A 72,089-nucleotide genomic window follows, 5' to 3' on the forward strand; every position below is an offset into this window, starting at 1 on the left:
TAGAGGTCTGTTTACCTAAATGCGTAGGAGGGAGGTTAAGTAAGTAAACAAGTGGGACTCCCTGAATAAAGAGAGCATTGGTAAGGGACTGAACTTCCAACCAAAAAGGACGGATAGAGGCAAATTCCCAAAAGATATGGTCTAATGCACCTACACTCGATTGGCAGCGCCAGCAGAGGGGGGAAACACTAGGGTTAAGGGAATGGAGCAGTGTAGGGGTATGATACCAGTGCATGAGTATTTTTTTTTAATTCAAATGTTTTATTAATTTTTCAAATATATAAAGAAAACAACAGTACAATAGGCAAAAATAAGAAAACGGCAGAGTAAATGAGCACAGAACTCAGAAAATCATGGCCTTCCAGAATAAAGAGCTATCAATAACAAACGAACAAGTCCAAGTGCAAAGAAGTGCAACTTCAAGTGCAACTTCAGCACAAAGGGGCATAATACCATATAGCACTAGCAATATAAAAGTAGAAAATAAGTGCACGAGTATTTTAAACGGAGTCTCATGAAATGAAATACAAATGGAAGATTTTTTGTTTAACGCTTCCGACCATTTAGCCATGTACTTGAGAGAGATAGGGGTATTCCCTCCAGAAGAGGAGAGAAGCGCATATATATATATATATATATATATATATATATATATATATATATATATAATAGGCAAGCTGGCGGTAGAGGTACTCGCTCAGCAAATCTTTTCGAAGGCAGTAGGCGTGGATACCCAAAGAGAACCAAACTGGGAAAAGATAAAATGAGCAATCTGTTGATAGTGAAACCACTAGGTTCTTTACTTTTCTATACATGTAACACAGGCTCGCCTATACATTATCTGGGATCATACAAGTCTTTTGCTGGTCCGTGATTGCAGATAACATACTGATGCAATGCAGACAGGGTTTTTTGTGAACAGTAAAAAAACACTGTGGTTGTATGCATGTAGCCTAAGGTAATACAAAAACAGGTGCCATTGGTGAAGAGTAGTTGCCCGGATGCTATGAAATGAAACACTGCATAATGACAAAGGAAAGAGAAAAAAGAGATAGGAGCTGCAACAAAGAAAGCACAAAGTTTAAAGGCAATATATTACCAATATTTTCAAATTATTTCTGAAAACTGTTTCATGAAATATATTACTTTTTTTCCTAATCTATTTTTATTTATTTATTGTAGATTTTTTTTATTCTATTTTCTGTACATAATTTCCGCAGGGTTTCACCTTCTCTCCACTCCTTGGTTTCAGTGACAAGTTGATAGAAGGGCATAATGGAAACAATTATGATGTCACCCAGGTAAATCAACAAACATAGGTTTAGTTCTCCCAGGATCCTCTGGAAAGTAACCGGTGAATTGTGCAGCCCATGAGAAGGAACTCATGCAGCTCCTAGAGCATGACGAAGGTAGTTTTTGCTCAGTCTCTTTTGAGAGCAAGTACCTGAACATAACCACTGATTAAGTCCATTGTGCAAAAGTATAGTGACTCTTTATTGGCACAGGGTAAGCATCTTTGGAGATGCAGGTATTCAGCCAATGATTATTCACACAAAACCTAACCAAGCTGTCCTTTACCAGTACCATGGAAGCCAAAGGGCTTGTCGTACTGTGCTGTATTACTTGACTCTTCTGTGTTTGATTATAGTCTTGACTTCTTGATACATCTGAGACCGCGTGTGGCATAGCCACGACCTGCCCTTGGGATAATGTGTGCACCCAACAACCACTCCTTCGCTTCCAGTACAGGCTCTGACATCACCGTGGCCCCTTGCAGTCTGATGCTGCACCTACTGTCAAAGGCACCAGCACCTCGTGGCTAGTGGGCAGCTTCATGAACGTGGTGTTGATCTTCACTCCCTCTATTTTCATAGACAACTCTGCTCGTGCAGCCTGAAACTAACCTACCTTATTATTACAATCCTTATTGCAGAGCCACTTGCAAAGGCTTCTAATTTGGAACTGACTTCCAAAACATCAGGCTCAATTCCCACAATACCTATTGGTACTCTAGCGTCTATACCACTACCAAACTCATCCTATTGAAGGTACACCCCCACACTTCAATATTTATACATATTTCTTCAACTTTCTGGATTGGTCAGTTGTTAGCTCCCTTCAAGTTTAGCCACTGTGCAGCTCCCAATTCCCAACATCACAGAGTAGAAACCTTTTTTGAACTATGAATGGTCTTGGGTGGTGACCTGAAACCTGATGTGAAATAAGCAATAAATCTCTACCCACCAGCTCTGATCATTGGACTTTCCACCACCATCTCCACAACTTTCACACTAGGACTTTCAATAGAATTTTCTGCAATTCACCCCTGAATCGTAGGCTGTCCTTATTAAATCCTCTTTTGCATGCCATCACTTTTTGTTCTTACGCCCACTGTCCCCATCCTGGGTCTTCCATACGATGCTCAGCCTCACCTATATGGTATCCTCCCATGAAGGCGGCCTTCTTCATGTAGGAGCCGCTAACAAAGGGGCCACAGACAGAGCCTCGGTCTGTCCGCTCCCAAATGATTGCTACCCTGATTAAATATCTTCTGAAGGTAGGACTCCAGTCAATTTTGTAATGTTTTTCAGGAGATATTCACACAGTCCCATGATGAACTGGTCTCACAGTACACCTTTGGCATCGCTGATCAGAGTGGGGTTCTCTGCTCCCTTGCTTGGCTACATGGAGATAAGCTCCTGCAGACTATTAGCATGCTACGTCAAAGTCTCGCCCTTTCCTTGCACCCTGAGAAAAAAATGTTGCCATAGCATGGCATGGGTGAACACTAGTGACGTGAACCTAGAGAGATTGGATTGCAAGTTCAGTTTAATTTGGCCTGAAGAGAAAGTTCTATTATTATAATCTTGGGTCTCTTTGGAGGCCCAGGAAAGGTTATACTTGCTTCCTGGTGTTTCCCAGCCTTCTCTGTGATGCCAGGTCACTGCTGAGCCTGGATTGTGTCAAAGTCATGATGCTTTGATGCTGTGCATCATGATGTCAGTGACTACTGAGGCCCAATCACAGGCCACAGTAGGTACCTTAGGATGCTGATATCACAGACAATGCCCGAAGATACTACGGATGCCCCGTAAGAACACTGGAAACTGCAGTAAAGGTCCAGAAAGGTGAGTGTGAGCTTTTCCTTTTTTCCCTTTTTAGATCCAAGAGTATAATAATGTGTGGCAAACACCAAAAATCTCGGTTCACCAAACCTATAATTCTTAAAAAATTCTTAATCAGCTCAGTTTGTTGTATCGTTTTCAACCTCATCTCTAGAATCATGAAAACAGCAGGCTGTAACATGACTATCTTTCTCGGCTTCAAGTGCAGGGCTATGTTACACCCTGCCACTACAGCTCTAGACCCAGGGGTGAACCTGCCCTTTTCGCCGCCCGAGGCAGACGACAGAATGCTGCCCCCCCCCAGGAGGGGTGGAGCGGGGGCAAAGCGAAGGGGGCGTGGCAAAGCGGCCTTCGCAGGCAGAGAGCAGGCAGGGAGAGGACCTGCTCTCTCCCAATCCACCGCTCGGTGCTAAGCCAGTCCAGGACAGCTTGTCCTGGACTGGCTTAGGTAAGCAAAAATGCCGCCCTCCCTGGGGCCCTGGCATAGCGCCGCCTGAAGCGGTCGCTTCAGGTCGCCTCATGGGAGGTGCGGCGCTGTCTAGTCCCAACTGGTACTGTGAATGTCACCTCTGCATCAGCACATGGTGTCGCAGCCTCCAATTTAGGTGCTGAGATCATATTCACACTCAAGGCAGAAAACGCTCCACCTTCTACCAGATTACCATCTGCGCCCATTGTCTAGGTTTGTGTTATAAATCCACCTTAGTGGAGGGGGCAGAGGAGAAATGCTTTTCCAGTCCAGTTTTATTGTTTTATAAAGTTTTGGTTGGGCAGAGAGAGGAAGGTGGGTGTAGTGAGCCTGGGCCGACCTCCAGAGCTCAGTAGGCACAGCTCTACAAGGGAAGGAAAGACAATTCATCTTTCCAAAATAAAGATGAGTGATTGATTTATCACCAGAGGGAGTAAGAGGAGGAGGGCACCCTGGCAGGGAGGCGTGGCTAAACACAATTCTCAAGAGAATAAGATACCTTACAACTGGTTACACCCAACTAACCAGACTGCCTGTGTCCAATTTCATCAGAAAAGATCCTCCAACCTCCTAGAACCAAAAACTCTTAAGTATTATTCTGTTTTTCTCCCATTATTTTTAGGCTGTTTGCTTTTCGTGTCCTTTGTTACCTTTTCTGTTATACATAAACTTGAACCTTTTAGGTATTGAATTTGTTAAATTTAAGGTTAATTTGTGTTGCTCTATAAACTCATGACCTTTTTGAACTGTGTTTGTGTCTGACTGCTGGGAGTGGTAGTTTGTGTCTGGAATTCATATTGGTCCTGATTCTGTGTATAATACAAGGTAGCAGTGTGAGTGGAGTGAGTTGACCTCTGACAGCCACACGTGTCACCTGCTACGACAGCCTGTAGGGCCTAAGCACATAAACTAATAGTTCTAGCTTGTGTACAAGATCATTACTAGTTCCTTGGGTGAGTTATAGTTTGATAATATGATCAGATAGCATGCCGTGCAGCACTTCGCTCTGCATCCTAAGGAAACTGACAGAAAATGTATAATTTGACTTGTGAACTAACTGAACTAAAAACAAATCATGAACGTCTAGTTCAATGAGAGGCATATGGCGAAACATAGCAGTGACACCTACGGTAGTTTAATGACACAGACTCATGGTGAGTGTGTATGGGAGAGTTGAAAAGAAGTGCAGGGACTGCCCCTTTCACCATTCCCCATCACATTTCTACTCGGTGCCGGTTTCAAGACTTTTATTTAATTAAGAGAGATAGGAGACTGAAGACCTACTGATAAGGAAAAATGTACATTGTGAGCCCTATATGGGGTTCATAATCTACATTTAAGAGAAAAAAAGATGTACTGCAGCAAACACTGACTGTATGGACTCCCCTCTGCAGCAGGTGCAGCAATGAATTACAAATATGATACATATCTTTTAGCAAAATTTGGCTATTTTTAATTTGCCAAACAAAAAAAAAATCTATAAAATCCAGAGACAAGATAGATAGATAGATAGATAGATAGATAGATAGATAGATAGATAGTATAGTGTACTCGGTGGGTTTTCTTCACTTGAGCCTTTGATGCATAAGATGAGTGGTTCAGTCTAGTTTACCGCTCTACATTTTTTGAAACATAAAACCTATAGATAGAAGTGCGTGAACAAAAAATTCCTGCTAAAAGTCTTGTTAGAAACAAATGAGGTAATGAAGCAGAAGGCTTGTACTTGTGATCAAACAATTGGCCAGGGTATCATGGGTTTACTTTCTGCCTATTTAAGAAGTTATGCAAAATGCAACATGCATACACAACTGGGTCTATGTCCTCTAGTTTTATATTTATTGAAGTGTGGAAGATGGTAAATCAGTTTGCCAATATCCCAAATGTATTTTCTACCACCTGGCATGCTCTAGAGAGGTGTCATTGAAAACCTGTTGTTCATCCTACTAATATTATAAATGTGAATGTTTGGATGTTTGTGTGTTTGTTACTGGATCACGCAAAAACGGCTGAACGGATTTGGATGAAATTTGGCACATAGATTGTTTGTAACCTCGATTAACACATAGGCTACTTTTTATCCCAGTAAATGACATGGCTTCACCACTGTTATGAATTTATGTTCATATACCATATTAAACTGCTTTTTCCAGCATCAGTGTCTCAGCTAATTGGAGTTTGCTGATAAAGCCTGGTCTGTTATATCTCTATGCAAACACACAGATAACACGGAGTCCAATATATACAAGCCTCTGCATATTATCTGATCTGCTCCAGGCAGCGTGCTGACACACTGGATGGAAAAACCCCTTTAATCCAAATTGCCAGTTTACCAATTTTAGGCATAGTCTATATAGAAAAAAACAATATACAACCCACTCAAAATTGTAGCTGAAATCATGCGGTATGCAGAAGTTCTCCTGAAGGTAAATGCAGCAGATGCAAAGGATCAAGAAACCCCTCCGGCTGGGGCAGCAAATCCACAAAATAGAAGTAAAAGATCCAGCTTTCCATATCTTCAAAAGTTAAAACTTAACCTTTATTTCCATCTTGTATGGAGTAACAAGGACATATGGCTATGAAAAACAAAATAATGATCTTTAAAAAGCGTTTTTATTGTGCAAAAGTAGTAAAATGTTAAACTTTATACATTGTGTATGATTGTAGTCATACTTACTGACTCACAAAAAAAAGTTAACTTGTCATTTATATTGTAAAAACGCCGCAATAAAGTATGCTCTGTTCTGCCTGTGTCATTAAGGGGTTAAAATTTTTTATTGTTTATGTTCATATATCTGAATTTTAGTGCATTTATTATACTAGCCATGTTTGTAGATTTATGTGCCGAAGCCTTTGTGCAGATACCGGGCATAGGCGAGCATCAGTCATGTGCAGATAGTTTTTGAAATCATCTGGAGAACTATGCCGGAGTTCCTTCAACAACATATCATGATAACACATTTCCTTCAGCAACTAGTCCTTTGTCCAATGTATTTTTTTTTTGTTCTTTGTTTCCTTGTTTTGTAGAGACAGGGATTTCTTGTTCTCAAACAAACATTTCAATATTTGCACAAATCTCAAGCACATACCATCATTTCTTCTGTTCACACTTTCTTTACATTGACCACTTTTCATCTATAACAAGATATAGTGGACCAACCTCCTCAAAGGAATCAGCAAGAAATCATCGCACACCCGGGAATATTTGGAACACCTTTATTATCACAACGCGTTTCGGGCCATGGGTGGCCCTTTCTCAAGTGCAAATTCTCAAAAACAGAAAACAGGGCCAGGTGTGCTGCTGCTTCCTCTAACAAACTTATTCTGAATTTGAGTTTGTTAGAGGAAGCTGCAGCAGCACACCTGGCCCTCTTTTCTGTTGTTGAGAAAGGGCCACCCATGGTCCGAAACGCATTGTATAATAAAGGTGTTCCAAATATTCCCAGGTGAGTAGTGATTTCTTGCCGATTCCTTCAAAGAGGCTGGTCCACTATATCTTGTTGTGCTGACGTCCCTGTGGTGTATCCAAGCGGCTACCCAGTATCCTCACCTCTGCAGTGAGCATTATATGCCAAAAGGGTTGTTGTGACACGCTCACATCCCTGCCAGGTGAGGAGCCAATTGTCATACATTCCTCCGCCCTTACAAGTGGTAATACATGAGGATCCGCTCTGTGCTGTTTTTTCTTGTATTCACTTTTCATCTATATCCGTTGTACGAGTTTAGGGTTCTCCGATATTCATCAGAACGATTGTTGTGTGTTTGGAGCAATCGACTATGCGAATGATCCAATGAACAATCTTCTAGTCTACCATTGTCATTCTAAAATCTAAGGATATGTTCACATGGCAGAAAATGAGAACGAATTCCTCTTCATTTTCCGCCACTGGTATTTTCGCCTGTGGTCTAGCCGTGACGGGATGCTGGTGCAGTACATCTGCCTGGATGAATGGGTCTAAACAGCAGGGATTCTTGAGCTGTGGACTTTGTGGCTGAATTGGCCGTGGAATCCACGGCAAGATTGAGCAGGATGCTTCTTTTTTTCCGCCTTGTGTTGCGATCTTTGCCTCCCATTGAACACAATGGAAGGCAGATTCCAGGTAGAATCTGTCCTGGATTCAGGGGTCAAATCTGCGCCAAATTTCACCATGTGAACACACCCTAAATGTGTATGGCCAGCCCTAGACACTTCCCCATCACCGTAATAGCACTTACAGATGACTGGGGCAGCTCTTAAATACAATGCATACTACTATCAATGCTTTATAACTCACAAAAAGGGAGTATATCATAGCCAAGGAAAAAATGGACCTTTATTCTATAAATATGTATATTACAAATGAATCTCACTACACAGATAGAATGGCATCGATAGGATATATGGATCAAATATTGATGAATTATTGATGGTTTTAGGCACCACTGGTATATATAACCCATTCTTCAGAGATGTCAGGTGACTACATGTTAGCATGAGTATTACATAATGTAAGATGGACATGTTGGTATGCACACCAAGGATCCATTAGACAGGATGATTTAGCAGCCAACTGTTGGGAGCAAATGTTTGTACAAGCAGTTGTTTCTGACAATTGACCTGTCTAATACTTTCGACAATCAATCAACTGATTTCAGAAAGACAAAATCATGGTCTGTTGGTAGCCCATCGCCCTGCCCAATACGGGCTCAGCTGCTGACCCACAATGAAAGTACATGCTCTTTCCTTTACAGAAATTGCCCTGTGTAAAGGTTTCTGACCTGATTTAAGGCAGACCTGATGAAGGAGTTTAACCTTTTAGATGCCTCAGTCAATTGTGTCTATGGCATGTAAGGCATGAAGCACATGGGCGCTGCCATATTGAAAGAGATCGCTCACACCTCCACACTTCAGAATAACGTTCTGGGACAGCAATCCATTACTATGACAAGCGGGAGTGGGAGCCTACTGAAATCTCCCAGACCTGTCATGAGTATAATTCTTATACACACTACCAGAGGCATACATTTTTACAATATACTGCAGCACTTTGGTCAAAACCCCTATGTTCAGAGTTTTTAAAGTAATAAATTCACATTGCAAACTCCTTCAAGAAACTATGATATTAACATGACGTTTTTCTAATGGCCACACTTTTTTGATATGATGAAGTTTTTCAGCCTTCTATTGAATTCTAGTTAAATATTGGCATAGGTACTGCAGTGTGTCACAACCTTTTCAAGCCAAGTACCTGCTACTGGCTGTACTGACTGTTCCAACCAAGTAGCCCCCAAGGAAATGATCTGTTATAAATATTAAGAAGATAAGTAAAATGTGCAAAATAAATCATTACAGTTTCTCCAAACGGTTTACAACAAAATAAATATTTTTCAACTGCAGTATTACAATACTTAAGTAATGATCTCAAAGGTGCCATTACATACACCCACTTAGGGGTGGGGAGCCAGACAGTAGCACCTTTTCACATACCAAATATGTCGGATCGGGGGCAGAAAGTGATGATGCTCTGTTAGTTGTTTGATATTGTGTTGTTATTGGTGTGATATTAAGCTTGAGGTGTAGAAATGCCAAAAAGTTGCACCAGAGAGAGAAGGAAAAAAGGGAGAGGGAAAGAGGGAAAGAGGGGGAGAGAAGGAAAGAGAGGGGGAGAGAGAAGGAAAGAAAGGGAGAGAGAGAAGGAAAGAAAGGGAGAGAGGGGGAAAGCGAGGGGGACAGAGAGGGAAAGACAGAGATTGATTCCAACGGTGCTGGAATCAGTGGAGCTGTGCCTTTTAACAGATCCTATGAGATTGAATTGAGGGAGGCGGTGAAAGGTCCTCTTTGAGACTAGGGCCCCACATAGTGAAATGCAGCAAAAAACAAAAAAAAACAAAAACAAACGACACTGCAGAAAAAAAATAAATCTAACTGGAAACAAGTTGGTAGCAAAGTGGGTCCACATCCACTGGTTCTTGCAGTAGGACAGTGTATTAAGTTGAAAGGTTCACTTAAAATGTATTCTTATATTGCACTTAAAAATGACCTAGACATGATCTTATCATTTAGGCCAAGTCCACTCACACATATTTCATGGTTGTATACTAAGATAACTGTAAATAGGTGTACGTAAGCCAAGCAGGTGGTGGCAACCATGTACAAGCTGAAGCTGCATGAGAAGATAACACAGCACAGATAGAACAAGGTTTGTGCTGAGAGAGGACATTCAGAGATGTGTTTGCTCTTCCTGTTGTAGAGCACAGAGAACCTGTGGATAGAAAGTTGGCAAAGAATAATGAGTCTGCTTCCTCCTGAAGAGATAAAATCCGGCTCCTGTAAAGGAAACTCAGTCTAACAATCCATCTATCCACAGCGGAAAGATGGAATAATATGCATGTGCCAGTGAGTTGAGGGAGTGGTGGTTGAGCCTTATGACGTTGGAAAAATTCAATGTCTAGGTTATTAGCAATAAATAGGCACAAGTAAAGCGATACTGAACTGGCTAAACTGTGCTTTAATATCCGACTGCCAACTTCCTTCTTTCAGGCCCGTCTTTATGTAATGAATTGCAGGTCATAATCTCATGATTGTATTTTTCACATTTTTTTTATGTTTTGCAACATATTATTCAAGATTAACATAATTCAATGACACAGATCATATCAAAACACCTCCCCCACCATACACACAAAATAGGTAAACTTGGAGGGTATGTCTAAACATAAATGTATTTTATTACAACCATATACTGAAACTTTCTTTGTTATACCAATATTTTTATTTTGTGTTTTTTCAATTGAAGATTCTTGCTATCTTGCTCTCTGATTTGCTGTACGGCAGTGACATTGAAATGTACTGAGGTCACTATGCAGGGAATGGGAATTGGATTATTCATGTCCCAGCATTTACTGTGTGTTGGTAGACATTAGAGAGTGGAGAGCAGTCTGCATTTATGATGTTTAGGGACATATTTTAAGTACATGTTTTTATCCCTGTAAAACCAAATGTAGACAGCTATAAAATATTTTTATCATAAAAAGTCAATAACAACGTGTAATTTCTTGACTATAGATCCCTTTTATGAGAGGAAAGCCTCTAAACTCACCAACTGAAGGTGTGCTCATAAGTTACCATACCGCTGCTATATCGTGTGCCATTTTTGGAAAATATGGACCTACAAAAAAAAAAAAAAAAACATTAAAGATTAGATTAAAATGGTAATGCTAATGAGTCCCTCCGTGCACCCTGGGCATTACGTGCGCCCCCCAGCATCATACCTGCCTCACGCCCACCTCTGTTACTTGAGCTCTAAGTCCTCCTCCTCCCTACGAGTAACCGCCTCCAGCGTGTATATTCTAGACAGTAGCGAATTGAAATCTCGCGCATGCACAGTACACATGCTCGAGCACCATTTTCTTGTGGAGAACTTCACAAGAAAATGGCAATGTTTTTAGGGGGGGGGGGGCTGTAAAGTTTATAGTTATGTAATGTATGAAAAACATTGTTATCCTTAAAACCTTAATGATAGATATAGCTGAAATACTTGAAATTGGTATAATGTTATATGATAAGATGGCGCCTGAAATCCAGGATGGGTGCAAGAAAAACAAATGCTTGGCTTGCTTCCAGAAGACTGCGCCCCAAGGTTACCACACAGGACTGGGAGCAGCTGGTTATATATGGAACTGCTTAAACTTTTCCTGTTTGATTGAGATGTATCATACCAATCAGGAATGAATATAAAAACTTACATTGTTGTTATATCACTTCCTTTCTCTGCTACTATTTAACCCCTGTGTTTTTAATAAAAGGTGCGTCAGCATACATTCCTTAGCTGAGAGAAGAACGAATACCGACATTGTGGTATTACTTCTTTACCGCCTGGCACTCAGCCTAATTAATTAGGACGACGACAGTTACCCAGGATTACTAAATTTAAAAAGTAGAAAGAGAGGTGGCACTACTGTTCTCATGAACAAACTGCTATACAGTGTTGGCCAAAAGTATTGGCACCCCTGCAATTCTGTCAGATAATACTCGTTTTCTTCCAGAAAATTATTGCAAGCACAAACTCTTTGGTATTAATATCTTCATTTGTTTTGCTTGCAATGAAAAAACACAAAAGAGAATGAAAAAAAATCAAATCATTGATCATTTTACACAAAACTCCAAAAATGGGCCAGACAAAAGTATTGGCACCCTCAGCCTAATACTTGGTAGCACAACCTTTAGGCAAAATAACTGCGAACAACCGCTTCCGGTAACCATCAATGAGTTTCTTACAAGGCTCTGCTGGAATTTTAGACCATTCTTCTTTGGCAAACTGCTCCAGGTCCCTGAGATTTGAAGGGGGCCTTCTCCAAACTGCCATTTTGAGATCTCTCCCCCACAGGTGTTCTATGGGATTCAGGTCTGGACTCATTGCTGGCCACTTTAGAAGTCTCCAGTGCTTTCTCTCAAATCATTTTCACTTCATTTTTGAAGTGTGTTTTGGGTCATTGTCCTGCTGGAAGACCCATGACCTCTGAGGGAGACCCAGCTTTCTCACACTGGGCCCTACATTATGCTGCAAAGTTTGTTGGTAGTCTTCAGACTTCATAATGCCATGCACACGGTCCAGTGCCAGAGGCAGCAAAGCAACCCCAAAACATCAGGGAACCTCCGCCATGTTTGACTGTAGGGACCGTGTTCTTTTCTTTGAAGGCCTCTTTTTTTTTTCCTGTAAACTCTATGTCGATGCCATTTCCCAAAAAGCTCTACTTTTGCCTCATCTGACCAGAGAACATTCTTCCAAAACGTTTTTGGCTTTTTCAGGTAAGTTTTGGCAAACTCCAGCCTGGCTTTTTTATGTCTCTGGGTAAGAAGTGGGGTCTTCCTGGGTATCCTACCATACAGTCCCTTTTCATTCAGACGCCGATGGATAGTACGGGTTGACACTGTTGTACCCTCGGACTGCAGGGCAGCTTGAACTTGTTTGGATGTTAGTCAAGGTTCTTTATCCACCATCTGCACAATCTTGCGATGAAATCAATTTTTCTTTTCCGTCCACATCTAGGGAGGTTAGCCACAGTGCCATGGGCTTTAAACTTCTTGATGACACTGCGCACGGTGAATTTTGGCCTGGTATGGCTTTACATTTTTTAACATATCTCGGGCTAGAATTAAGATAAAGAGGTGGGGGAGGCATCATTTTTCTCAGAGCGGTACCGGCTTTCATTTGATATGTCACAAGACGATGTTTCTTTATATTTTGTTTTGGAGAAATCAAATTCAAAATTTTGATGTGTAATTGTGAAAAAAACGTATGTTTTAAAATTGTGAAAAAATGCATTTGTGTTACTTGTGTTCTTGATTATATTTGTACAGGTTTTCAACTTGGGACCAAATTGGGATCAATTTTTTTTAATTTTTTTTTTTTTAAGCCTTGAATTATCTGATTTTATGTTTGTGTGGCTTCTTCCTTTTTTCTTTTCAAATTACAACTTCCTGAATTCAACATTTATATGCAACAATAAAAGAACATAAAAAACAAATACTGTAAGTGCCAGAACAAATACATCTTATCAGAACACAGCTTGTTCAGCATTTTCAACCTGAATGCATTGAACAAACCGAAAGAAAAAAGCTGCTCATATCCTCAAGTGCGATTTTCTAAATAGTCTCATCCTAATTATATGTTAACAAGAGTACAAGAACCAATATTTATAACACCTATTTCTACATGTAACAATTGTTTTTTATTATATCACTAAACATGTAATTTATTAAGAAAAATAGTCCAGTAGATAAATCCTCATTCTATAAAATATGAACTAATCAAACAATTAATAGGACATTTATTTATTTTATTTATATTTATACATTATTTGGTAATTATATGTTGCACACCTAATCAGTTGACACTGGTGTGGTTGGGGGGTTATATTCTTTATTAACATTTATCTGTAATAATAAGGGACATGCATCAAACATGGAGATTAGGACCTCCCTTCTTCTTGTTATCTGAGATGCACTACAATAAGTGTCTTTCCATACTACCTAGTAATTGTACATTAGCATCAAGTCCTCAGTCATTCCTTACATCAGTGACTGCATCAACATATACTGAGCAATGCAATATGAGAACATAACAACATGACTTCTGTATTAATTACTCTACCTTTAATAATAAGGGACATGCATCAAACATGAAGATTGGAACCTCCCTTCTTGTGGTTATCTGAGGTGAACTACAATAAGTGTCCTACCAGAAACACACCTCTGAGAGAGATGGTCCCACTCTAGTGTCATATTACAGGATCTGTATACTGCTAGGCTGACACTAGTTAACATTATAATTTTGTGAGGTGGATCATTCTCTGTACATATCTCACATACAGACCCCACACTTTTAGACCACAGGCTGAACAGATCTGAATTCAAGATTTTCGGAATGACACTGTAATAGTTATATTTTACAATATTATCCCATCGCGATCCCAACTTGAATTTTGGTACAGATGTGGCTAAGGGCATAGCAGGCCCATGTGCATTTTTTAAAATTTTTTAAATAAAACGTTTTTTTCGGAAATGCGTTTTAAAATTTTGCGTTTGCGTTCACATGGGTAAAATATTAACAAAGATACACTTGTGACATATTTGGTGAAAGTCTGTATAGTTCTGAGTAGAATGGCGTTTATTTTGTTTCTCTATCTTTTTTCTAGCCTAAGTTATGAGGAGAAATGTAAAGGCAGGCAACACAGAAATTCGCACTTTTTCTGAACTTTGAAAATCAATTAAAAATCCAAAAAAATTTCTAGAATTTTTTTTTCTTCACATTTTGCATTCTCTGACACACTATTACCAAATAACTAAATCTCAAAACAATTAAAAATATAGAGGGAAAAATCATTGGTTCACTTGACACGGAATGACCCATCTGTGCCCGGGACTCTGTTGTGCAGGTTTCTGTTTCCTGCACAAAACAGGGCAGGAGACGGAAACCTGCAGGCATCTTTCAAATCCATTCATTTGAATGGGTTTGAAAAGTGTCCGGCCGTGAGCGCCTTATGCTCTCTGCAGCGAAACAGGTTTTTTTTAACCGGACACAGAGTCGGACATGCAGTACTCTGTGTCCGGTTTAAAAAAAAACGGTTTCGCCGTGGAGAGCATAAAACGCTCACCGGCGCTCACGGCCCGGACTCTGCATGACAGGTTTCCGTCTTCTGCAGACAGAAACCTGATAACGGAGAGCCGAACGCTGGTGTGAACGCAGGATATGGATATGTACATAGGCTTCCTCAAAAATATTTGCAATAGTACAACACTGTTCACAACAGTTATCAGAGTAAGGCCACATTAAAGAGGACCTTTCATCACTTGGGGCACATGTGGTTTTATATACTGCTGGAAAGCCGACAGTGCACCATACCGTAGCTCTTCACCGTGAGAAGGGCGTTCCTGACAGTCAGTCAGGAATGCCCTTTCTCATAGTAGCGCCTATAGCGCTGTACTGTGAGAGGGGGAGGAATGCCTCCCTCCCCTACTGATAGTACTCATCCATAGATGAGTACTGGGGGGGGGCGTTCCTCACCGCTCTCATAGTACAACACTATAGGCGCTGCTGTGAGAAAGGGCATTCCTGACTGACTGTCAGGAACGCCCTTCTGACGGTGAAGAGCTACAGTACCAGCACCGATAGCTCTTCACCTGGGGCACAGATCGTGAAAGTCAACAGTGCTCTGAATTCAGCGCACTGTCGGCTTTCTAGTGGTATATAAAACTGCAAATGCCCCAAGTGATGAAAGGTCCTCTTTAAGGGTCAGTTCACACGTGAAAACCGCCTAGCTTATTTGTGCGAGGTAAAAAACCTCGAGGAGTTTTTTTGACGCTGTTTTTTGCATTCCACGCGGTTTTTGACGAGGTTTTTGACGCGGTTTTCGCTAGCGGTTTTCGCTAGGGTTTTTTTTTCCTATATGTGCTATAGAAACTGCAGGCGAAAACCGCGCGGTTTTGTGTGCAAAAAACCGCGCGGTTTTGTGTGCAAAAAACCGCGCGGTTTTTTACCGCGCGGTTTTCGCCTCCCATTCACTTCTATGCAATTCTTCAGGCGTTTTACGCCTGAAGAAAGGTCATGTCGCTTCTTCAGGCGGAAAACGCTAGGAGGAAAAAAAAAGTTAGTGGTCTACATAGACCACCATGTTAAAGGAGAGGTTTTTGAAGCGAATTCCGCTGTCAAAAACCTCCCCTTTGCCCACGTGTGAACTAGCCCTAAGTATTCTGATCAGGATTTTGCATCAGTGTTTATAATGCTAAGGCCCCACGTAGCAAGCTACAGCCAAAAAATGCTGCAGACAAGACCGCGGTAGAAATGACTTGCGTTTTTTTCTACAGCATTTTTTACAGAAAGTCCACAGAGTTTGCCTCTTTCTGCCCCTATTATAACTGTACAGAAAAACGCCAGCATTTCTGTATGTATAATGGCATGCTACAATTTTCATACATGCAAACATTTCTGAAATCGCAGCTTTTCCATTGCAGATTTTTTTTTCCTGTAATGTGCGGACGGATTTAGACAGAATCCCATCCACTTTGCAGGTTTTTGCTGCATTATAGCTACATGGGGCCCTTGCCTAATCACAACCGGGAGTGGATCCAAAGCAGAGAAGATATGCAGGTCGATTTTTCTTAGTTTTTGTCACACTCCCAATTTTGGCTTATAAATACAGATATACAAAATAGATTTGAGTTCTACTTCACTCCAGTGTCTGATGTAAATGATAACAAATCTTTTCGGAAAAGTGATGTAATCATGGAAAACCTACAAAAAAAAGTTGTAATTTGACACCATTATTATATTATTCTTGCTGTAATAAAATCCCCCAGTGACTTTAAATGCAAGGCTATTATCTTCTAGTAAGAAATAACAACTTGGCCACAAAGCAGAGGTGCCAGATATTATAGTGAGGTACATATAGTGTGAGGCCAGTGGAAGTGACGTCAGCACAAGAACTCAACACCAGCAGCTTCACAAAATGATTATTCAAACCTAAAGTCACCAGGCACAGAGTACATGGTGACAGTACACCTGATGTCACACTGTCCTGTTTTACTCCTGGACCACAAGAGGAAGATTCAGTTCTGACTGATACATGTGGTATGCAAGTAACCATTTTTAAAAGTTCATTTTAGAAGTTGTGTTACATTTCGGAAACATAGGTACATGTTTTATGCCGCCGAGGAGATGTAAGGGGCTAGCAAGGATGGGTTACCTTCAAAGGGAGTCTACCTAAGCATGATCCCCTGTCACCACCACAATACAGAGTACATAACAGTGGTACACAACATGCCTTTCTTATGTATATCACTTTGAATATGAAGCACTAGGGGATGCTTTCATCTCCCAAAGCAACACATGGAAAATCCAACACCCTGGGTAACCACCTAGTTCGTAGTCACTTCACTAGAGACAGCATGAAAAAGGTTAAAAAGATAGGACAAATGCCTATGATGTTTCCATCTGTACGGTATCTGTGTTGCTTGTCAAATCTCGAATAAGAATAAGGGCTTTTTTGATCATTTGGGCAATTATTACATCATATGATAACACCTCGCTTGTGTGATAAAATGTGTTATTTACCTACTCAAGTGTGCATGTGATCTTTATTACGAGGAAAGACTAGCTGTAAATTTATGGGGTTGTCTGGGCTTAAGCTTGGACAAGTCAGCTAGAATGATGGCATCTGGCCACTATGCAGGGAATAGCTCTGTTTAGTGTATAAGATGGACGCCGGATGCAGCTCCATACAGCGGACAACCCTTTTAATAATGAGGATACTTGAACATATCAACAGAAAGAAAAGACCATTCCAACCTTCCCGGAGAGCCCAGCTCTTCAAACATGACTATAACCTAAACTGTATATGTTTACAGTATATGGTAACTATATATGGTACCTGAAAAATATCTGCAGCAGAAAGGCTAAGTTTTTAAAAACAAAAAGCAATTTAGAAAATCATGGCATGTCAATTTTACCTGCGGAAACTCTGGTGTTTTCCGTATAGACATAATAGGGACAGAACATCCACAGAGGAAAATGCTGCAAAATTGCAATGAAAAGCGCTGCTTCACTACGTGGAGCCTTACGCTAGGTTCACACTATTGCCCGGAGTCTGTTCTGAGCTTTCCGTCTTCTGCATGCAGAAGACGGAAAGCTGTCAGACCGGGTCCGGCTGTGTGTGCCGGTGAGTGTTTTATGCTCTCTGCCGTGAAACCGTTTTTTTTAAACCGGACACAGAGTACTGCATGTCCGAATCTGTGTCCGAGTTTTAAAAAACGGTTTAGCGGCAGAGAGCATAAAACACTCACCGGTGCTCATGGCCAGACATCTTTCAAACCCATTCAAATGAATGGGTGAGAGAGACTCCTGCAGGTTTCCGTCTCCTGCTCAGTCTTGTACAGGAAACGGAAACCTGCATGAACAGAGACTGGGCGCAGATGTGAATTTACATGACCGATGGACAAAACAGTTGTGAAAAAGTCACATTTTTCACTCCCCACATTTTTGCATCTCGGGGACATGGATCCTCATAGGTTTGAGTCTATTGAGGAATATGTTAAAATGGACCATCATATAAACAGTCATGTGAATAGCCCCATTTACACGTATTGAATTGAATGCAGCCATGTAGAAGCTGTTAAGATCAGTCATGTGAATAGGGCTTCTTACATCTCCTTCATATGACTCGCCTGTTGTCATGTATACGCGTGTGGGGAACTCCATGGTAACTGTCATGTAATAAAATGTGTGTGCTTGTGTTTACATGTATGACGTATATACAGTCCTATGAAAAAGTTTGGGCACCCCTATTAATCTTAATCATTTTTAGTTCTAAATATTTTGGTGTTTGCAACAGCCATGTCAGTTTGATATATCTAATAACTGATGGACACAGTAATATTTCAGGACTGAAATTAGGTTTATTGTACTAACAGAAAATGCGCAATATGCATTAAACCAAAATTTGAGCGGTGCAAAAGTATGGGCACCTCAACAGAAAAGTGACATTAATATTTAGTAGATCCTCCTTTTGCAAAGATAACAGCCTCTAGTCGCTTCCTGTAGCTTTTAATCAGTTCCTGGATCCTGGATGAAGGGATTTTGGACCATTCCTCTTTACAAAACAATTCAAGTTCAGTTAGGTTTGATTGTCCCCCAGCATGGACAACCCGCTTTCAAATGATCTGAAAACAAAGATTGTTCAACATAGTTGTTCAGGGGAAGGATACAAAACGTTGTCTCAGAGATTTAACCTGTCAGTTTCCACTGTGAGGAACATAGTAAGGAAATGGAAGACCACAGGGACAGTTCTTGTTAAGTCCAGAAGTGGCAGGCCAAGAAAAATATCAGAAAGTCAGAGAAGAAGAATGGTGAGAACAGTCAAGGACAATCCACAGACACTTCCAAAGAGCTGCAGCATCATCTTGCTGCAGATGGTGTCACTGTGCATCAGTCAGCAATACAGCGCACTTTGCACAAGGAATAGCTGTATGGCAGAGTGATGAGAAAGAAGCCGTTTCTGCAAGCATGCCACAAACAGAGTCGCCTGAGGTATGCAAAAGCACATTTGGACAAGCCAGCTTCATTTTGGAAGAAGGTCCTGTGGACTGATGAAACAAAGATTTAGTTGTTTGGTCATACAAAAAGGCGTTATGCATGGTGTCCAAAAAAAACAGCATTCCAAGAAAAACACTTGCTACCTACTGTAAAATTTGGTGGAGGTTCCATCATGCTTTGGTGCTGTGTGGCCAATGTCGGCCCCAGGAATCTTGTTAAAGTTGAGGGTCTAATGGATTCCACTCAGTATCAGCAGATTTTTGAGAATAATGTTCAAGAATCAGTGACGAAGTTGAAGTTACGCCGGGGATGGATATATCAGCAAGACAATGATCCAAAACACTGCTCCAAATCGACTCAGGCATTCATGCAGAGGAACAATTACAATGTTCTGGAATGGCCATCCCAGTCCCCAGACCTGAATATCATTGAACATCTGTGGGATGATTTGAAGCGGGCTGTCCATGCTCGGCGACCATCAAACTTAACTGAACTTGAATTGTTTTGTAAAGAGGAATGGTCCAAAATACCTTCATCCAGGATCCAGGAACTGATTAAAAGCTACAGGAAGCGACTAGAGGCTGTTATCTTTGCAAAAGGAGGATGTACTAAATATTAATGTCACTTTTCTGTTGAGGTGCCCATACTTTTGCACCGCTCAAATTTTGGTTTAATGCATATTGCACATTTTCTGTTAGTACAATAAACCTCATTTCAGTCCTGAAATATTACTGTGTCCATCAGTTATTAGAGATATCAAACTGAAATGGCCGCTGCAAACACCAAAATATTTAGAACTAAAAATGATTAAGATTAATAGGGGTGCCCAAACATTTTCATAGGACTGTACTGTATATATGTGTTTACAGTTGCTTGTATGAAACGACATGTATGTAGAAATACTCTGAGCCATAGTTTAGTACATACAGTATTTCATTCCTACACAGCAAACAATCTCAGCAATGACATTAATGTATGAATTACAATGTGAGAACTGATTATGTAATAGAATAATCTCTGACAATAATCTGCTCGGGGTCCCTATAGGAGGCCTCACCTGTCTATCCCACCATCCTATAAATACCCCCGTAGTCCGTGCCCTATAGAAGCAGCTACATAACAATGGCGGGGGCAGTGCAGGCTACACTTACCGCTACTAGTGTGATCTGTCTCCACAGCAGGAGGACATATCACACTCCCAGTATTAGGATAACGCAGCTTGTGACTGCAGCGTTTTCCCTCTACAACTCTACATGCGATTGCTGGTAACCCGTTTAACCCCATAGCTGCTGCGGTCCCCATAGAGAAGAGCAGGCTGGCTGGCTGGCTTATCACCTAGCACTAGAGATGTACACTGATATACCTCATGTACTCCATACAGCCCGAGCATCCTCCCATCTAGCAGACATTACTAGGGCTCTACTATCCCAGTATCAGGTAGTCATTCACCTGAGGTACATGGACTCCTCCTCAGTACAATGGCCTCTCCTCCTCCCGCCCCTCCCCCCCGCTATCCTCCAGTCCTCTCTCTCACTCTCTGCCACTCGTTCACACACAGCGGACTTGCATCTCCGGGCTCCTTGCTTCCCAGTCAAGATGTTGCAGTGGTGAGTGCCGAGTGTAGTGGAGACGCCGCCTGCTCCCCTGTACTTCACTGAGCCCAGGCTTCTACTAACTTACTGCTCCTCCATTGCTGCCGTCTTGTCTGATACTGCGGGCAAAGCTGCCCCGTTATCCCGCTATACTCTCTATAGCAGCAATGCTCTCGTCACACAGGGACACTCGGGGGTAGTAATGTCACACAGGGACACTCGACTCGGGGGTTGTAATGTCACATATGGGACACTCGCAGTCAGTAATGTCACACAGGGACACTCGGGGGTAGTAATGTCACACATTGGGACACTTGGAGTCAGTAATGTCACACTGGGACACTCGGGGGGCAGTAATTTCACATATTGGGACACTCGAGGGGCAGTAATGTCACACATTGGGACACTCGGGGGTAGTAATGTCACACATTGGGACACTTGGGGGTAGTAATGTCACACATTGGGACCCTCGGAGACAGTAATGTCACATATTGGGACACTCGAGGGGCAGTAATGTCACACAGGGACACTCTGGGATAGTAATGTCACACATTGGGACACTCGGAGTCAGTAATGTCACACATTGGGACACTCGGGGGCAGTAATGTCACACATTGGGACACTTAGGGGGGCAGTAATGTCACACATTGGGACACTCGGGCGGCAGTAATGTCACACATTGGGACACGGGGGTAGTAATGTCACACATTGGGACCCTCGGAGACAGTAATGTCACACATTGGGACACTCGGAGGCAGTAATGTCACACATTGGGACCCTTAGAGGCAGTAATATCACCAGAGTCTCTGCAGGACGCATTAATGTCACCAGGGTCTCTGAGAGTGTAGCGATTTATAGTGAGCTAGAGCTCTATACACACTGTCCTGTATATGTGGTGGCCGCTATCCTTGGTGGAGCTCCTTGTGCCAGTCACTGCTGTCTCTGGGCTGGGTGACTGTTAAGCTTAGATTTGCCTGCAGTCCTATTATCACAGTATGTGAACATGGTCACCTGCAATAAATGCAGTCACAGGACACCTACTGTGTGAATCTTGGGGTGTCGGATACAAACTGCACCTCCATTGTAGAGGCTTGTCCGACAACAATCCGACATTACTACAGATGACTAAAGCCTGAAATGATTTTTCTCACTTCTCATGACTGGTTCATACGACTTTCCATAGTAAAAGACTGAAACATTTGTCAGAAAAATTGTGAAAAGTTTCCTGTGAATATTATCGCCTTCCTATTGCTTACACAATTCCAGTAATCCCACTGCTGGCAAATATGAGGCAAATCTACCGTCAAAGTTTAAGGAACCCACTATTGTGCAGACGATTGAGAGTGGATTGCTGTAACTAACAGTTGTTCTACCTGTTCATGATGTGCGTACAGACCATGAACTATTGTTAGAAGATCTTAGGTCGTCATGATACAATCCTTTGACTTGGCCATAAAAGACTAAGACTAATAGGCTATTCTCCGACTGTAAATTGTGTGAGAGATGAGTGAAGGAGTCTTTGTCCACCAGCTCACAGCCATTTCTGTAGATGTCCACCTAAGTGTGCACGCCTGGCATAGGTGCAATAGTGAGAGAGCAATAAGATGCTGACACCGCTCTTGTAGGGGATTATGTTCTATCGGAGGAAAGGATCAGACCCCCTTTCCTGACGGCCTCCTGAGAACAAATGAAAACTCCCCCCAGACACAGAAGATCAGCAGTTTTTGAAATTGGGGGGTTCAGCCAACTTCTATTGAATCGATGTTGGCGTGAGGTATTGTGTAAGATGTCATATATTCCTGTAAATTCAGATATTTTGCAATTAAAGTGTTTTATCTATTAATACTTTTATCCACAACAGTTGGGCCCACAGTGATCATGAGACATGTGGCTAATACTCCACTCTTGTCCATAGGGGCAATCAGTCAGTTTTATAGTATGGAGTAATGGCACTCAAGACCCCAGTTCTCATGATTTTGGGGGTCCCCTAGTGACTGTGTTACTAGAGAGTACAAGCGTTATTATTGGCAAACCCCATGTTACGCCCCTCTAATGAGCAGTGTCCATATAGCTAGTAATAGTATCATATTGGCTGGAATGGGGGCACATTGATCAGTCAGTAGAGAGTTTCATTGAAGTTGATGGCTTTATAGAATAAAATGACTGCTTCTTTGTTTTTCTTTTGAGATCCAGAATTGTGTTGACAGGTTCGGATATTGTATTTTATTGTTTCCTGAGATTGTGCAAAGGGACTATTGTTTGCCCAGTGATAGAACGAGAGTTGTTGGATTCTAGTTTGGCAACCTATGGGTGAGTGTCAGGTTTCTGATAAACTGTAAATCCTGTCACCTGGATACTGTGTGTCCTTTCATGGTGATTCTAGTTTCTGGTTGAGTCATTCTATGGCTACATATCCACAGGCTATGGCAATAGATTCTTATCAAAAGGTTAGATATTTGACAGTATTTTACTAAAGCAACGTATTAACATTTTGGCTCTGCATGGGATTATTTCAGAGTAACCTATCCCCAATGATTTGGTATGTTCCATTTAACAGTATTATCAACTAAAATAATCTGTTCTTGACATCTGAATGGACGAATTGAATTCTGGACAATGGGATTTGCAATCTCTGCAATAATTCTGCCCCCTGTAAAGATTCCTTATAAATTTAAAGGAATCTTTATTGCATAGTGTTCAGTGTGTACACATGAAGCCGTTATCTTTATGAGGGATCATACACTATAAAATCAACATTGATAAAACGAATAGTCTTGCATGCAACTTTCTGGTGCCTTACATCTCTTCACACCTTAAGATGTTTCATATAGTTAATCTATAACTATGTTGAAGGTTTAGCTGGTCCTCAGAGCAGTTTAGCAGAAATCCTGCAGATATACAGGAATCGGACAGTGCAAACCACACAGCTTTCCCAGATTCCTTAAAGGCTATCGAGTTGAGTCATAACTTAAACAGGAGTTCATAGAGGTAGATTTTAATCCAGCAATCTGCACTAACTGGTATTTGACCCAGCTTTTCTGGGACCCTGAAATGTAGATTTGTCAAGTTAAAGAACGACTACAGAGAAAGGATGGGGAATCTTTTCTGTATTATTTAGTACTTGACAGTCCATACTACAAGCATTACTTTTATTATCCAGCTTTTCTGAGACCCTTAAAGGCAAGTTTGATATGCATGACACAATTAGGGCCCGTGCACACGGAGTAAACGCGCGCTCATTTTGGCAAAATACACGTGTAAAGAATACGCGTGTAAAAATAAGACTCCCATTGACTTCAATTACATATTTTACACGTGTAAATAAAAACAACGTGTCAATAAACGCCTCGCTTTAGGTAAATTTTGCTTGAGCAGTTCCTGGGACCCTAAAAGGCACATTATTGAACAAATACAGAAGTAGTAGGGGGAACTATTTTGGTATATTTAGTACTTGTCAGTCCCTATTTCAGCCTTATCTGGTATGTTACCCAGCTTTCCTGGGATCCTGAAAGGTTTTTGGGGATTTTTTCAGGATTTGAGATTTATTTAGATATGTTTAGTATTCAGCAGTCCCTGTTACTGCATTATCTGGTATGTTACCCAGATATCCTGGATATGGCAAGCTCTGTCATGATTTTGGTGCAATGTAAGAAATGTATTTTATGTTATATTACTACTCCGTCTTCAGTAGCACCTGTTACAGTAATACTTGGTATGCTAACCAGTTTTCCCAGAATGGAGAGTGTAACAAGCTTTGGCATTCCTGACAAGCAGGAGGATGTGGTCCCCATTACTGCATTATCTAGGATGTAATCCCTGAATGGGAAGCAATGGTAGTATCATAGTGCAAGGAAACTGATTTATTTTGGTATGTATTCTTTTTGTCTGTCTTATTACAGCTTCACATGCCATGTTACCCAACTTTCCCAGACGTCTCTAAGACAAACCTAACAAGCTGTGGTGCAATATTGGGGATTGATTTTATATTACTTTCTTATTCAGCTGTTCCTATTATAGTATTACCTGGTATGTTACCCACCTTTCCTGGGACCCTGAAAAGCAAGTCTGGCATGGTATGCCATACTATTTTGTGTATATAAAATAAGGGCAATAGTGAGGTCTGTTATTCAGAATACCTATGCATTGGTTGTAACCTAACTTTGCAATGCTTCTTAAAGGTAAATAATATGCTTATTATTTCAGGGATATAGGAAGGAGCGGAACTATGAAAGCATAAGGGAGCCTTCACACGGAGTAAACGCGTGTGTATTTTTGCAAAATACACGTGTAAAAATAAGACTCCCATTGACTTCAATGACATTTTACAGGCGTATTTTTACACGTGTAAAAAATATAATTGAAGTCAATGGGAGTCTTATTTTTACATGTGTATTTTGCAAAAATACACGCGCGTTTACTCCGTGTGGAGACTCCCTTACTATGCGTATTTGCTGATCATCAGTTGCGAAAGTTGTGTGACTTTCCTTGTGGAGCTGGCCTGGGTGTATTGTTTCCACTGTGAGTAAGTGAGAGGTGGCTGTCACTGTGTGTACAATACTGGTATCATTGTTACTATTGTTGGCACTGTTTCTGTATTTGTTTTATACTGACAGTTATTTGGGGGATTTCAGTTTACCAGATCAACAAGCACAATTAGATTTGGTGCCTTATGTGCTATTTCGCTGCATTTTTTAGAGCTAAAGTCAGGTGTGGATTGAGCCAAAGGTAGAGGTATAAGTACTGTACTTCCTATACATTACTCATTCCTTTTGTAGCCATTCTTGGCTTTGGCCCAAAAAAACGCAGCAAAACCTGCAACAAAAAAAGCTAATTTCTGCAATGTGGGGCCTCATCCAGATTAAACAAACTTTAATTACTTGAATTGTTCACTGTAGTGGACTGTGTTCCCCATAAGTCGTGTTTTGGACTAGGGAATGCTGGCCACACCATGCTGTATCTTAAAGGGGCTTTATCATTAGATTTCCGGTTTTTAGATAAACATGCCTGAATAGGTGCTGCTAATTGTTTTTGAACCCTCCCCTCGTTTTTCTGAATTACAGCTAAAACGTATATGCAAATCAGTCCTACCGTGCACCCCCCCACCTGCGTCATAGCTTGTTCATGCCCTCCTCTCTTCTTTAATTTCCCCACCAGCCCGGCAGTTTCGATCGAAATCTTACGCATGTGCACCCGCGCCTTTTTTGTGTAGAGAACTGCTCAGTTCTCCTATGAACTACGCATGCAGTACAGTCGCAATGTTCTCTACAGTAAAATGGCACTGGAGCATGCACAGTAGTGTTCCGGCGCACGCTCCAGTGTGAAGCAAGAGCTGTAGCTGGTATTTTCTTCACCCAAACCAGAGATCTAGTGTGGCCTCCTTCTATCTAAAGCTAGAGCTTAAAAAAAAAAAGGGCCTTTCATGTCTTCGGAGATGAGCGATATTATATACCGCTAGAAAGCTGAATTTGATTTGCTGGTATGTGTCTGGGTGCTGATTAGTTTTGGCACCAATATCGCTTCACTGTCAGAAGGGCGGACCTTAAAACATAATGTTGTTGCTGGGCTATGAGAAACACCCCCCCTTCCCCCGACAGTACTCTTGGCTATTGAATTCAGCGCACGGTCATATTTCTAGTGGTATATAACACTGCCAGTGTGAAAGGTCCTCTTTAACGGTAGTCTACCAACTCCCCCAAACACATTCAATTCTAAACACTGTGTTAGAGAGCACATCACAGTGAAAAGCGATTGATGTACCTTTGTTATGTATGTCATGTTTGTAGATTTGGAAAAAAAAAAACACACCCAGTCTGCAAACTTAGGGTGCATTCACACTACGGATACAGTGACTGATTCTGAACGTTAAAACACGTTCAGAATCAGCACGTATAAAGCAGATCCCATTCATTTCAATGGGAGGCGGCATACGAGCGCTCCCCATTGAAATGAATGGGCTGCTTTTAACTCTACGAGCGCTCCCATTGAAGTGAATGGGAAGCGCTTGTGTGTACGGCTCGGACTGAGTCGAGCGCCGGGCCCCTTCACACGGCGAGCCGTACACACGAACGCTTCCCATTCACTTCAATGGGAGCGCTCGTAGAGTAAAAAGCAGCCCATTCATTTCAATGGGGAGCGCTCGTATGCCGCCTCCCATTGAGATGAATGGGATGTGCTTTATATGCGCTGATTCTGAACATGTTTTAACGTTCAGAATCAGTCACTGTGTCCGTAGTGTGAATGCACCCTTAGGGTCCATTCACACTGAGTTTTTTGGCAAGGATTTTGGCGCTGAATCCGTGTCAGAATCCATGTGGAAAAAGCGCCTCCCCATAGAGCTCTATGGGTTCTGCTAGCTTTTTGTTTTCCGCTAGCAGATTCAGGCGGATTCTGCCTGCAAAAACCAACGCAGTCAATGGGAGGTGGAAAATCCACATGGAATTGGCAAAAACTGTGGAAAAAACCGCTAGCGTTTTTTTCAAGGTCCATACACTATGTTAGAGGATTTTCCTTGCCAAAAAACTCCATGTGAATGGACCCTTAGAAAAAGATTTTTCCTATATGGTAAATGCTGTAGTGCGGAAAAAAATAGAGCTGAACCACAGGTTTTTTGTTTTTTTTTTGCTGTTTCGCACATCATAAAAATTTGGACAATGAGTGATCAAACAAGAGACATCCCCCAAATTGCTATACATAAAAAGTATTTATATACCTGCAAAAAAAACACCCTATGAATCCCTGTACACAGAATATAAATAAGTTATGGGTGTCAAAATATGGCAACACCAAGAATTTTTTTTTATTTGCAAAGTTTTGGATTTTTGTAAGAGGTTAAAATGTAAAAAAAAAAAAACAACCTGATAAAAAATTGGTATGGCCCTGTCAACTCTGGAAATTGGGTAGCGATAAGAGCAACGGTAACTCATTCTGTGTTTTGACAATTAGGAATGCTGGAAGACTTAACTGGACACATATGCAACATCCTGGAGATGGTGTGGGTGAAGGGGGCCCAAAATGGTGGCCTCTTACTTCTTCTTGGGTCATGGTGGCTTTTGGGCTAAATCCTCTTACAGGTCCTGAGGGTGGTGATAGAAGGTCCCCCAAGGTACTCCCTGCTATGTGGTGACGACTTGGGGTGCCTTTGATGTTGGGTGCGAATGAAGCACAGGAGACACAGAGGCAGTTAAACGGGGGTTTATTTAGCAGTTTTCTTCAGTCATACAGTAACATGGAGGCACAATTCAATTACAGCAGCAGGTTCCGCGCATATGGACAGACAGGACAAACATGGACAGGTGTGGCAACTGCACTTCACCTCTTCCTCAATTCCTCTGACTCTTACCACCCTTGTGATCTGGAGCAGGTAATGGGGGCTAGTACTCTTTCCAACCACTCTTGGGGAAATACAAGCCACGTTTCAGCTGTGTACGCGTTTCCTCACTTGTACAGGAGGGGAGATGTTCAGCATACAGTAGTTACAAGAAGACGTAATCTGCAAGCTTTATCCGGTGACCTAGGACTGCTTATTGTAGCCCATTCTACCACTAGGTAGCCTGATCAGCTGAAGGTGCTTTTCTACCACCTTGTGCACTTGTCTAAGACTAGCTATAGACTAACTGAGCCTGTTGCAAACTCATTGGGTAAGTCTAGGGCAACCTAGCAACCACAAAGTTTCTCCCACCTTTAAGAACCTCAGAGTTGGAACCAGTCCTGTTTACATAGCAGCATTTAGATTGGCTGGTTAACTCCTGAGTGACCAGTATAAAGTTGGAAAGTGCAAAATGGTATAAAATAGTGTGAAACCTAATCAACATATTACACATAATTGAAAGAGGTTTTTTGGGGGTTTTTTTTTCTTAGTCTGGTATATCAATGACAGCTGCCCCTCTGCAGGGACTGAAAGGCTGCTCTGTATAAGTACATCATTTAACTGATCTGAGGTGGTGGAGGAGGCTGGGGAAGTATACTGGACTTATGACTGTGTGTCCTGTATTTCTTCTGTGCTCCTAGTAGTGAAACAGCACCATTGTTTTTGTGGATTTTTCAGCAGATTTGCTGTGGAATTCACTTTATATATTGCAAAGAGTGAAAATCTGCTGCATAGATTGAGAAGGTGCTCAATTAAGATTCAAACCACAGGCCAATTTCTGCTATGGGGTTTTTATGCTGGGTATGGTTGAGATGTACCAGCAGCTTTGTTAGTACTATAATATTCATTATATTTTTTGGCTTGCTAAACCAGACAGACTGAGGAGAATTTATTAAGAATGGCATTTCCTATGCCGGGCTTAATCCATTCCATGACTGGGCAAGATGTGCCAGACTTGAGAGGCTACATGCTCTGGATAATTCTAGCATATTTTGGAAGGTCTTGTGTACCTGTGCTGGGGCAGATCATTGAGTAAAACATTGGCCACTACTTGTTGAAATAGGCCACTACGCCACTGCCCCCCAGTTTATGCCTTGTCTGTACACTGTATACAGCTCCCAGTCCAACCTGACCTTGACTGATCTGATGCTGATGACTTATATCCCTCTGGAGGGGAAATTGCTGCTTATATTCAAGATTTGGCTGTGTGAACAATTGGTTCAGGTTTCTACTTTTTTATATTACCTATTTTCTATTACCATTGGGTACAGAAATCAGAATGCTTTCCTTCATAGTTCCCCCCCTTTAAATTCACTTAAAGATGGGTAAAAGCAAAAATCCCTTGGAAACTTGATCACTTAGTAGACAATGTATTAACTATCACACATTATGTTGTCACAGAAATTAAATATTCAGCAAAATCTGCGTAAAAGTTTTTCCTTTTTTTTTTTCAAGAAGCTTGTGTTTTTGAAAAATTCAGCATGTCAATATTAGCTAATGAAAGCTCAAATGCTTTCCCTATGATTTTAATGAAGTGCGAAAAAACACAATGAAAAACGCTGTGAGATAAAAGAATGCTTTTTCGTTACATTTTGTAGCTGCGGCTCACCACAAGGGACCGTAGCCTAATGGTTGGAGCTCCCTTTTTTTCAACATCAGCAAATCTCCAAATTTCCTGCCAGAAGGGTTAGGCAAGCTGAACGTCAACATCCTTAATCCTGTTGTTCTTAGTCCCTTAACGACCAAGAGCGTGATAGCACATCCAAGGTCACATGGGGATGTATGGAGAGGACACAGGAGCTGAGCTCTCTCCATATACGGCAGGTTTTGTCTGTATAATACAGCCAAGACCTGCCGCTAACAGTTGCGATTGGTGCCGACACCGTTGCAATTGTTAACATTTTAAAGGGATCCAATCATTGGATTCCCATTTTTTCTCCCTAACACATAGGAATAACCGTAAGAAAGGCTATTCTTCTCCTACCTTTAGATGTCTTCTCCGCACCGCCATTTGGTAGAAATCCCGGTTTTCTTCGGTATGCAAATTAGTTCTCTCGCAGCACTGGGGGCGGTCCCCAGCATTCAAACAGCAAACATGCCTAGGAGCATGAAGCCAGTGCTGGAAGAAGATGCAGGGAGAGGCCGTTCCAGACGAAGATAGGGGCATCACCGGAGATTTCTCTCACAGCATTGGGGACACCCTCAGTGCTATTTGAGCTCTGGGGACCGCCCCCAGTGCTGGGAGAGAACTCATTTACATACCAAAAAAAAACGGGATTTCTACCGAACGGTGGCGTGGAGAAGACATCTAAAGGTAGGAGAAGAATAGCCTTTCTTAAGGCTATACCTATGTGTTAGGTAGAAAAAAAGGGAATCCAATGTTTTGATCCCTTTAAATGTGACCGCAGCATCTAAATTGTGCAGGCACCATGGCCATCTTTGACCGATCACCGCCCTCGAGATTGTCATTGGAGGGTGGCGATCAGTTGCCATGACAGCCGGGAGCCTATTAGAGGCTGTCAATCTCGGCTTTACATCAGTTCTGTTACAGGCTGCCATATGCCATGTGTAATAGAAGTCAAGAGATTTTACTATTCACTGTAGTACATTAGTATTGCAGTAAATAGTGTGAACAATCAGACCCACTAGGGTACAAGGTTCCTAATCGTAAAAGTAAAGGCAGTAAAAAAAAAAGTTTTACAAGTATTAAAAAAACACAAAAGTTCAAATCACCCCCTTTCCCTAGATCACATACAAAAATAAATAAGCAAAAGTAAGCCTAAACACTTTAGGTGTCCCCGTGTTCAAAAATGCCAGAACTATTAAAATATTTATCCCATATAGTGAATGGTGGAGTGGGGGAAAAATAACAAAACAGCCAAATGGTGTTTTTTTTCAACACTTTAAAAAAATTAAAGAAAAAAAGTGATCAGACCTTCCCCCAAATGGTATCAACAAAAACGTTATCTCGTCCTGTATAAAAAGATGCCATACCTAGAACCATACTTTTAAATATGAAAAAGTTGCAGGTGTCAGAATATGGGGACAAAAAGTGTTTTTCTCTCGTTTGCAAAGTTATTCGTTTTTTAAAGATACAACATTACAAATACTGTATAAATTTGGTATTGCCATGATCATACTGATACACAGAATACAGGTAACTTGTCATTTGTACCCCATAGTGAACGTCGTAAAAATTAAACCCATAAGAAATTGGTGCAAATGTGTTATTTTTTCAATTCCACCTCCTTCTGATTTTTTTATTCCAGCTTCCCAGTACATTGTACAGGATATTAAATTGTGCCATTGCAAAGTACAATTTGTTTCACAAAAAAAGTAAGACTTTATGTGACTCTGTGAACTGAAAAATGAAAAAGTTATAGATTTTGGAATGTGGGAAGGGAAAAACGGAAATGCGAAAATGAAAACTTGCCAGGTCATTAGGGGTTAAAGGGAGATGAGCTGCTGCCAGAGGGGTCTAGCACTGGTTTATTCTCTTCTCTGCTTGGAAGATACATGCACGGTTGACTGTGCCAGACGTGTATGTATAGGTGGGTAGTGAGAAATAGGTGTTGGTCAAAGTGTATTATCAGCTCATGGCTTTCAAACTGTTGAGAAACCTATTGGTATTGAAGGGACACAAGTAGCAGATTACATGACTAAAGCCTAAATTCAGGGACAAAGAACTATACAGATTTATATAGCAGACACAGCATACTATGTAAAATGACTGCAATAATGTCCTGCTTAATATCCTCCTTTCTGCATATGTCACGCTAGGTTTACACTAGCGTCTGGGTCCGCATGGCTTTATACATGGACCCCATAGACTATAATGGGGTCTGTCGGGTTTCTACCAGTTTCACTATAATGAAACTGGTAGAGAAAAAAGTCCTATGTACAAGACTTATCTCTCTACCGATTTTAAGTGGAATCTGTGGTGTAGTCTCCTACAGAGACTACAATGCAGAAATGAACCTTTGTCTAGTGACATCCCTTTCTGTTTCAGTAACCACAGAGTTCAGTCTTTTAGCACCTCCCTGTTGTCATCAGAGACATAACTTGAAGCTCCTGGGCCATAGTACAGAATCGGTAATGGGGCCCCTACATACTATGCCATATTTCATGCAGCACAGGAACATTAGTAGTCAAGTGCAGTCAGACAGTAACACAAGTCGGCCTGGAATGAACACAGCAGGAAGGTTCTACTCCTCAAGTCACTATCTCTGATGGACCATGGTTTAAAGGGGTTTTCTGGGCAAAAAAAAGTTGTTGTTTTTTATAAAAAACAATTTCTATTTGTGCTATTAATGGGTTAATAAATGTACATATATACTTTTTAGTGTGTTTAGAGTGATTTCTGGGGGCCCTTATTGTCTCCTACTATTGTTTACATCCTTCTGCTTCCTGCTATGTAACTTCCTAACCCTTCTCACCTCTCTACCCCCTCCCATACACCCCTCCCTGTCTCTCTAGCTATCCTTCCTAACCTTGCTATCCTATATGTCCTTCCCTACCTACTCAGCCCAACCCCCGAACCATATTGCATACTTACCCTCCATGCTTCTTCTTGTGAGACGGCCCCTCCTCCTCCTGTACTGTGTGCGCAATCCTTCTCCAGCGATGAGTCACCTCTACTGCGCATGCGTGGTTGTGCAGTAGAGGTGATTTACCATCAGCAGTGCGTGCACAATACGAGGAGAAGAGTGCGCACCTGCCAGTAAAAAGGGAGGAGCAGTCTCGCCGGAAGAAGCTGTGGATGGTAAGTATGAGTGGAGTGGATGGGGAGGGGGTAGTAGTGATGATCTGTTTTCAGAAATGGGGAAACGAATCGTCACCTAATAATCAGAAAATGTCCCTGACTGCCCTAGGGATATGGGTAAATATACATGTTTTCTTTTTATTAATAATGTTTTGTAGAAAGTAGGAGGGGGAGGGTGTTTAGACTAGTGTAGAGATTTCAAAATATCCCAGACAATCCCTTTAAGCAATGGAAAAACGATTGCCTTTTTGTGCTGTTTTAATTTATATTGCTGCATATGGGTAGTTATACCGTTATAAAGCAATCAGTATTTCCATATTAAAATTAGAAACCTTCTGCATATCTTTATTGCTTGGTTTAAACTTTGCTTTTTCACTCGCTCTTAAACTTGAGTAAGAAAGATGAGGACGTTTCTTCATATAATCAGTTAGGCATGAAACCTTCTACATATCTTTGGGTTTTTTTTCTAAACTTTGCTTTTAAAACCATTCTTAAAATTGAGTAAGAAAGCTAAGGAAGCTTTTTAAGATAATGATTGAAGCATGAGGAGGTGAAGTGATAATTACTGGTTTATTGTCACTTAGGTAAGCTGGAATGTCACTATTATTGTGTACTAGAGCAGCAACTTGGCACTTTTTCCTTTGGGAACTCGTCAGGTGGGTTTTCCACCCTAAACAGACCCTACCATGAAATTAAAGGGGCTCTATCATTGGGAAAAGTCATTTTTAACTACTCACATCCTTGCATAGCCTTTAGAAAGGCTATTTCACACCTACCTTTAGTATGTAAATTGCCTCAGCAGATTTTGAACAAGTCCGTTTTTATTCATATGCTAATGAGCTTCGACCATGCACTGTAAGTGTCTATGTGTACATATAGCAGAGGCTGCTGTGCGGATGACTCGTCTCTGCTGTGCATACACTTTCGGTGCACGGTCGAAGCTCATTAGCATATGAATGTGTGGAATAGCGTTTCTAAAGGCTATGCAAGGATGTGCTTATCTAAAAATGACTTTTCCCAATGATAGAGCCCCTTTAAATTAGCTTTTATCAAACTTTATTCACTTGCAGAATCCAAAGCCGGTCTAATTTGTTGCAATGTAGTAGGTAAGATCTGTGTGTATTATTATTCTTCAATAGTTAATTTTTGTTATGTTACTCAATTTACAGAAAAGCTAAGTATTTTTGATCTGATAGTACAGTTGAAAAAAGACACGTCTCCGTTCAACCAGGGGATGGCAAAGGGCATGACATTCTATACATTTCCAAAAGCCTCAATACTATTTTTCTCTAAAAAAGCACCAATCATCCTTTTTTTGAAGCTGTGACCAGCTCCTGCGGTAGGCTATTCCACAGATTCACAGTCCTCACAGTGAAGAAGCCTTATTGGGGTACTGTTAGTATGGTGGATGCCAGGTGTTTAAAGGGATTCTACCATTAAACTACTTTTTTTTTCTAATTACCACGTCGGAATAGCCTTAAGAAAGGCTATTCGTCTCCTACCTTTAGACGTGGTCTTCGCCGCGCCGTTCCGTAGAAATACCGGTTTTACCGGTTTGGGGTGGCCTCTCTATGCTCCTGTTTTGAACTACAAGAGCAAGAGAAGCCAGAAGAGGCGGAGTTGCTGCAGAAGAAGGAGGCGGCGCAGGAAAGAGCTCTGGGCAGCAATGGGGACGCGCTCATCGGTGTTTTATCGCTGGGGCCCGCCCTCATTGCTGCGGAGAGCTCATTTGCATACCAGTTAAAACGAGTATTTCTATGGAACGGCGCGGCGGAGACCACGTCTAAAGGTAGGAGACGAATAGCCTTTCTTAAGGCTATTCCGACGTGTTCATTAGAAAAAAAAAAGGTAGTTTAATGGTAGAATCCCTTTAAAGATGGCGGCTGCTCGGGAGCCGGGCGGCCACAATAGCCACCAGGTGTCTGATGTTTCATATAGCAGACACCTGGCGCTAATGCCCATGATCAATGCATCGGTGTTCACTGTTTTGCCTCTGATAAAAATTTGAATACAAAGTGGTCAAAGCAATAGCAATTTCCAAAATGACATAACTAAGAAATACACCGGGTCCCTGTAAGTAGGAAGTATAAAAAAGTTACAGATGTCAGTGTATGGTGACTTTTACTGAAATTTTTTTTGGCATACTTTTGGATTTTTGTTAAGGGGTTAAAAAGTAAATAAAACTAAATAAATTTGGTATCTCCAAATAATACCAAATGCCGTAAATATGAAGCCCATAAGAAAATTACACAAATGCACAAACCCATTCAGAATTTTTTTTCCCAGCTTCCCACTCCATTGTACAGAATTATTAATGGTGGCATCATGAAGAAAAATTTGTCCTGCAAACATTAAGACCTCATATGACTCAGAGCAGAAAAATAAAAGGTTTATGGGGTTTGGAAGGGAAGAGGGGGTTGTCAAAAACAGAAATCGAAAAATGCCTGCGGTAGGAAGGGGTTAAACTCACCTTAGAGAATACCTAGAGCCCTTAGAAAATAGGCACCATGTGTGCCTTGCACCAGTTCTTTGGCACTGTACCAGTCACTAGAGTATCCCTAAAAATTAAGAAAAGCGATAAAGCAATGACTGGACTGAGTTCTTTAAGTACTCTGGGTGTGATCCATGTGGACTTGGAGCCTTGGTCACGTTTAGTTTGTTTAGCTTGGTGTGGTCATTTCTATGTTTGTCCTGTTTAGTATATTGGTTGATGTATTACTAGAATTGGTGGCTACTACTTCAGCTACTGCCTGTTCTTCTGTATATACAGAACTAAAGAACTCATTTAGTAGTTCAGTTTTTTCTTGATTCTCAGTGACTAACTCTCTGTTACTATTATGTAGAGACCTACTTGTTCTGACCTTGATTTTTTTTTATTTTTTGCATTTATATATTTAAAGGGATTCTATCTTGCAAACACTTTTTTTTTTCTCATTAACACGTCGGGATAGCCTTAAGAAAGGCTATTCTTCTCCTACCTTTCGTTGTCTTCTCCGTGCCGCCGTTCGACCGAAATCCCGTTTTTTATCAGTATGCAAATGAGTTCTCTCGCAGCACTGGGGGCAGGCCCCAGTGCTCAAACAACACTGGGGGCGTCCCCAATGCTGCGAGAGAACTCTCTCCTGTGCCGCCTTGATCTTCGTCAGCAACGGCCTCTTCATCCTCTTCTTCTGGCTCATTTTTGATTAATAGTTTCAATGGAAATTGAGAGGATAGTGGCTTAGATTGGTAATTTGTGTATATGGAAGATTACACCCACAGGTCACTTATTGGGGGGAATCATGGCTATCTCAGGATTCCATTTTTTATTTTATTTTTTCTTTCTTAAATGCCTGATATAAACACGAACTCCCTGAATGTCAGGAGAGTAGGGGATTGGTTGAAAACAGATTGCAATAAATAAATAATTGAATAAAGCATTATCTTCAAGCAGTAATATGCTTCCAAAAGACACACCTTACTAAAGATAGATTATGCATCTTGGAATGGGGATGGGTGGCATCATTTGTTTACTCAGTCCATTTGTAATATTATCACTGGATCAAATCTAAAGAATTGCAAATTGCAAAATCTGGCTGACAGCAGAGAATAGTAAGTATTAATAAGCCATTTAAATCTCACACAGTGTTGAGAGAGAGAGAGATACTGGACACACAGACCTGTTCAACACGTTATTCTGAATTTGGACCCAAGTTTTCACCACAGAAACTAGTATAAGAAATAAATGCTCTACAAACTGAGATCAAACCAGAACCCACAACAAATTCATAAAGCAGATCTAAAACAAAGGGATGAATCATAAGCGTGAATGTTTCCAAGCCAAAAGGTCAATCCAAGGGCTATTGTCAGAGCCAAAATCAGAAGTCAAGTGAATTTTTAGTAAGAGGCCAATGGTCTGTAATAGAATTCCAGCACAAACCATCAGTTCAGGCCTCATTAAGTACAACCTAATAGCAGGCACTTGGATGGGCAGGAACAGAGTTTAAATATTCCTCCTCAGCTGCTGGTTGGATTGGCATAGCAGAGCTCTGAAAGCTGCAGAAGCTTCATACTCTATGTTCTTATGTTCCCGTGGTAGCTGTTTAGCATACTGAGATTCATTATACCCCTCCTCTTGCTCAAGGGGGGTAATTGACCATGAGGGTAGATTTATAAGTTTATTGCTGTTAACTGAAGGTAAATATTTTTATCCTCACCACCCTATTCTGCTCAGGTCCTTATCTTGTTGAATGAATATGTCGGGGGTTGTCTCCCAGTACTGCAAGGCAACTTGAATACTACTATAGGTAACTATCTTGATAGATTTAGGCTTACTAGTAAATAGACACAGGAAATCAGGTTTTATCCTCCTTATTATTGGAGCTTGGTTACCTAGATTTATGGAGTTACTATACTTTAACCCATAGGAGAGAATTTCTTCATGCTTCTCTAAAACTCCTCCGTCCTCTAAAAAATAGATTTGGCTTTAGTCATTACTTAAAATCTCCTATGAGATGTGTCATCTCTGATCATTTGTCACTGAGAGTGGTACTTTCTTGGCATGTTTCCTATGTTAAAAGTCAAGCAGCTTAACAAATTATCCTAAAGTAATATATCAGCCAGAATTGGGCTTGACTGAGACAAATGTCAATTCAACCAAACCCAAAATGTAGGATATTATATAGGCCTTCTTGCACAGACAGTTCATTAGAGTCTGATGCTAGGTTCACACTAGCGTTCGGGTCTCCGTTCTCAGCTTTCCGTCGTCTGCCGGCAGAAGACGGAAAGCTGTCAGAGCGGGTCCGGCTGTGAGCGGCGGTGAGCGTTATATGCTCTCCGCCGCAAAACCGTTTTTTTTAAAACTGGACACAGAGTATTGCATGTCCGACTCTGTGTCCAATTTTAAAAAACCAGTTTTGCGGCGGAGAGCATAAAACGCTCACCGCCGCTCACGGCTGGACATCTTTCAAACTCATTCAAATGAATGGGTATGAAAGAGTCCTGCAGGTTTCCGTCTCCTGCCTCTGTTTTGTGCAGGAAACGGAAACCTGCAGAACGGAGACCAGGGCGCAGATGTGAACGAGCCCTGAGCCAGGAAAAGAAAAACTGAAAGAAGCAGAAAATAATTTAATTATTAAAGAGTTATTAAGAGATATTTAATCTCTTTCCTGAGGCCATTTGATTTTAGAGCACCATTCATTCCATGGTGCTGTACTGACCAAAACACAAAATACACAAAACAAGTACAATACTAAGAGTGACCAACTGGTACAGTGGAATAGAGGGCCCTGCCTGTAAAGGCTTACAATCTGAGTCTACATTATATTCGAAGAGGGCGTCAGCGGAATGAGGGTTATTTATAGAGTCCCTCCCAGGAAAATGGAAATATTTATCTGGATGTGATGTTAGCCAATATAGTTAAAAACTAGTCTCCCAGGACTATGTTAAGGGCAATTAATGATAAAAATGGCACCATATTAAATGAAAAGGATAAGATTTTAACCCCTTCCTAACATCCATTGTATTAGTATGTCAGATGTTGGGTATTAAAACAAGTCGGGTGCACAGCGCTTCAGTCAAAGCTGACCAAGGCTCCATTTTGCTGGGGATCTTCAGCCCTGTAGGGAGATTCAGGGTTTGCGTGCTGTTGTCATGTCATGTTATGTTTTGGGGATGTTTCTCTACTAAGGGCACAGGACTACTTCACTGCATCAATAGGAGAATGGATGGATCCATGTACTGTAAAATCCTGAGTGACAACCTCCTTCCCTCCGCCTGGACGTTAAAAATGGGTCCTGGCTGGGTCTTCCAGCAGGAAAATGACCAAAAACATATAGCCAAGGCAACAGAGGAGTGGCCCAAAAAGAAGCACATTAAGATCATGGAGTGGTCTAGCAGACTCCTGATCTTAATCCCATAGAAAACTTATGGAGGAAGCTGAAGCTCCGAGTTGCCAAGCAACAGCCTGATTTAGAGATGATCTGCAAAGAGGAGTGGACCAAAAATCCTCCTGTGCGCAAACCTCATCATCAACTACAAAAAATGTCTGACTGCTGTGCGCGCCCACAAGGGTTTTGTCACCAAGTATTAAGTCTTGTCTGTCTCCAATATTTATACAATGTGATTTTCTAGATATTATTTTTGATATTCTATCTCTCACTGTTAAAATGAACCTACCCTTTAAATTACAGACTGCTCATGTGTTTGTCAGTGGGCAAACTTACAAAATCAGCAAGGGGTCAAATACTTATTTCCTTCACTGTATGGTATCATTATGACAAACAATTTGTCCCACAATCATTAAGATCTCATATGTCTCTGTGAATGGAAAAATAACAACGGTATGGGGTTTGAAAGGCAGGGAGTCAAAAAGTAAAGTAGAATAATTCCTCCAGCAGAAGGGTTTAGAGGGAACCCAGAACTTGTTTTGTGATCCCTATACATCCAAAATTGATATTTGATTACCCAAAGCCTTCTTTTGAAAGAGAAGAGACAGGCTATCTTATCCTCCCCTAATGACAGGGAATGACTGAATACTGCTTTTTACCTATAAATATATTTTAACCAAAAAAAAACCTTATATTTTTGGATACCTACTTTTTGTTTTCGATTTCTTTCTAGATATGCTCGGCTTCTGCTTTCAATGAATGAAGCTGTGATTACTTATACTGAAGCAGCACAAGGACCCATCATTTTGCGCTCTTATTAGCCAATATCTTTTAAACACTGATATAAAAAATATTAAACTGGCCGTATAGATTAGACTATAGATTTGTATTTGTCTGAAATGAACATTCATCAATCCTTCAGACTACTGTTAATCTTTTGTTTACCCCAAAAACATTTGTTTTAACGCATTAAACTTCATAAAAATTTTGACTTTAATAGATTTTTTTTTTTAAACTTTAGGAATAGACTCCTACATATATACATATGTGGTATGAAACAAGAATTTGAAAAAAAATGAATGTTCGTTATGCAAATGTTCACTCCAACTTGTAAGGTTTCTGGCCAACCCATATTTTCAAAAATATATGGCCACAATACACAAATTACCCACAGATCTGTCAGTCTATCTCATACATGAACTATTACAGCAGACGGTTAGGCAAACATATTCAAAATTAACCGATTTTGGTGGTGATAAACTTTAGTAGAAGATCAGCTGTATGGGGCGATATCTCTGGGTTTTATGCGAGGCCGATTATCCACTGACCATCCAGAATCTGCCACTTCAGTATTCTAAGAGCTAATGTGTATGATCAGCTTTAACAAATATCTTAGACTTTGGCTACTAGGTTAGAAGTCATTCAGACCATTGTGATTGATGACAATCCATGGGAAGTTGATCTCCTTCTATGTGTCATTGTATAGGTCTGAAGGAGATAAGACTATTCTTATCCCTGACACAACCCAGGCATTTGATTACATGGCAGTTTCTATGGGAAGCTATGAAAAGGTTTGGTTTTGGTCACCACTTTATTGCTGGGTGAGGTTTCTGTACTCTGATCCTCTTGTAAATGTATTGATTATGGATTCTGAAATGTTGCATCAGTTCATCATTTGAGGTATGTGACAGGGATTGCCACTTTCACACCTTTTTCTTTTCTATCATGGTTGAGCCCTTTGCAGGAGAATAGTAGGACTTATGTTAGGATCACACCTGCGTTCAGGTATATGTTCGGGGGGAGGGGTGGTTCTGCTTCGGAACCCACCAAACGAAAACTTAATTCAAGTAAACTTAATTTAATCAAGTGATTAATAATAATAAATTTTATTTATATAGCGCCAACATATTCCGCAGCGCTGTACAATTTGTAGGGTTCAAATACAGACAGAAAGATACATTACAAAGAGAGTCATTTCACACAATGGGACTGAGGGCCCTGCTCGCAAGAGCTTATAATCTATGAGGTAGAGGGGGTGACACAAGAGGTAGCAGGGGCGATATTGCTTATACAGGGGTCAAACAATTTTGTAATAGAGGTGACTGTCATTACACAAACATAAAACTTTATGAGCCGTCGACAGTCGTGTCCTTTAATATGTGGATGGAGCTTGGACATATAAAGTTAGCATGAAATGACATCATATCATGTGGGGAAATGTGGGAGCGGGGACAGAGGAGGGTTAAGGGTTTACGTTAGAAATTGTGATAGGCTTGTCTGAAAAGATGCGTCTTTAGTTTGCGTTTGAAGCTGTAGAAATTGCGAGTTAATCTGATTGTCCGGGGTAGAGCATTCCAGAGAAGTGGTGCAGCTCGGGAGAAGTATTGTATACGAGCGTGGGAGGTTCTGATAATAGAGGATGTAAGTGTTAGGTCATTGAGTGAACGGAGAGCACGGGTTGGGCGGTAGACAGAGATGAGGGAGGAAATGTATGGAGGTGCGGCATTATGGAGAGCCTTGTGGATGAGGGTGATAACTTTATATTTTATTCTATAATGAATAGGCAGCCAATGTAGCGACTGGCACAGACCAGAGGCATCGCTGCAGCGTCTAGCCTGATAGATGAGCCAGGCCGCTGCATTCAGAATAGATTGTAGAGGGGAGAGTTTAGTGAGGGGAAGACCGATTACCTGCGGACCCCATAAACTCTAATGGGGTCTGCTGGGTTTTGGCCAAAAAGGGTGGAAAATGCAGAGAGAAAAACGCTGCTTGCAGAATAGCTTGCTGTTTTTCGCCAGTTCCTGCTTTTTCTGTTATTTGCCCTTGCATCTCTTCTATAACAATGCTTGCTGCTAAGTATAGGATTCTTAGAACAGCTAAAGTTAAGGTATGTCTTATACATATAGTCATCACTTTCCAATAAACGAGAAATACTTCTCTAATGTATAACAGCTTTGCATTGATATAAGCTGCGACGTATTCAGGTATTTGTGTGTGATCTATTACAAATAACACAGTAGGCACATTTAATATAGAAAATGAGCACTTGTGACAGAAGAATAGAGACTATGCAGTAATAACATTCCTCAGTAAAGAGAAATTTGATCTCTGGAACTTGACTCATAAAGAATCATTGTTGGCTCACACAGGTGCACTCGCTCACATACATTCACATATATGATTGTCAACCATTTCTATTAACAATAGACTCATCAAATGGCTTCTTTATTGTAATAAACTGGCACCGCAGGAGTGTATAGCAGAGCTGACTGTAAGGACCAGTTACATTGGTTTAATACGATGCTTGCAAATATGTAACACTGTAAGAGGACTTGCTGTCTGTTATAGGGTATGGTCACCTTTTTTATTGTCTTTGGTTTTTGGCACATTTTCTGCAGAAATAAACAGCATGTTAATTCTTTCCATGGTTTCAGAGTCTCAAACAGTGATGAAACATCACCAGGTGGCTTCACATACAATAGCCATAGTGAATGGTATGTCTCAATCTTGGGCCAGTTCTAAACTACTTAGGCTGAGCCTAAGATTTTTTTCTGCAGGGTTAATGGAAAAAATGGCCATTGCTTTCACTTTACCCCTAATTGCCGCGCCGCACCATGACCTGCAACTTGAAACCGCTCTGGTTTAATCTAATAATGTTTGGTATATAATGGGTATGGAAAGTATTCAGACCCCTTTTACATTTTTCACTCTTTGTACAGCCATTTGCTAAAATTTAAAAAAGATCATTTTATTTCTCATTAATGTACACTCAGCACCCATCTTGACAGAAGAAAACCAGAAATGTAGATATTTTTGCAAATTTATTAAAAGTGAAAAACTGAAATATCATATGGTCATAGATATTCAGGCCCTTTGACCAGTATTGAGTATTTGCAGCCTTTTGAGCTAGTACAGCCATGAGTCTTCTTGGGAATGATGAAACAAGTTTTTCTTATGTGGATTTGGGGATCCTCTGCCATTCTTCCTTGCAGATCCTCTCCAGTTCCGTCAGGTTGGATGGTGAACGTTGGTGGACAGCCACTTTCAGGTCTCTCCAGAGATGCTCAATTGGGTTGAGGTCAGGACTCTGGCTGGGCCAGTCAAGAATGGTCACAGAGTTGTTCCGAAGCCACTCCTTTGTTATCTTAGCTGTGTGCTTAGGGTCATTGTCTTGTTGGAAGGTGAATCTTCAGCTCAGTCTGAGGTCCAGAGCAGTCTGGAAGAGGTTTACTTTCCGTGCCCACTGTACATGAGCTGTACCTGCTGTCACTACGGAGTATGAATGGTAGCATTAATGGAAAGGCAACTAACTCTATATCTTGTCAATAATGTATTTAAACTAAGATTTGGTTAGAATTTGAGGACCGTACTTAAATTTCCCAAAGTTTGTTGTTTATTCAAGTAACAAATCCTTATTCACTGTGGCATTGAATTTGTTTGCCACTTTGTTCTGAGAAACCACCATACTGGTTAAACTAGATAAGCCTTTATATCACAGTCTCTGAACTAAATCATGTCTGGTAAAAGATAAGCTCAAGCATCACTTTCCAATTGTAAAGTTGTAATGTATTTATATCTTGAAATATTGAACTGTGATAATTTATATCTATTTCCCCATGCCTGTGAAACCACTCTCATACCAAACCCAACAGGACATTGCCTACTGTCTTTTCTCTAATAGCATGTATGGGACATCAATATTCTTCATACATTTTCTTCTAAGTATAACATGTTAAGATATGCTGTCCACTAGCAGAATCTAGGGTTAGCAATAGCATATGTGCAACCAAAGATAAAATAACGTGTGTAGGATGGCGCTCAGCTGACGGCTCACAGGAGGGTGCATGATCACCATGGGGAATGACCACAACCCCAAAATAGCTTCAGTAAAGGAAAGAATTTAGGAGAGCACTACAGATATTCTCTGTGTGTGGATAGAAGTTTTGTTCCTTTAGATCACATCAAATATAACACTTTCGTATGTCCAACAGTATTACAGCAACATTTCAGGAAACCTGTTCATCAGGCATAGTAGGTTCAGGTCCTATTCACATCTGCATTTGGGGAGTCCACTTGGGGACCCCCCTGAATGGAAACCTATATGCATTAAAAAGCGGTTACCTGGAAAATCCACGGAGTCCATAGACTATAATGGGGTCCATGTGGTTTCTGCACGAAACATGCAAAAGCTTGTATAGGGTTAATCTGAGCAAATATTATATTTGCATTTTAAAATTATATGAGAGTGAGCAAATTCACTGGAAAACCCATTTAAAGTTTATTCAAAGGAGCAGTTATGTGTTCCTGTTTTGTCCTTGAACACAGACTATTATTACAGATATATAGGGAAGCTGTATGTTATGTTCATTGCCCAACTATATTTTCATTTACACTCCAGTCACAATGATAAAGTTAACCCATGGTAGATTTGTTGTAAAACTTGTGGCTGCCCCATTTATCTGAATGGGGCCTGCAGAAGACAACACCATTTACATGAATGGATCACCATACACAATTAACCATCCATTAAAAATGCTTAAAGGGATTCTATCATTAAAATGCAATTTTTTTGTGACTAACACATAGAAATAGCCTTAAGAAAGGCTATTCTTCTCCTACCTTTAGATGTCTTCTCCGTGCCGCCATTCGATAGAAATCCTGTTTTCTTTGGTATGCAAATTAGTTCTCTCGCAGCACTGGGGGCGGTCCCCAGCTCTCAAACAGCACTGGGGGTGTCCCCAATGCTGTGAGAGAACTCTTCAGAGCAGCCTCCATCTTCTTCTGGAAAGGAATGTCCACGCGTCTTTTTCTGGCCTTGGCTTGAAACTACTACGCATGCACAAGTTGGCTCTGCCGTCGGGCCTCGAGCAGAGCCGACTGCGCATGCCCGCCTGGTGTAAGTGGCCATTTTCTTGCGGCCACTTACCCTGCTTACTGTGTAAGTGGCCACAAGAAAATGGCCGCTTATACCAGGCAGGCACGCGCAGTCGGCTCTACCCAAGGCCCGACAGCAGAGCCGATTTGCGCATACGTAGAACTTTCAAGCCAAGGCCAGAAGAAGACGCGTGAAGAAGCCGTACCAGAAGATGGAGGTGTTGCTGGAGAGTTCTCTCGCGGCATTGGGGACGTCCCCAGTGCTGCGAGAGAACTCATTTGCATACCGAAGAAAACCGCGGAGAAGCCTATTTAACGGTGGTGCGGAGAAGACATCTAAAGGTAGGCGAAGAATAGCCTTTCTTAAGGCTATTCCTACATGTTAGTGAGAAAAAATTGCATATTAATGATAGGATCCCTTTAACGTATATTATACCAGCTGACATTGGCAACCTTGACTGACTGCAGCTACTGTTCATTTTCGAGACCCTCTTTTTCGTGTGATCTTTTTTATTTTTTATTAATTTATCTTCCATATCTGCAGCTGATCACAATCATCTCTAATAGTCATTAATTTGACATCTATTCTATGTACTGTGTATAGTGTTCATACAGCATTAATTCTTAAGACTTTTATCCTGTAAACATCTGTAGGGATCTCCGGGGCAGAATATTAATTGGTAATAATTGTAAGCAATGCATACAAATTGTCAATGTAAGTTGAAGGCATTGGTTGTCAGACCTTGCTATGACTGTCTCATAGGCTGTAGGGCACCTTCTTATAAGGTCTACCTTATATTTGCTGTATCTTCTTTTAAATAAATGTTCCCCCTCCACCGTCATATTTTCACACATCTCTGCATAGGTATTCCTGTTTTATACAAATACATGTATCCTTTTGCCAGGTTGTGTACAAAGCCCAGTTTGATTTCCATGTCTTATTCCCCTCCCGTTACCCTGCATTTTACTGCTCATGAAATAGAAAGACGTCTTTCATAGCAAAGCCCCATTTAATTGCCTCGAAACTGAAGAGGCTTCTCTGTAATGTAAACGTGCCAGGCAGGGTGTGTGAGAGGCGTTCTGAAGGTGATCCGAGTCATGTTAACCTCTGAAGCCTCTATCCACATAACATCAGGAGAGCCTGCTGATAATTCTGCTATTCACTCAATGTGCTAACTTACAAATTTTCACTCTCCCCCCCCCCCCCCCCCTTCCAACTGCTTCTAAATCTTTTCAAGGAGGAAAGAAAAAAAGTACAAAGTAAACCGTAGAGCCAGTGGTATACATCCTGAGCTCTCAAAATGCTGCAAGTATCGTGCATTTTTCTGTGTTTGATGCTTTAGCGAGATTTTACTGCATACTCTTACGCAAGCAAGTCTTGTTTTCCATATTGCACTGCTACAGCTCTACTACTAAACCCCACAATGCACATATCTCTATATATATCACGTTATATTCAATGCAGCCTCTTACACCACCAGATATTTTATCCGTGGTGTGGCTGGGCAACCGAGGTCCGCAATTTATAGGACATGTCCGTAATGGCCGTGAATTGCGGCACTGCACGGACTCGCCCATAGAACTCTATGGGCGAGTGTGGCAGTTTACGGGCATCTGTGGTGTCTATGTTGCTGATCAGCAACTTGCGGACCGTAAAATCATTACGGCCATGTAAGACCAGCCTTAGTGTGTTGCACTTCATACAATGCCCTTGGAGACGATAATTTACATTATCAATAATTAGATATTTGCCATGCAGAAAATATTGATGCAACATCAAATAACATGTCATATCTTGCTACATAAGAAATACTGATAATTAGAGCTTTCCCATAATAATATAAGGCCTGTGTGTTCTGGCAGACAGTCTATAGTGCTAGGGAAGGTTTATTCTAGAACTTATATGGGATAGTGTATTGAGTTTTTCAGCTTCGCATTTTTCTTCACATACTGTCTAGTAAATAATCTAATAATGGTATCTGATCTATTTCAGGAAAAAGAGAGTCTACAAAAGCGTGTGCATCTCATTCTGCCTAGTAATCATGTTGACCATCTTCCAGAGGGGAACATCCCCTGGACTTCTTTTCACTCAAAGTAGTATGGATTCAGAGGAGCTTTTGAGTACTATGAAAAGGAACACCTATCCTGTCCCATCTGGCTTTTGGGCAGCCAAAACACAGGAACAGATGACTGCAGCTTCTATTACTGATACATATCCTACTGAATGGGATGTAAATTCCATCAACTGCACTGCTAATTCGAACCTTACCAACCTGGACTGGTTCAAGACGCTGGAGCCTAACTTCAAGCAGTTTCTTCTGTACCGCCACTGTCGTTACTTCCCCATGATTATTAATAACCCACAGAAGTGCAGCGGAGACATTCACCTTTTAATTGTAGTTAAATCAATAATTACTCAGCATGATCGAAGGGATGTCATTCGTAAAACCTGGGGAAAGGAGAAAGAAGTTAACGGCAAGAAAATAAGAACTGTATTTCTTCTGGGGACTGCCATGAAAGAAGAGGAGCGAGCCAATTACCAAAAACTGTTGGATTTTGAGAATCAGATATATGGAGATATCCTACAGTGGGATTTTCTAGATTCCTTTTTTAACTTGACTTTAAAGGAAGTCCACTTTCTAAAGTGGATGAATATCTACTGTCATCATGTATCTTATATTTTCAAAGGCGACGATGATGTGTTTGTCAGCCCGACTAATATTTTGGAGTTTTTAGATGGAAATAACATGCCAGACCTCTTTGTAGGAGATGTGCTCTATAAAGCTCGACCCATCCGGAAGAAAGAGAATAAATACTACATCCCAAACTCTCTGTATGATAAAAGCCTCTATCCTCCATATGCTGGTGGTGGTGGATTCATCATGGCAGGTTCTTTGGTGAAGAATTTGTTCAAAGCTTCGGAAACCTTAGATCTGTATCCAATTGATGATGTTTTTCTGGGGATGTGCCTAGAAGTTATTAAGGTCAACCCTATTTTGCACGAAGGATTTAAAACATTTGGCATTGTACGAAATAAAAACAGCAAGATGAACAAAGAGCCATGTTTTTATCGCAGTATGCTTGTCGTGCATAAACTGCTTCCCGCAGAACTACTACAAATGTGGGAACTTGTGCATAGTAACTTAACCTGTTCACGGAAGGTCAACATCCTTTAGTGATTTCAAGACGTCAGGAGAGAAATCCTGAAAAAATAACTTATTTTTATAATAACTGTTTTCCTGGCAGGTTTCGGGATAAAACATGTCATAAAAAAATTATTTTCTTAGTTAATGTATATATGGGTGATACAGTTTTTGGACCGTTTTGTTAAGAGACTTGACCTTATCCTAGGTACGATAACTTATATGTTTTGAATGAAGGTCTGTTTTTAACCATGGATATTTCTGATGTGGTGAAAGCTTGCAATGTTTTATATGGGACAAACCAAAACTTAGCCTGAAGGAAATACTATGAAGTACAGTATATACTCAACGCTGGGTTTAACTAACATACATGGAGAAAAGCCATGCAGAGTCCATGAACACAATGATCTATAATAAACGGTGCTGTCTTGTGGTCCATGGCCTGGGTATAGCCCCCACGGAAACCTGCAGATATATTATATTGTGGACTCTGGAAAGCTGATTTCCAAACTCTTGAAACCATAATTGTTTTATATTATTTATATCCAAGTTTTTTTGATGATTGATCTCTTTGCTGAATGATTTTAAATGTTGTTTTTTTTTTTTTTTTTGAAAATTGTTAATTTATAAAATGTTAAATTAAAATGAGCATTCTGATAATTTTATTTGCTTAAAAATTTATTGGAAATTGCTGCTTATTACTTGGCACCATTAACTTTTTTTCTGTTTTTTTAATTGCAAAAAACTTTATTTACCTTTTAAAGGGATCCTATCATTGGAAACCCTTTTTTTCTGACTAACATGTCGGAATAGCCTTAAGAAAGGCTATTCCTCTCCTACCTTTAGATGTCTTCTCTGCGCCACCGTTCGGCAGGAATCCGGGTTTTCTTCGGTATTCAAATGAGTTCTCTCGCAGCACTGGGGGTGGTCCCCAGCGCTCAAACAGCACTGGGGGCATCATCAAAGTGGCAAGAGAACTCTCCAGTGATGCCTCCATCTTTTTCTGGAACGCTCTCTCCCTGTTTCGTCTTCTGTCCTGGGTTTCAATCTTCTAGGCCTCGGGCAGAACCGACTGCGCATGCCCGGGCCACAAGAAATTGGCCGCTTACACAGTAAGCTGGTGTAAGCAGCCATTTTCTTGTGGCCTGGGCATGCGCAATCGGCTCGGCCTGAGGCCTAGAAGATTGAAATCCAGGACGGAAGAAGACGTGCAGAGAGGCGGGTTCCTGAAGAAGATGGAGGGGTCGCTGGAGAGTTCCCTGGCAGCATTGGGGACACCCCCAGTGCTTTTTGAGCTCTGGGGCCCGCCCCCAGTGTTGCGAGATAACTCATTTGCATACCGACATAAAACGGGATTACAGGCAAACGGCGGCGCGGAGAAGACAACGAAAGGTAGGAGAATAGCCTTTCTTAAGGCCTTTCTTAACCCCTTCCCGACATGCGCCGTAATAGTACGGCGCATGTCGGGTCTGTAACTATGGCGACCGCCTGGGAGCCGGGCAGCCGCCATAGCCGCCGAGTGTCTACTGCTTTAAGCAGTAGACAACCGGCTCTTATGCCTCCGATCGGTCCCCGGACCGATCGGAGGCATTAACCCCTCCGGCGCCGCGGTCTAAGGCGCCGGAGGCGCCATTTTCCCGGCGGCGCATGGGCGCCGCCATTTTGGCCGGGGTCGCCGGCTCCTGGAGCATGCTCCAGGGCTGATGTGCCGTTGCCATGACAGTCGGGAGCCTTATACAGGCTCCCAGGCTTGTCTGCAAAGTGTCTCTTTTGCAGGCTGGTCTATGCAGCCTGCAAAAGAAAGGATGCTTTTTTGCAATGCATTGCAATGCATTAGCATTGTAATGCATTGCATTAGTGATCAGACCCCCTGGGGTTCAACACCCCTAGGGGGTCTAATAAATGCAAAAAAAAAAAAATATATAAAAAAATATAAAAAGAATTAAAAGTTCAAATCACCCCCCTTTCCCTAGAACACATATAAAAGTAGTTAAAAACTGTGAAACATATACATGTTAGGTATCCCCGCGTCCGAAATTGCCCGCTCTACAAATCTATAAAAATATTTTTCCTGTTCGGTAAACGCCGTAGCGGGAAAAATAGTCAAAAGTGCCAAACCGCCGTTTTTTCACTGTTTTGATTCTGATAAAAATTTGAATAAAAAGTGATCAAAGCAATAACATTTCCCGAAAATGGTAGAACTAAAAAGTACACCCGGCCCCGCAAAAAAAGACGCCCTATGCATCCCCGTACACTTACGTATAAAAAAGTTACGGCCGTCGGAATATGGCGACTTTTAGAAAAAAAATTTTTTAACACAGTTTTGGAATTTTTTTTAGGGGTCAAAATGTAAATAAAACCATATAAATTTGGTATCCCTGGAACCGTACCGAAACACAGAATATAGGGGACATGTCATTTTGGCTGCACAGTGAACGCCGTAAAACCAAAGCCCGTAAGAAAGTTGCAGAAATGCATTTTTTCTTCAAATCCACCCCATTCTGAATTTTTTTCCTGCTTCCCAGTACATTATATAGAATAATTAATGGTAGCATCATGAAGAAAAATTTGTCCTGCAAAAATTAAGACCTCATATGGCTCTGGGAGCGGAGAAATAAAAAAGTTATGGGGTTTAGAAGGAGGGGAGTCAAAAACGAAAATCAAAAAATGCCATCGGCGGGAAGGGGTTAAGGCTATTCCGACGTGGTATCTAAAAAAATTGCGTTTGAATGATAGGATCCCTTTAAGTGGACTTTTTTGATCCCGATTAAGAGGGTATAACCAGTTCTTGCCCCTGGAGAAGTTGAAACCAAGCCCTTTATGGCCAGAAGGGCGGTACTAGAACGGTACCCTCACCTGTATACTACCACCTTAAAGTATTTGGGATTTAATTCCCATTCTGAATTAATTATCTTCTTCCAATTCAGAAGATTCCACACTATTGACATATACTCTGATATACATGGCTTATAACAAGTAAAGGATAAGATTCTGCTGCACTCCTGTAGACGAAGGAACGACCTGCTACCCCATTCTTTGTTTAGACACCAAATGATTTTAATATTGTCGATCCTGATCAGATGTTTGAACGGTTGCAAGTGGAGGGCATACAGTGTTCAAGGTATGAAGCCTGTTTGACCTGTTTCAGAAGCAGTTTGAAGAAAAAATGCACGCACTGCCAAATAGCCGAATACTGTTATCTAGGTAAATAATAGAATGTAAACAAGGGGAGAGGTTCTCACCTTTTGTAGTTGTGATGACTGCTCACAACTACTGTAAATGCATGTAGTATAATCAAGGGTGAACCTAGCCTCTATGCTATATATGCAAAGAAGAAAAAAATTTGTCTCAGCCCGTATTACAAAAATGATAAATGTCTCTTACTGTTAATGCAGGAGTAGTAGGTGCTTGTAGTCATCCGGATGCCCGGGACGTCATGTCCGGCACAGACACAATAGAAGCAACAAATTGAAGTAGTCTCAGCACGCCGGATGATACGTTTTCTTAAAAAAATTTCCAAATTTTATTGTGGAGACATGCTCCAAGTTAAAAATATATATATATTGTTCTTGGAAAAGCAGTCGATGGATATGTTCTTGTGCAGACGGGACAGAAGGACGAATAAACCTACGCGTTTCGGGGATATGACCCCTTAGTCATGGCTTCACCTTACTCATGACTAAGGGGTCATATCCCCGAAACGCGTAGGTTTATTCATCCTTCTGTCCCGTCTGCACAAGGACATATCCATCGACTGCTTTTCCAAGAACAATATATATATATTTTTAACTTGGAGCATGTCTCCACAATAAAATTTGGAAAATTTTTTAAGAAAACGTATCATCCGGCGTGCTGAGACTACTTCAATTTGTTGCTAGCCTCTATGCTACCTGAGGCAGACTATAGAAAGATCCCTCCCCCCAAAAAAAAAAAAATTAAAAAAATACAGGTAGTCCTCAACTTACGAAGTTGATCCGTTTCTACGTGGTGTCGTAAACCGGTTTTCAACGTAAGTCGGAAACATACGTAACTGTACCATATACAGTACAGTCTTCCTCGGTTCTGAGCCGCTGCACACTAAATCACGTACTGTACAGGAAGAGCTGGCAGCTTGCGTTTATGTGGGAGCTGACTTTTTCTCAAAGGAGTGCATTGACCAGCGTTGATTGGCCAGTGTACGCCCAGCATTCGGCCAATCAACGCTGGGGGTCTGTGAGGAAGCGGAGTCTAAGATCGGACCACAATGGAGACTGCTGTGATCCAATCTTAGACTCCGCCTCCTCACAGACGAGCCTCCGGCAGAACCAGCGTTGATTGGCTGAATGCTGTACATTGGCCAATCAACGCTGGTCAATGCATTCCTATGAGAAAAAGTCAGCTCCCTCATAACACCAAGCTGCCAGCTCTCCTGACTAGCAAGGACGAGCCTGCTGCAGAACCAGCGTTGATTGGCCGAATGATATACACTGTATAGCATTCGGCAAATCAACGCTGGTTCTGAATCGAATCTTTACTGCGAATAGCGATAGTATTCGAACGAGTACTCGATCAACTACTACTCATCTCTAGTCGTAACCACGAAACGTCATAACCCAAGACCGTCGCAACCCGAGGACTACTTGTAAATAAATTGAGTTTACATTCTACTAGCCTCACATGCTCCTATCATCACACAATAAATGTGCTATAACTCATGCCAGAAATCTGAGAGGTCAGTGCTGCAGAGGGGATACAAAAACTTACTGAAAACTTCACTATAAAGTTATTTAGGAATGTTATATATATATATATATATACATACACATTTTAAGATGAAAAAAATTAAAGAGAGACAGACCTCACATGGGCCCAGGACTTTTGTCTCAGCATTTTTAAAGCAGAATGGGGAACAGAATCCCTTAATGGAATACAGGAGCAGGTGTGAACCTAGTCTGACTGTCATTGTGACCAGGAGTAACCTGGAATGTTAAATTTTTTGTTGGGGAGGGGGGGGCATCAAGAGCTTCTGGCCATTCTTAAGAATTTCTAGGCAGCTCTTGATATGCAGAAAAACAAGGACTACACGCTGAACAAAAAAGGTTGCCTACCCCTGCTCTAGATGTTAGCACACAATCATTTTGTTTGTACCTGGATATTGGTCAATCACTGTCCATAGAGGCTCCATGTTGCGCAAATGCAGCAATTTTTTGTTGCAGATCTTGCTGCGTTGTTTTGGGGGGGTTTTAGACAAAGTGTGGCTTGAAAACAAGTGGAAGTTCTTAGACGTTTTCCTTCTGTTAAATCCACTCCTGACTTTGTCTCAAAAAATGCTGCAAAATTTGCAACAAAAAGAGCTGTGTTTCCGCAACGTCCGGCTTCAGTCTAAGGCTGGGGCCCCACGTAATGTAAACACTGCACTTTGAACCAGCGGAAATGCTGCAGCGTCAAACAGTCCCTGCAAAGTGGATGGGATTCTAGTGAATTCAACTGTTGTGTTTTTGGAAATCGCAGCATGTCAGTTATACCTACAGAAATGCTGGCTGTTTCCCTTTAGGTATAATTGAAGCAGAAAGTCTGCAGAAGAAAACTGCAGACTTTCCGTGAAAAGTGCTGCGGTACAAACTGCGATGTGCTTTTTCGCCGTGGCCTGCTACGTATAGCCTTAGTCTGTTGGAGTTTATGCCATGAGAAATATTTATCTTTAGAATAAATACATAATTGATGGGGGCCTGACTGCTGAGACTCCCACCAATTCTAAGGACGGGTAGGGTACGGTAAATATTATCTCCATTATGAATTCAGCCTGACCGCAGCCAACCTGAATATAGCCCAGGAGTCGCTCTGGTTAAATGTTTCATTGCCTTTGCATGTTTTTAGTCCTGTAGTAACAGAATACTTTTATTTTTGAAAATCCATTGTTCTGTGTCAGAATAGTTCCACATGGATTTTAATATATAATTTAGCAGATTGTGATGCTATATAAAATTACATATATCATTTTATGCATGTGTACACAAACTGGATAAAAGTATTGAGCTATCGATATATGCTACTGTACTAATGTACCCATAGCTGTAAACTGGGAAAGAAGAGTCAGTATGTGGCCCTAGTTGTGCCACAAGATTGATGCAGTAGGAACAACTAGGGCCAACCTACCGATGCTTCTTTCCCGGGCTGATGGCATCATGACATTGAGTTCAGAAATGCTATCTTAACTGAGGAATGCACCACAATAAGCAGGGGTTATAAGGAAGGTGCACGACCGTTCTGCAACACACCTTCCAACAAGCATTGCTGCTTAGGAGAACACCCCAAATGCAGGACCATCCCACTTGGTCTGGATCAGTTGAGGGTATCCACCCCCCCCCCTCCTCACTATAGGGCTCGGGGCACAGACACCACTGTGTGGACTAGGCAATTGCTGTGTGCATCACAAGGCCATTGTTCTTGTGCTGAGAGAAATGTTCTGTTCCTGTTGTGCTGACTGCTAATGTTGATCCTGGCTGCTTCTTACTGCTGAGCAATACACAAATCACATTATCCTTTGTTGAGCAAAACATCATTTACCTCAGGACACGCTAGTGAAAGTGTACCTGTGTAACTAAGGTGTATTTCATGGCCGCTACACTACTATGCTAAAGAAGTGGGCATTCCGGCTGCCCTGTCCTTGGGTAAATTGGAGGAGAGGGAGGAGAGCCTGGCCTGGAGGAACACCTAGCTAGTATCATTAAAGGTGACCGTTGGCCCCGGGCTCCTAGATTTGGATAACAGTTGTCTGAGAAATGTGAAATCCCTAAACCACATAATACAATACTGATTCATGTCTATACACCTTACATAATAGAAATGTTCTAATCTAAAATATCTCTCATAAAGGCGATAATTATGGACAATAGTATACACAAGTGGAAATACTGTACTTTGCTGTGATGTATTAAGACAAAACAGAATAATCATTAACAAAATATTAATAATATTGCAACAGTTAAAGCTGGTGGCCAGGGCCTGAAGGTAATTGATACTGATGACTCATCCATAGAGCATTAGTTTACACAGAAACAGGCCTACTTATACAGTAGACATACTTGTACTTATAGACATACTTGTACTTATAGACATACTTGTACTTATAGAGATACTTGTACTTATAGACATACACTGTCTACCAATAAGTATTTGGACACCCATGCAAATGAAGATATCTGCAGTCGTGATTTACATCACACCTTCTGTGGGTAAATAGGAAACAGCACTGGCATTAGTGCATTGGCAATAGTTGCATGCAAGATGCCACGAAGTGCAGAGTTGTCCGATTTCGAGAAAGGGGTAATTGCGAGGTACCACCGAAATGGTTGATCCTTAAGGGGTATAGCAAGCAAACTGAATTACCCAAAATCGACAGTGGCCTATGTGATTACGAAGTGGAAGGTGAATGGTGATTGTCGGAATGTGCCTCTGCCTCAGAATCCGGTCCAAAAAACTCCTGTGTGTTCCCGTGTGAACCCGGCCTTATTCTTATTAGTATGATGATCCTGCCGCCATGCAACCATAATCACTACAATTGGTTTATTACCAAGCAAACTATTGGACTACTATGATGTTACCACTAGCATCTTTACCACTCTATACCACTAGCAGCAAGGCTAGCAGAGATTAAACCATTAACCCATTATCACAGTATAGATAACAAAGGATTTTGTATAAACCTGTTCACCACACTAGACTGTCCATAGATACTACAAGTATTTCCTTCACGAATCCTGTTGTCAGGAATTAACCTGCTCTGGATAACCCATTTATTGACACAGCTAAATGCTCTGAATGGAGCAGAAGGGTGTATGCCCTACATATGCTACTCGTCTAAGCCATGATTATACTACTCGGAGAGTAGACTGGAGATCCAAATACTGGACATTGGTCTGGAGTTCTAGTAATCTAGTATTTTTTTGCCTATTCCATCAACAGGTGATAAATGCTTCAGATTGGAATAACCCGTTAAGAATTTAGCTTCCCTGGCAACTCTTGGTCATACCATGTTCACATACAATGCAGTGATTCCCCAGTTCTATATAGAATAAAGTCACAGTTGCCATTTAAAGCACTTTCCAAATGAAGCCAATGCTTTTATTTCATGAAATGGTATTCATCATCCAATGTTCAGTTCAGGGTCTATAGCCTTCCATTTCCCAGAAACCATTCAGCCTAGGATTTCATTTATGTTGACTCAGTATGACACATCCTTCCCTATTGATCTAGTAAGCAGTTGTACACAATCTGGTGATTCAATAGTATTCGGTAGAGATCATTGTAATGTTGTTGCATAATGCACAGTCCTTTGTCTAGAAGTTTACTTTTCATTGTTAGCTGATACAGTGAATATTGTCCAGGGGTTTCATGCTTACTCGCTAGTATTCAGTGCTGGTTACCCTACTTTTATATTCTCTTCTTGTGACCATCCTGCAATGGCACTATTATATTTAAAGCTTTGTGTGTTTAGTTTCTAACAAGTTACCAAAGATTGCCACATGAAGGAGAGAAAAAGTGTCTGACAACTGTGACATTCTTTGTGGTCTGTGTAAATAGACCGAGTCATCCTGTTCAGAGGTTAATTGCAGTCACTTTAATCTTCATAACCTTCTCTGTAACACCAATATGGAGCTATCAAGTGTATACAGCTTAATATTTCACTATGTATCTTTTATAACACCAATTAAACCCAGTCTGGTTCCTAGAACCTTCCTGCCAAAGCCAATTTTCAAATTTTAGTTTTTTATTCCCAAAGCCATAACTTTTTTTATTTTTCCGTTTACAGAGGTCGATGAGTGTATAATTTTGTGGGACAATTGTACTTCTAAATGGGGGAATTTTATATTCACTGCATTTCCTCAACTTTCTTATGGGGTTAATTTTCACGTTCACCTGTATTTGATAGATTATTCCGATTCCAGGGATATCAATTTTCTTTTACGTTTTACCCCTTAAGGCCGGGGCCCCACAAGAAGTAAACGTCGCGATTTGCCCGCGGTGGAAATACTGTGGTAAAAATTGCGGCGTTTTACAGTACAAGCAAAGGGGATGGGATTCATGTGAATCCCATCCCCACTTTACGGAAAAAATGCAGTGCGGACACTGCAATTCGCAGCATGTCAATTATATCTACGGAAACGCCGGCGGCTTTCCTGCAGAGTACTGTGTGGGGTCCCCTCATTATTTACCGTATTTTGCGGACTATAAGGCGCACTGGACTATAAGGTGCATTACCCATGAGCGCCTTATAGTCCTGTCTAGGTTCATATATAAGGCGCACCGGACTATAAGGCGCAGCGCTGTCCGGTGCGCCTTATATGTGATTGAAAGCGGCGGCACGCTGACTTTGCCGGCGGCCGCCGCTTAACCCCCCCGCATGCTAGCCGCTTCTATTCATTTCAATGGCACGCTTCTATTGAAATGAATGGAAGCGCTCGGCATGGGAGGAGTTAAGCGGCGGCCGCCGGCAAAGTCTGCGTGCCGCTTCCATACATTGCAATGGGAGATTGCTATACGAATAGTATTCGCTCATCTCTAACTTCAATTGTAAGAAGTTACAATTGAAGTTAGAGATGAGCGAATACTATTCGAATAGCACGCTCCCATTGCAATGTATGGAAGCGGCACGCAGACTTTGCCGGCGGCCGCCGTTAACTCCTCGTGTGCCGCCGCTTCCATCCATATATAAGGCGCACCGGACTATAAGGCGCACTTTCGATCTCTGAGGAAATCGTAGGATTTTATGTGCGCCTTATAGTCCGGAAAATACGGTATATCACACAGTATCTGTTTTATAGCCGATGTGATATTAGTACAGACCATAATAACATTACATGGTTACTATAAAACAGATCCTGTGCAATGTAAATAATGAACATTAATTGTTCAAAAATATGCCAAATGCAGTACAAAGCTCGATAAAGCCCCTTTCACACCACCGTACTTTGCGATAAATTGGTGGGTTTTGGGTTGCAGTTTGGACACTCAGTCTCTAAAAGGTTCACCATCACTGGCCTAGGGGTTCTGAACCACAGAGTGTCTGATCACCAATACAATGCCCTACAATACTAATACATTGCAATGCATTGTAAAATTCCTATGCATATATTACAGGATACCTAGAGTCTTCAATAGGATCCTTACTATCATAGTAACTCATTCTGGGGACTGACAATCCATGGGAAAATGGTGGCACACATGTAATGCCAGAAAAATGATGCCTGTCAGCTTTGACTAAGGCATCGGGAGGATTAATGCCCAATTGACCCTCTGGGTCTCTACTGAATAATTAAACACTCGACATCTACCATAATAGTACGATAGGTGTCAGGAAAGGGTTAAAGAAGCAGTCCAGCTAAAACACTTTTATTGTTAGCATAGCGATCACCTGATTGTTTATAACACTTTACACTATATATACATATATGTATTTTGCACTCATATCCCTGCAGTTCATTGTGATCCAACACACACTTAACATTTATGCTCCGTTCCCATGGGTTAAAAAGCCTCCCATTGATTTCAATGTGTAACGCACGTGAGCCGACACACATTGAAAGGAATGGCATCCGTTTTGAGCGCTCACACTCTGACACATGTATACGTGTCTAAATGCACGGCGCGTTACTCCGTGGGAACAGAGCCTTAGATTTCTCTTTATCCATGTTATACTATTAGTCCCATGATGCATCAGCACACGGGTAGCTTCTAGACGTGCCATCTCTGCCTGTAATATAGTATATGAACTTTATGATTTCTATTATGCTAGATCATATGTTAGTGCAATATAAATAAATAACATAGTAACTTATTTTTATAGTATGTAAAGGCATGTCAGTCCCAGCAGGTCAGAGTGAGATCTCATAACTTTTCAGATAAAAATGGATAACTGTAAGAAAATATAGAAGAAATATACGAATAGTACCAGTCTGCAGCAGCCCAAATACATGGCCATTTTCCAGATGGCCATGTATAGGACTATACTCTATTCTTCCTGGTAACCTTGATGGCAGGAAAAAAACCTAGGATGTGCAACATCCATTGTATCTAGTGTGAAAGCAACCTAAAACTTTCATAGTTATACCACCTGCAAGAATGGTAGACTGAACTTGTTTCCATAAATCTCATCTAGCAGTGGTAACTTTTTTATAGGATAAAAATGCTGACATGCTCTCTTTAACAACATCCACCATAATAATACGTTAGATATTTAAACATGGCGGCCGCCAGAAGCACTGTATTATACAGCGGAGACCTGCACAGAACATGGTTGTTAACCTCCCTGATGCCTCAGTCAAAGCTGACCGAGGCGCCAATTTCCCAGCAGCACATGGCTGCCGCCATTTTAGGGTGGATTACTGGTCCCCAGAATGAGATCTAAGGCTGCTTATCCATTGCCATAACAGGGCTCCCAGGCATGTCTGCCATACACTTGTATTACAGGCTGCTCTATACAGTTGTGCAGTGCTGTGATTTTATAATACATTTGGTATCACCGATGCATAGAATACAGATGACGTGTCATTTAGACTGCAAAGTGAACACTGATAAAAAAATAAATAAAAAAAAAGAAAGTCTAGAAAATTCAGTTTTTCTTTAATCCCACATTCTAGATTTTTGCCAGCTCCCTAATACATCATTCAGAATATTACAAAGTACATATGGCTCTGTTAATGGAATAATGAAAAAGTTATGGCTTTTAGAAGGTGGGGAGTCAAAACCAAAATTGAAAAAATGTGAGAAAGGGTTAAGAGTGCTATTTCACATGTTTGTTTTTTTTACTTGCGTTGACATGTGGTTCTTTTTCTACACCAATGAAACTGACCACTGTTAATGCCTTTTCTAGTTTCAAATAAACGCACAAACTAATACAAGTGAAAGGACTGATAGACAATAGAACCTAAGTAGGCAGTTCACCATTTATCTATGAATGCTGTTTGTCTCCTCTTTATGAGTTCATTATTGAGCTCTGTTTCATCTGATTGATCCAGGAATTCCACCTCTAATTAAACTTTGGGAAAGACATGTGACCCTTACTAAGCCCATGTGCACCATGGAATTCCTATAAAGCAACGCCTCACATTTCTAAGCACTCGTCCCTGTCTGCTCTACCTTGACTAGTAGGTTTCTAACCCCATCTCTTTCAGCCTTCTAGTACTACCTGCACAACTTTTTTTGTGTGTCAGAGGCTACTATTAGGCTTAGTTCACACGGAGTTTACGGCCTCAAAACCCTGACCAAAAACATGGCTACCTCTTGTGTCACCCCCTCTACCTTATAGATTGTAAGCTCTTGCGAGCAGGGCCCTCAGTCCCATTGTGTGAAATGATTTTCTTTGTAATGTATCTTTCTGTCTGGATTTGAACCCTACAAATTGTACAGCGCTGCGGAATATGTTGGCGCTATATAAATAAAATTTATTATTATTATTATTGAAATCAATGTGAGCCGCTCAGGAGGCTTTTCCGGGAGCCGGTTTTGCCGGCTTCCGGAAAAAAAGAATGGATGTGTCTATTCTTCAGGCCGAGGCACCTCGCGACTCGGCCTGAAGAAATCCCTCCTTCGGATTAGGCCCATTCATTGAGCCTGATCCGGAGGAGGCTGCGCGGCTGGAAGCCGACGCCGTGCATCAGCTTTCAATTCCGCAACACATTTTATGGATCGGAACCTAAGGCAGCCTCCGCCTCAGGTCCCGATCCAAAAAACTCTGTGTGCACTTAGCCTAAAAGTCAGCTCCTGAAAGCCAAAGCCTTCTGCAACCTTCAACCTCTCATGAACTTATCCTTGTCTTCAGATACTGGTAAAAAAACAAAACCTTGACCTGTGTAATGCAAACACAAATATATGTTTCATACTGGTGAAAAACAAGACAAGGATGGTGTTCACCACTCATGCGTCTCAAGTACTATAAGATTTGCAGATGGATGTTACCATGTGGTAGTTCCATAACGTATGTGTTGATGTGGTTGAGGGATGCAAGGCCCACAATGGGTAGGTGTAGACGTAGGGTCCCGACCCCGAATATATCAGTAGAAATGGAACGTCACACTTGTAGATGTGCCAAAACAATTTATTTAAGTAGAGTTAAACGTTTTTCGATATTTCATATATCTTCTTCAGACTCTACATACAAAACAAAATAAAAATAAAAATAAAGAAAACACAAGTAATTGTATTCGCATCATTATATGCACAAAACATAAAGAAGAACATAAACTTTCTAGAGCCAATCCAAAATGGTGCAGGTATCAACGTGATTTCCAATATCAGGTGAGTATTCAATATCCATGTGAAAACGGGGTAAGTCAGGTCGGAGGCCTTATGATATTGAGTAAAATGTTAAGAATAATAAGTAACATACACATGAGAGGATAGGTAAGGACTACATGGGTTCAAAAATCCTTATCTAATAAAATCCAAAGTAAGGTGTGAAAACAGAGATAGAGAGTGCATAATAAGAATACCTTCAATATAGATAATCACATTCCTAGTTAAGGTTTCCTGGGTATAAATGATGACAGGTTCTGCAAATCATGTCAAAAGAAAGGAGCTAAGTGTCATGTAGGACAATATAAGAGAAGATCAGTAGTCAATATTCAATATTAAAATCATGAGTAATATCAGGTGCTGTTATAACCATGTATAACAGTGTTCAGATGATGCTATTACATACATAAGATTACTCAGACAATGCAGTCATATTCATAAAGATATACACTTGCCAAATAAAGCTCTTGCCAGGAAAATACGTATTAGGTAGAATGCAGCTCGTTGTCTGGCTGTAAGATCTTACCTCCGCACGGTGGAGCCTGCAGGGTCCGCTTTAATGTACCAGTAATATGCAGTGGTTACTTCAATTGGCGCCAAAAGAAAAAGCCGTCCGGCTATGGAAGAGTGGCGTGCGGCATAGACCTCACCGCCGGCTTTTTACTCAATATCATAAGGCCTCCGACCTGACTTACCCCGTTTTCACATGGATATTGAATACTCACCTGATATTGGAAATCACGTTGATACCTGCACCATTTTGGATTGGCTCTAGAAAGTTTATGTTCTTCTTTATGTTTTGTGCATATAATGATGCGAATACAATTACTTGTGTTTTCTTTATTTTTATTTTTATTTTGTTTTGTATGTAGAGTCTGAAGAAGATATATGAAATATCGAAAAACGTTTAACTCTACTTAAATAAATTGTTTTGGCACATCTACAAGTGTGACGTATGTGTTGATGTCTTACATTTGTAACACTAACTGACCAGATTTCTTTACAGATTTCTAAAAAAAAAAAAAAAAGATTGAATACATAATTGTTTATCAATGTAAAGAAGAGAAATGGGATTTTCCTGGAAATCCATCAACAATATTATTATTATTATTGTTTATTTATATAGCACCATTAAATTTCATGGTGCTTTACATTTGGGGGTTACATACAATACACAGAATATACAGGTAGATATAATACTAACAGTGACCGACTGGCACAGTGGGGTAAAGGGCCCTGCCCGCGAGGGCTTACAATCTATGAGGGTAGGGGGTAGAGACAGAAGGAGAGGGGGAGACTGTACAGATGGCAGTGCGGTGATCGTGTTATTGGAGGTTGTAGGCCTTCCTGAATAGGTGAGGTGGTGGTGTGCGAGTGGGAAACGCTGAATGTGCGGTCGGTCAGGTATGAGGAGAACCAGGAATGGGCCAGGTCTGAGATGCCAAGGGATGAGAGAATTTCTAACAGGAGGGAGTGGTTGACTGTGTCAAAGGCAGAGGAGAGGTCAAGGAGGAGGAGGACAGAGTAATGGCGCTTGGCCTTGGCGGTTAGAAGGTCATTAGTGACTTTTGTTAGGGCAGTTTCAGTGGAGTGCCGGGGTCTGAAGCCTGACTTTAGTCTGTCAAAGAGCAGGTTGGACAAGAGATAGGAGGAGAGTTCTGAATGGACATGCTGCTCAAGCAGTTTTGAGGCGAACGGGAGCAGTGAGATGGGACGATAGTTGGCTGGAGAGGACGGGTTGAGAGAGTGCAGATGTGAGTGTGGTGAAGTAGATCTGCTTTGCGGAGGTGAGTGCGTCCTTAAATGCGAGAACTGCCTCTTTGTAACTGAGGAAGTCCTCCTGGGAGTGGCTTTTCTTCCAGAGGCGCTCTGTAACCCGCATGTCATGTCTCAGTTTTTTAGTTAGGTCAGTGTGCCAGGGTTGCCTATTGATAGGTCAGGCTCTAGTGGTTGTGAAGGGGACCACAGAGTCAACGGCTGAGGTGATGGTGGTATTATAGAAGGCAGCAGTGGAGTGAGGATATATGGAAAGCAATGGTGCCGCACACTCAGGGCTAATATATAGCGTGGTGCTAGCAGAAAGGATCCTTCGATCCAACAGCAAATAATGCAAAAATACTGCTGCACACACTGGTTTTGCTAAGGGTATAGTAAGTTTATTTACATAAATTACACAATCGTTGTGCCATGGACATGTAGTAATAGGCAAAAAGGAAAACAATAGATCAAATTAATTTGTGTCCATGGCACAACGATTGTGTAATTTATGTAAATAAACTTACTATACCCTTAGCAAAACCAGTGTGTGCAGCAGCATTTTTGCATTATCTGGAGTGAGGATATGTCAGTGAGTGGTAGGAGTGAGTCTGAGAGCATGTGGATGTCCAGATGGTTGAGGTTCCTGTGGGGACATGTTGGGGGGTCTAATGGAGAGGAGAGGGCGGAGAATGTCAGCAGGTTGTGGTCAGAGAGCATGGATGGAGAGTTAGAGAGGCTGCATATGGAGCAGAGGCGGGTGAATATGAGGTCTAGTGTGCCCCCCTTTATGTGGGTGGCAGAGGAGGACCATTGGGAGAGACCAAAGGAGGCGGTGAGGTACAAGAGACTGGAGGCGGGAGGGTGGTCTGTGTTAATGGGGATGTTGAAATCGCCCATGATGATGGTGGGGGTGTCTGTGGATAGGAAGTGTGTGAGCCAGGTGGTGAAATGGTCGATGAAGGCAGCGATGGGTCCAGGCGGTCGGTATATGACGGTCAGTTAGAGGTTGGAGGGTGAATAGATACATACCGAGTGCACTTCAAAGGAGGGGGGGGGGTGAGGGCAGGTGGCGGCTGGATTGGGGTGAATGAGCACTTGTCTAACAGGAGGACGCCTACACCTCCACCAGGTTTGATGTTGGGGCGGGGAGTGTGTGAGAAGTGCAGACCCCCATAGGAGAGGGCAGCAGGGGAGGCAGTGTCTGAGGGGGTCAGCCATGTTTCTGTGATGCCGAGAAATGTAAATTCATTTGTAATTAAAAGATTGTGGATGTATGCAAGTTTATTGCGTGCGGAGCGAGCTTTCCATAGACCAGTTGTCTGGAATTTGTACCTCGGGTTTACAGGGGTTCCCAGTAGATACTCAATTCGTTAATAGGCTTTCTGGAATTTCTCACTTATGTGTAAATATCATTGGTGAAGTGTAAACTCCTCTATGGGTGACCAATTGTAAAATAACACCATTTCTCTTACATGTTGTGTAATATTTAGCATAGGCCTAGTTATAGGTGGTGCAGAGGTAGCAGCTGCTACCATGTCCTGGCTCCTGTGGGGGCTCTAAGGCCGGGTTCACACGGGAACACACAGGAGTCTTTTGGACCGGATTCTGAGGCGGAGGCAGACCGGTTCAATGCAGTGCACTGGCATCCAGTCGTGGCATTCCGCTCCGGATAATTCCCAAACGATTGGGCCTAGTTAGCAGACGTCCGCAGCTGAATCAGCCGTGGAATCCACCTGAAGAAAGAGAAGGTCGCTCACAGGAAAGCTCCCTCTGCATGATAAAATATATCAGTATTCTAAATTGTATAAGGGAGTAGGTGCCCAATTACAAATGTTGTATAGTGGCCTAGAAGCTTCAAGTTACGCTTCGTGTATCAGCAAAGGTAATACTTGTGATCAACAAAGGTAATACTGAATTTCAGTTTGGATCTTCCTGGATGGAGTAGACATCTCCCTGTTCCAGTTTTCTAGAGCCTGGAAGCTGTTCAGAGAGAGACGTACATATTGGGCATATGTGTGTAAGCAGATTTGTGTGATATAGTAAATTTAAAGGCCTTAGGCCCCCCCCCCTCCCTTCTTTCTATTGGTAGTGGGTCTCCCACTAGTCTCAAATTGATGACTGGTTGATGTACTATTGTTTGTTAAGAAACAAACAAAACAAAGACATACACACAGAGCCAGAATTTCCACTAGAATTAAATTAACCCCTTCCTGTCGCAGGCATGTTTCGATTTTTCGTTTTTGGCTCCCTTATTCCACCTTCCAGACCCCATAACTCTTTTATTTTTCTGCTCTAAGAGCTATATGATGTCTTAATGCTTGCTGGAGAAATTTTTCTTTATAATGCCACCATTAATTAATTAGGAAAAAGTATTGGGAAGCTGGAAAAAATTCTGAATGGGGGGATTTGAAGAGAAAGTGCATTTGTGCAATTTTCTTATAGGCTTCGTTTTTACGGCGTTTAATGTGCAGCCAAAATGACATGTTATCTGTATTCTATATTTTGAGGATACAACATTTATATGGTTTTATTTACATTTTAACCCCTTAACAAAAACCCAAAACTGTGCCAAAAATCTTTTTTTCTTAAAGTCGCCATATTCTGACACCTGTAACTCATGTCACAGGCCCTGTAGCTGTCACTATGGCTGTTATAGTGTTAGACCTGTCACTGCTTCCTTAGTGTTGTTTTCAGGGTCACAGATTAAATCCTTTCCACTTCAGAAGATATTTGTAACGTTTTGTAGCTGGCAGGCCAAGCATGCTGATAGTGTGGCCCAAATAATTCTTAAAATACTATATTTGGGACAAACAACCCCCACTATTGCTTCTTCCAATACCAATGCCATATTGATTCTGCTCTCATAAAAGTATAATTTTCGTGGCTATTTTTTTTGTTTTGTTTTTTTGAAAAACCAATTCTTCATCTCTTTAAGTGGCTCACAGCCACAAATTGGACTCCCAAATAACAACAAGCCTGAAACACTTACAAATCATGAAAATGGACTAATTTTCCAACAAAACCATAGTTTTTTGCAATATAGCCATGTGTGTCTAAAAAGACATGGGCAATCACTTTTCCCCAATAAAAGGGTAATACTTGTAGCGTCTTATATGTTAAAATGCGTAAAAGCGAGCGTCAGCGCAGTGTATGGTAAACTCAGAGTTTGTATCCTCCACTTACCATGTTTTTCCATAGACATACATGTCACTTTCACATAACCTCAGCTGTGTTTGCCTTATGCTTGGTTCACATCTGCGTTGGTATTCCATCTAGGGGAGTCTGCATGGGGACCCCCTGAACAGAATACCAAACGTAATTGCAAGCAGTGTGCCAGTGAAAGCACACAGACCCCATAGACTATAATGGGGTCTGTGTGCTTGCCGCGGGCTGCTCGCATGAACCATGCGGGCAGGAAAATAGATTGTGAACTACTTTCCTGTCCGCATGATCTCTGCGGAGATCTGTTGGTAAGTACACAGACCCCATTATAGTCTATGGGGTCCGTGTGCTTTCACTGGCACACCGCTTGCAGTTACGTTCAGTATTCCGTTCAGGGAGGGGTCCTCATGCGGACTCCCTCGGACTTAATACCAACGCAGATATGAACGAGGCCTTAGAGCGCTAGAAATTGATAGATATGTTCCTAGGATACCTTAAAGTGTTATACAATATGTTTTTATCCATTTTAAGGTGTTATTCGTACTGAACTTGTTTCAACCAAAACTAATCTTGCACCAGAGCCATACGAAATGAAACGATGCTCGGTAAACCATCTGAGGCACATGCATCCTGTATGGTTGTCCCTTAGTTACAGTGTTTTCTTTGGTTCTAGACATTCACGTGTCACGATATAAGTGGATACGCAGGAGGCCAGTGGTCCAGTTTCAATCCTTTATTGCAAATCTGACACAGGATAGACAAGCAGACAGTGAGGGCCGGCTGAGAGCGGGAAGGCGGTGCGTAACCAGGCAGAGGTCAAATGGATGTCAGGGCAGATAGAGTCTGTTGGTGGACGGGAATCCCGGAGAGCGGACCAGGTGGACGAATAGGCACCGGGGTCTTCAGCGACAGCAGGCGCAGACCTTTCGCACTTCCGTGCGGGCAGCGGAGTCGCCAGGTGCAGCAGCTAAGCTGAAGGACGTGTAGTCAGGTGACTGAATCGGGGAGCCCAGCAGGGGTACAGCAGCAAGTAGAGATGATCCTGAGGTGGACTGCAAGACCCAGCAGGATTGGGGAACCAGCGGGATAAAGCCAGCTCCAGGAGCTTGAGGTCAGCCAGAGGAAACTCCAACGGAATACACAAGCAATGTGCAGAAGATACCACGCCCCTTAAAAGGCATGTGACCAGAGGCATGTGACCAGGAGTCCCTGTAGGGACCCATGAATTTTTGAGCCAACTTCCTCGATGGAACCTTGAGTTTTAAGTTCTTGGTGGAAAGCCAGACCGCATCGCCCACCTTGAACGTCGGGGCCGGTCGCCGGTGTCGATCTGCTGCTGTCTTGTAACGTTCCTGGGCTGCAAACAGTGTTTGTTTCAGGACCTCCAGCTCCTGCTGCAATGTAGCCACCCTCTCCGAAACAGCGGGAACCGGACCATCCACAGTCAGTCTCGGCACGACCTTTGGATGATATCCCAAGTTCGCATAAAATGGCGACATCTTCGTGGAAGAACTCTATGTATTGTTATAACAGAACTCTGCTAAAGGTAGTAGCTGGACCCAGTCATCTTGCAGCTGTGAAATATAACAACGTAAGTACTGCTCCAACGTCTGGTTCGTCCGTTCTGTCTGTCCGTTGGTCTGCAGGTGGAAGGCAGAAGATAGTTGTACCTGAATTCCAAGAGCTGCACAGAAAGCCCGCCAGAACCTTGCGGTGAACTGGACCCCCCGATCAGAAATTATGTCGTCCGGGACTCCATGCAGGCGAAACACGTTTTCTACAACTAAATCCTCTGTCTCTTTGGCTGATGGTAGCGCTGTGCAAGGAATGAAATGTGCCGCCTTCGTCAGACGGTCCACCACCACGAGGATCGTGTTCCTCCCCTTGGAAACTGGAAGCTCCCGCCATCTTGCTTCAGGGCACCTGATTCCAGTACACACGGTACACAAGGCAGAATCCTAACATCACGATACAAGTGAGGATTGAAAGCAAATCACTTAGGAGTTGCTTTTCATACTAAGCACTGACCAACTGGGTTTAACCTTTCGCCTCCTCTGACTTGTGACTATTTATGTCTTTGAACTTTATCTTTTTACAGCAATTTCCTTACTAACCACCAGAAGAATATGCAAATCTGTCTTCCATGATGTAATTAGGAATCAGGTGCCTCAGTGTTTCAAACCAATAGAGGGCGCTCACTGGAATGTGCAAGCCCGTCTTCCCTGATGTAATTAGGAAGACAGAATCTCAGTGATATGGCCCAATAAAGGCTGCTCCCTTTCACATCATGCTCGACCTTCCAAAAGGCCTTTGTTTTGCAATGATGCTAGGATTATTACCAGGTATAGTCTCTCAACTGAGGACGGCCATTTCGATGTTATTGCATCTCGTCAGCCCGGTGTAGAGAAGACTAACCTGGTAGAGGTGAGAGGCTAACTAACCACATAATCGGTAGAAACACATAAAAAAGGGAGCCTTCACACGGAGTTTACACTCGCTGATTCTGAACATAAAACTCGTTCAAAGTGAGCAACGTAAAAAAACAGATCCCATTGAACTGAATGGGTGCCCGGCATACACGCGCTCCCCATTGAAATCAATGGGAGGCTTTTTTTACCTATTGCTTTCAATGTGATATGCGCGTATCAGAGATTTACCAGAACCCTGTTGCTTTTTATTGCCCTAGTAATCATTGTATGGGTAATGGATATAGGGGTATAGGGGTATCTATCATGGACAGAGATGTAACCAAATGCTATAATTAAGAAAAATCTTTGTTATTTATACTATATACATATCATTGCAACACCCAGTAGATGCACTGTCTATGAGGGCCTGTTCACATGGAGTAAACGCGTGTGTATTTTGGCAAAATACACGTGTAAAAAAATACACGTGTAAAAATAAGACTCCCATTGACTTCAATGACATTTTACACGTGTATTTCGATGTGTTTTTTTTTTTTACACATGTAAAAAAATGTATTGTGAATGGGCCCTACAGTGCAAAATGTTAAAACAATATTGAACTGGGGTTGTTCATCTATCTGAGTGGTGTCTTTATACCTCAAAATAGAGGAAGGGAGCTGATACAACACATTTTAACTATACATAATAAAAGTTCTATTTTATTGATTTTTCTATTTCCCTGGAACCCTATACTGTGATATAGCATTGTAAGAGGGTGGTTCTCCATAGCGTCTGTGAATTTCTACATATAATCATATATTTATATTTATTTAGAGGCCCTATTGAGAAGTATATTCACTTCTATTACAGGCTGCATGTAGCAGTCCGTAGTATTATATTAGCAGTGGCAGTGTTGGGAGACTTCAGTATCCTCCCATGGAAATGGACCACCAGCCCCTGGATCTCTCTCTGTTCATGTCAAGAATTTACAAATAGAAAAAAACTATTTGAACCTTTGTGGAGTGGGTGGTCTACCTGCCATGTCTTTGGTTCTACTACTGTGAAGCATGAAGACATGTGATGGTATGGGAATGCTTTCTTGATGACATTGCTGGTGATTTATTTTCAACATTGAAGACGCTCTTAACAAGGATGGCTATCACAGCATTCTGTAGCAATATTCCATCCCATCTAGTTTGTACTTGGTGAGACCATCATTTGTTTTTCAACAGGACAATGATCCCAAGCAAACCGTCAGGATATGTCAGGGTCGATTCACACAGAGGAAAATGGTGAGTTTTTTGGTGTGGAATTTCAACGCTGAAAAAAGCCTCCCATTGACTTCTATGGGTTCTGCTAGTTTTTTTTTCCACTAGCGAAATAAAAAGCTAGAACCCACACGGAGTAAACGAGCTCATTTTGGCAAAGTACACATGTAAAAATAAGACTCCCATTGACTTCAATGACATTTTACACTAGTGGAAAAAGAAGCTAGCAGAACCCATTGAAATCAATAGGAGGCTTTTTTTATCCACATGGAAAATTCCACACCAAATTCCTCACCATTTTCATCCGTGTGAATGCACCCTTAAGGTTATTTCACCAAGAAAATGCTGTGTCAGCTGGTATGTCTACCACAAACACTCAGCCTAAACCTAGTTTAGATGGTTAGGTTAATACATGTGTATAGAATGCACGTGTAAAAATAACACTCCCATTGACTTCAATGAAACGTCACGTTTTTTGATGCGTTTTTTACACATGTAAAAGATTTCATTGAAGTCAATGGGAGTGTTATTTTTACACGTGTATTCTATACACATGTATTATTCTAAAATACACTTGCGATAACTCCGTATGCACGAACCCTTAGGTTTCAAACCCTCATCCCTATTTGCACTGTTTTGACGTCCGGGAGAACCAAGGACGCGGGACTTACCTGCTGCCACACCCACCATTGGAACATCATAAGAGACTGTTTTTGATGTTGTGACAAACCCCCAACACCCCAAGGTGAGAGGCCAACTGGTCATTCAATTAGCACAGCTGAATACCTGACATCAGGGTACTTACCTGAATTTACACAGATTTACGCTATATGCTGCTCGGTGTTTGTCTTTGTGAGCTATTAATGCAAAAGCGGGCTACTTTGAAGAATATAAATTATACAACATACTCTGTGTGTTTATTACTACTTAATTTTATATATTCTCCTTCATACCTGGCATGTCTTCCAGGTATATTTACAATCTAGAAAAGACAAAAAAAAACAAAAAAACAAAACAAAACATAAATTAAAAATTTGGAACTTGTGCTTTGAGGTAACTCCTTTTCAATTGTGTACAACCAAGGAATTAATGATGCTCTAAAATGACATAATAATATCTTACAATACCTACCATTTAAAAAACGAGAAAACACCCAACTACATTGTCCAAGTGAAAGTATCCCGGATGGCTTACTGGACAATTTAAGGACTAATTAACAGTTACCGTAATGGCAAACAGAAAATGAGAAAAGCAAAGCTGAGTATTATCTCCCTGTGAAATCCAGTCCTTTGACAGTCATTCTCTGGGAGATTTACAAGTCAAACAAACAATGACAGGAGGATAAGTGGACATAATGACCACCATGGATGAGGTGCCCCTTCTTACCCTCCTACCCTAGTCTAACATGTGTCTCCAGTTAGACAGGTTCTTTGGAACAGTTTTCTGATAATAGAACTAATTTGAATGGATTTAAAGACTGACAGGTTTTTCATTTGGCCAAATCCAAAATTCTCTTGTTAATAAAACCTAAGGCTAGCTCCACGTATGCAACCCTTTAAAATCTTTATTTTCCAAACCTGTCTCCATGGTTTCAGATTGAAAGAGCAACCTACTTAAGGCTTGTTTGCTTGACTATGTATCAAAAGCTTGTTTTCTCTGACAGCTAATTCATCCAATTCCCCCATACACATACACACAAAGAGAACAAATGGATCACACTGTTGTAAATGCAACTGCACATGACCCTTTATGACCCTTTATGACACTTTGTCTAAGAGCTTTGCTCAAAAATGCGAAAATTACGTGGAGTCCGATGGTTTTTTTTATGTCAATGCATTGATTAAACGTTAAGATATGTTTTCATCTGTGCTGGACCATTTCATGCTTATTTTTGGTTTACTCTTTGTTTGCCAGTCCTGCAAACAGGACCCTTGCACATGTGCTTGCTTTGAGATGCATTACCCACTGAAGACTGGTGAGCAGTTTCTTTCTTTTTGTATATTACTATAATCTTTATTTTCCTTGATATATGATGTTGATGGATTGTCAGCAGATCCCCCTACACATTAGTAGGCCAACAGGCCGCGCTGAATTCAGTGGTTTCAGCTTATAATCACCTAATGTGTATGCTATACTCTTTTTCCATCTGGCCTCTAGTTCTTCTAAATATATATTCAGTAAAACTTCACGGACAATCTAATGTGAACACAGCTATTGTTAAATTCTGTTGTTGCTGCTATTTCTCTAAGGGGCATTCAGACTACCATTGACAATGTCCGTTGCTGTCTTTTGTCATAGAATGACAGCAATGGACATTACATTGAAGAGAACAGTTATAGACTGATTCTGTGTCTGTTCCCATTGACTCTAATATAAACAACATGACAGACATAACTTTCGTAACTTAACGGAAGATAAAGTTATGCGTGCAGAAGCTACTTTACGTCATGTTGTTTG

The 72,089-nt window shown here is 41.4% G+C and overlaps 1 protein-coding gene across 1 annotated transcript; it reads left to right on the forward strand.

Annotated features, from left to right (window-relative positions):
* Positions 1-20,706: 20,706 nt before the first annotated feature.
* B3GNT7 (UDP-GlcNAc:betaGal beta-1,3-N-acetylglucosaminyltransferase 7) lies at positions 20,707-48,329 on the forward strand. The gene is made up of 2 exons (XM_075268492.1): positions 20,707-20,767; positions 46,615-48,329. The coding sequence occupies exons 1-2, from the start codon at positions 20,757-20,759 to the stop codon at positions 47,795-47,797; spliced, it is 1,194 nt and encodes a 397-aa protein (XP_075124593.1). The 5' UTR covers positions 20,707-20,756; the 3' UTR covers positions 47,798-48,329.
* The last annotated feature ends 23,760 nt before the right edge of the window (positions 48,330-72,089 follow it).

The sequence above is a fragment of the Leptodactylus fuscus genome, chromosome 3 (genome assembly GCF_031893055.1).
Source record: "Leptodactylus fuscus isolate aLepFus1 chromosome 3, aLepFus1.hap2, whole genome shotgun sequence".
Taxonomy (NCBI): Eukaryota; Metazoa; Chordata; class Amphibia; order Anura; family Leptodactylidae; genus Leptodactylus; species Leptodactylus fuscus.